General features: G+C 35.1%; 7 protein-coding genes across 7 annotated transcripts; 6 read left to right on the top strand and 1 right to left on the bottom strand.

Moving 5' to 3' along the window:
* Window positions 1-7667: 7667 nt before the first annotated feature.
* LOC132038306 (uncharacterized) lies at window positions 7668-9677 on the top strand. The gene has a single exon (XM_059428989.1). It carries the CDS (start codon window positions 7668-7670, stop codon window positions 9675-9677), a length of 2010 nt encoding a protein of 669 aa, XP_059284972.1.
* Window positions 9678-19917: 10240 nt separating this feature from the next.
* On the top strand, window positions 19918-26466 carry LOC132037907 (phosphoenolpyruvate carboxylase-like). The gene is made up of 11 exons (XM_059428552.1): window positions 19918-20077; window positions 20264-20474; window positions 21315-21706; window positions 21799-21883; window positions 22553-22775; window positions 22933-23036; window positions 23150-23237; window positions 23553-23707; window positions 23872-24870; window positions 24953-25339; window positions 25935-26466. Exons 2-11 carry the CDS (start codon window positions 20307-20309, stop codon window positions 26226-26228), a joined length of 2895 nt encoding a protein of 964 aa, XP_059284535.1. The 5' UTR covers window positions 19918-20077; window positions 20264-20306; the 3' UTR covers window positions 26229-26466.
* A 3860-nt stretch (window positions 26467-30326) lies between these two features.
* On the top strand, window positions 30327-35938 carry LOC132036130 (dol-P-Man:Man(6)GlcNAc(2)-PP-Dol alpha-1,2-mannosyltransferase). Its single transcript, XM_059426370.1, has 10 exons — window positions 30327-30679; window positions 31568-31655; window positions 31778-31937; window positions 32209-32426; window positions 32751-33046; window positions 34006-34120; window positions 34200-34338; window positions 35039-35235; window positions 35346-35435; window positions 35525-35938. Exons 1-10 carry the CDS (start codon window positions 30405-30407, stop codon window positions 35654-35656), a joined length of 1710 nt encoding a protein of 569 aa, XP_059282353.1. The 5' UTR covers window positions 30327-30404; the 3' UTR covers window positions 35657-35938.
* A 1286-nt stretch (window positions 35939-37224) lies between these two features.
* Window positions 37225-37617, top strand: LOC132038305 (protein PELPK1-like). The gene has a single exon (XM_059428988.1). It carries the CDS (start codon window positions 37225-37227, stop codon window positions 37615-37617), a length of 393 nt encoding a protein of 130 aa, XP_059284971.1.
* A 994-nt stretch (window positions 37618-38611) lies between these two features.
* On the bottom strand, window positions 38612-51550 carry LOC132038304 (uncharacterized). The gene is given in 7 exon segments (XM_059428987.1): window positions 38612-39381; window positions 39466-39544; window positions 39643-39775; window positions 39897-40181; window positions 40290-40488; window positions 51264-51342; window positions 51442-51550. Coding segments are annotated over 7 exon segments (1068 nt in total). The 3' UTR covers window positions 38612-39197.
* An 8701-nt stretch (window positions 51551-60251) lies between these two features.
* Window positions 60252-61842, top strand: LOC132036587 (anther-specific protein LAT52-like). Its single transcript, XM_059426953.1, has 2 exons — window positions 60252-60481; window positions 61259-61842. The coding sequence occupies exons 1-2, from the start codon at window positions 60328-60330 to the stop codon at window positions 61612-61614; spliced, it is 510 nt and encodes a 169-aa protein (XP_059282936.1). The 5' UTR covers window positions 60252-60327; the 3' UTR covers window positions 61615-61842.
* A 2131-nt stretch (window positions 61843-63973) lies between these two features.
* On the top strand, window positions 63974-68770 carry LOC132036030 (ubiquitin-conjugating enzyme E2 36). Its single transcript, XM_059426251.1, has 8 exons — window positions 63974-64133; window positions 64288-64315; window positions 64811-64897; window positions 65727-65785; window positions 67960-68001; window positions 68081-68154; window positions 68296-68393; window positions 68524-68770. Exons 1-8 carry the CDS (start codon window positions 64098-64100, stop codon window positions 68559-68561), a joined length of 462 nt encoding a protein of 153 aa, XP_059282234.1. The 5' UTR covers window positions 63974-64097; the 3' UTR covers window positions 68562-68770.
* Window positions 68771-71919: the final 3149 nt, after the last annotated feature.

The raw sequence follows: 71919 nt of genomic DNA, 5'->3' as shown, positions 1-71919 counted from the left end.
AAAAATTATATGTTATTCTGTATGTCTGTATTATCTGTCTTTTTAAAAAAAATCCATATCATTTAAAAATGACTTTAGCATTACTTAAATGGCTTATTAAGGTGGAATAAGAACAAATAAAGATGCCATGACTCGAACCTACATTTCAATTCTTAGAGCAAACTAAATATAATTTTAAAAACATGAGTTTATTAAAAGGCATTGATGATGTAAAAACTATCAATATAATTAAGTGACTTATAAGATAATTGCATATAATTTCCTATGTAGGTAATCTAGTGAAAAATTAGTAACTGACTTTCTATTCAATATTAAAATTTCCTGAGAGTATATAAAAACTTTTAGAATAGTCGTCGGTGTATGTAACGTAAATTCTTTAAAAATAGAGACACTTCATCTAAACTCTGGAGCAGGTGTTTGGATCATGCCGGGTGTCTATAAATTAATCGTATTATTCTCAAATAAAAAATTGAGGTTGTTGGAGTTGTGTCACTTGTGCCCTGAACCATACTACTGTGCTTTAATTAGAACATAGGTAGTTGCATACTCTGTACTTCACATGACATTAGTAAACAATCAGTTTCTGTTTGGTCAATATATAAACAATCTTTAATTAAACTGCTTTTTGCTTGGCTTAAACTTTGTATGCTATTCAAAAACTAAGTTTTTTCTTGGTGGTATTATGTTATGTTGAGAAAGCAGCAGAAAACCCAAAAAAAAAAAGTGCCTTTTTTTGTTTTTAATGTATATTCCCTGCTGCTTACTCACTTAATTACTGGCTTAGTGTGATCAGCAATACCACGCTTGAATAAAGTAAATTAAAATAGATGTCGCAGTTAAGATAAATAATGGTTTTAATTTTTAATAGCCTACACAATTCATATATCATGCCGCCTATACTTTTTACTAATTTTTTGTTTGTTCACAGGTCCACTAGTGATACCTTAATGTCACAGATAAAAATATTAGGTAAATGTTATTTAACCATGATTAGGTGATCTAAATCGATATGTAAATATAAAATACACATATCTTGATTCCATTGAGTGTAAGTGAATTTTCTTATGTGTTGACCTGAAAGATACGACAAGGACGGTCGTAGAGGTAATTTATTTTTGAATGCACACCGTTTGTGGGTGGGTTAATTGCTCTCTTTTTAAAAAGATTTTGGACGATACTCATCTCTTAAGCTAACTTGATGAATTGAGTTAGGTTGATGACTACATTTTTTCTTATAATAGGCATTAGAGTCATCATCCCAATTTTTTATTTACACGATGTGGGCCTCGTGTTATCTTCGTGTCCATTCATTCGGCGTCTACTTATTGATCTCAATTCTCACATCATTTATAGGTCGATCAATTCTCACCCTTTGAGCGTGCTTTTTGGATCGAGATAAGTTCAAAATCTATTTTCTTATCAACTACTCCCTCTAGTTTTATTTTAATTCAAACTAAGTGTCCACTTACATAGTCAAGAAATTAACTTTATTTTTTAAATTATCCTATTTACTCAAGACAATAAATAAGCAAGAGTTTTATTAATTAAGGGTATTCAGTCAAAATACCTATTTATTCTAGGAGCTTTAGTGTTTTTTAAAGAGTGTGAAAAAGGCCAAGTCAACACTTGTTTTGAACTGAAGGGAACATATATTTATTAGACCCAGTAACTTTGACTCGAGCTAGTATATATGTTAAAATTGACTAAATACGCATATAAGTGATTGTACATTTTTCCAATGTACCGAAAATTTTGATTATGTGCCCAGAATTTCTTTCTTACCATCACAAATTAGCATATTCCGCCATCCTTGTGGAAAATAAATGAAGGATCATTACTCATTAGGCATTTTCAGAAGAAAAATTAGTTCATTGTTAGCATATAGGACACTGAATTCAAGTACTCGCGCTAGCACGGGCCCAGCATTATATCATCTTTTACTTATTAATGTGTTTTTTGTTACTATTCCCTCTCCATGTCGAAAAAATTATCTTAGCTTGATTTGACATGGAATTTAAAAAAATAATTAAAATATGTGGTTTAAAATAAGCCTTAGATATTTATGTGGTTGTAAATCATCTCATAAAATTAAATTATATATAAATATAGAAATATGTCAATCTTTTTGGGACAAACTAATAACGAAAGTATGACAATTTTTTGGGACATAGGGAGTATATGTTGTTTAGTTATATATGTTGTTTAGTTTTACTTAAAATCTATTTTAAAAATAATGATATGTTTTTATATTGATAACAATTAAGTTTAAACAGGAAAAAAATAATTTAAACAGGAACAAAATAAACTTTAAACTTCTTATTTTAGCTTTTTAAAAAGTTTTATAGCCACAAAAATAGTAGGCTATAGTTAAGAACACAAGCTTCCAAAAGCTCTATGGTTACACAAATATTATCACATGTTTAATGCCACAACTTTTAAAAGTTTTTTATTTTTTTCTTAAATTTCCTATTGAGCCATACTATGTTAAACAAACCATAGGTAAAAACTTAAGCTCACAAAATGTTTATATCAAATAATATTAATCTACGATGGTTAAGAGATTTAACAAGGTAAAAAGTGTAAAATTATATGTATATTTTCCTTGAGTTTGTCCTATTTAGAATATTTATTCATATTATAATTTTCCATGTTACCAATACTGATATAGTTAGATTAGCTCATTTGAAATTTTGAATAGCATATTTATTATAGTACTAAAAATATAAAAATAAAGTCATCTATAATGACTAGTTAATGATATGTGCATGAATAATCTGTGGGTCCCCTGATATGAGGATGTAGAGACATGTATGAGACACTCCAAGTAAATCATAAAGGTAACGTGGAATAAGCATAACCATAACCATAACCAGAGAACAAACTTATCAATTAGCTAAAATGACTAAAAGGACAAAAATGTCATTAACAAGTAAGTTAATCAAAGTAAGCACACATGTCGATCTCATCACCTTAACTCAGGGTCCGGAACCAAAATAACCCCGAAAAAAAGGGTATGAACCAAAATACCAAAAAAAAAAAAAGAGGTACAAAAATACCTTTAACGCATGAAGATCATGCGTCGTCAAGTCCTTTAACGCATGATTTTCATGCGTTATTGGAATGCTTTTTTTTTTTTTCCCTTTCTTTCTTCTCTTTCTTTCTTTCTTTTCTTTTCTTTCTTTCTTCCTTTCTTTCACACTTTTTTACATACTTTAGCCATAGGTTAATCATGCTTCGAGACTCCAAAACTTGAATATTTTATATAGAACCCTATTTATTTTTGTGCGACTAATAAGGTAGGCTCAACACATCAAGGATACACAAAACTTCAGATTGTCGTTTTAGTGGTTGAAACGTGCTCGAAGTCCATTTTTGTTTGAAGACTTGTTATCATTAGCTTTAAGTTATTTATGTTTTAGAGTTTCGCGTTATTTTTATATTAATGCGTAACTTCATTTTTAGTGATTATAACTTTATTTTTATAATCAATTAACAAAATATCAATTCATGATCAATTATTTATATGTATTTTTTTTTTCCCGTTATACCCTTCAACCCCCAACTAATTGGAGTCCGCAACTTAAATAACCCAAAAAGTGGATTTGAGTACCAAAATAATCCATTAAAAAACCTTTTGCGCACCAATTTATTTGTAAGTTGGTGAAATTTTAAATGTTCATAACTTTGCGCTCGGATGTCCATTTGATGCAATTTTTTTTTTTTTTGATTTTGTGTATTTTTTCGAGATCGATGCGTCTGAACTGCCGCAAGGCTATTCGCCCGCCACGAATTTTCCAAAAATGTCCGTTATCCCATTCAGTTTCAATTTTCCCCCAAATTCGTGCGCAATTTTCATTTATTTCTTTTTTAAATCTAATGACGAAAAATATATTTCAATTCCATAATCCCGTGATAATGATGTTTTCAATGTCAATTTCAAGGTTCCAAATTCAATTTAAGAAAACAAGTCAGATAGCATTAGTGAACATACAAAATATTAAAAAGTGTCTACATTGTTACTTTAACCAACTTGGCTTAGTGGTAAAGCCTTTGGCTTTTGACTTTTTTTTATCTCATCCACCAGGGATCAAACCTCGGCGGGAGCGTTGAGAAGATATTATTAGTAAAAAATGAACTAAATATTTAACGATTAACATGGGATAAACAAGTAATTAACAGGGGAAAAACAATTTCAGAAATAAATATATTAACAATGACATAATTAACAAATATTAACAATGCCATAATTAAAAAATAATTAACGGAGGTTCATGGAGGTGTCGTATTTGTAAATACTAAATTATTCATTATTCTTGAAATTAACTAAAATTTTATATCTAATTAGAACTTACTTAACTAGGATAAGTTATGGAGGATTTAGTTAGTTATTTTGAATAATCCATGATATTGTATTGTTGATTATAATTTACTTAACTCATATAGTTAAAGTAATAACGAACAAAATTTTATATTAACTAACTAATCCTTCGTCAAAAAATTATGTTAACTAACTAATCATTTTCGAAAATTATGTTAATGATGGTCAATCCAAAACTAAGGATTTGGCTTATCGCTTGTTATTCAGGATTTAGTTTATCATTTGTTATTCGGGATTTAGTTTATTATTCGTTGTTTGGGATTTAGCTTATTGTTCATTATTCGTTAATGGATTATTTTGGAACCCAAACCCAATTTTGGAGTTATTTAAGTTGCGGACTCTAATTAGTTGGGTGTTGAAGGGTATAACGCAAAAAAAAAAAAAATACACAGAAATAATTGATTATGAATTAATATTTTGTTAATTGATTATGGATTATTAATTTGTTAATTTATTTATTTGTGAAATTGTCAAAATAAAGTTACGCATTAATATAAAAATAACACGAAACCCTAAAACATAAATAACTTAAAGCTAATGACAACAAGTCTTCAAACAAAAATGGACTTTGAGCACTTTTCAATCACTAAAACGACAATCCGAAGTTTTGTGTATCCTTGATGTGTTGAGCCTACCTTATTAATCGCACAAAAATAAATAGGATTCTATATAAAATATTCAAGTTTTGGAGTCTCGAAGTATGTAAAAAAGTGTGAAAGAAAGGAAGAAAGAAAGAAAGAAAGAAAGAAAGAAAGGAAAAAAAAGTAGCATTCCAATAACGCATGAAAATCATGCGTTAAAGGACCGGGTTAAGTCCTTTAACGCATGATTTTCATGCGTTAAATGTACTTTTGTACCTCTTTTTTTTACTGGGGTATTTTGGTTCATACCCTTTTTTTTTTTTGGTTATCTTGGTTCCGGACTCCCTTAATTCACTCTTCTATATATACTATAAATACAGAAATATGTCAATCTTTTTGGGACAAACTAATAACGAAAGTAAGATAATTTTTTGGGACATAGGGAGTATATATGTTGTTTAGTTATATATGTTGTTTAGTTTTACTTAAAATCTATTTTAGAAATAATGATATATTTTTATATTGATAACGATTAAGTTTAAACAGGAAAAAAATAATTTAAACAGGAACAAAATAAACTTTAAACTTCTCATTTTAGCTTTTTAAGAAGTTTTATAGCCACAAAAATATTAGGCCATAGTTAAGACCACAAGCTTCCAAAAGCTCTATGGTTACACAAATACTATCACATGTTTAATGCCAAAACTTTTAAAAGTTTTTTTTATTTTTTTCTTAAATTTCCTATTGAGTCATACTATGTTAAACAAACTACATGTAAAAACTTAAGCTCACAAAATGTTTATATCAAATAATATTAATCTACGATGGTTAAGAGATTTAACGAGGTAAAAAGTATAAAATTATATGCATATTTTCCTTGAGTTTGTCCTATTTAGAATATTTATTCATATTATAATTTTCCATGTTACCAATACTGATATAGTTAGATTAGCTCATTTGAAATTTTGAATAGTATATTTATTATAGTACTAAAAATATAAAAATAAAGTCTAACTAATTAATGGTATCTACATGAATAATTTGTGGGTCCCCTGATATGATGATGTAGAGACATGTATGAGACACTCCAAGCAAATCATAAAGTTAACGTGGAATAAGCATAACCATAACCAGAGAACAAACTTATCAATTAACTAAAAGGACAAAAATTCCATTAACAAGTAAGTTAATCAAAGTAAGCACACATGTCGATCTCATCGCCTTAACTCACTCTTCTATATATATATATATATATATATATATATATATCTATATATAATAAGAGAGGCAAAACAGTCCTGTAATGCCAAGTGTAAGCACCACAAAAATGCAAATTAAAAGTTAAAAATATAAATAAAAATAATTAAAACTGGAAGAAAAAAAATGCCAATTCAGAAATATTTGGCTCTCCGATTCAGTATTTTTAGCCCTTTTAAAACCTCTGAATATGAAAAAATTAAATTAACCGTGCATGTATATACTGGCAGAAAAATCTGGTAACCGTACAAAAACCAACGACTTCTTCTCTAAATCTGGTAACCCTTTCCGCATAATAGTTCTCTAAAGTGGAAGAAGTGGTTTCGACGGATACTATAGAAGAAACGGTTGGGTTTCTTTCCGCATTAGAGAGATAGTGGTTTCTCTTCTTCAACAATGGGTTCTTCTTCTTTCTCCAAGGTCATCACCGAACACCATGTAAGTAAATCTTTGATACACGATTAGATGATTTGGGTGCCACATCAGATTGATACACATGGGAAACACATGAAGATGCCAACTAGATCAAAGTCACACGAATTGGATGAAAATGAATTTTGGCGGGAAAGTTAGTTAGTTGGCTTTCAATTTCAAAATTCAGTTAATTCATTTTATGCATGTTTTCAATTCTGTCATTTTCTTTAGCTAGATTGATTCTACAAATATAAATAGGGAAATTGTAATAGAATGGACAACTTTTGACATATTAATGCACTGATTTCCTCCTTCCTGATTCTATCTTCTCTCAACTCTCAACTCTCTCCTTCTCCTTTTTTTCTCAACCTTCTTCTCAATCTTCTTCTATTCTTCTCTGAATTTCTGTGTGATACCAGTTAATTGGTATCAATTGGTATCAGAGCCACCGTTCCTACATCGATTATGGGTCCCCGTAAGGTAGTCGAGACTGCTATAGAGAATCCCTTCGCAATTGCACAAGAGCAGTTTGAAGATCTAGCTGCTCAGCAACTGGAGATTAAAATAGCTATGGATCAGAAGCATCAGGAAATGCGTGAGGAGATGGATCGCAGACAAGCTGAGCTACTCCTAGTTGTCAATGCATTGAAGAGCTCCATTGATGGAATTCATCTCCATCAGAGATCAAAGGAACCAGTTTCTTCTTCAACTTCCAAGGAGGCCAATCCTTTGCATGGTGCGGGTATATTAGGATCTAATCCCTATTCTAATGGTAACAATCGCAGTCATAATTTGTTGTTCCCTCGATTTAATGGAGAGAATTTAAAAACATGGCTGTATAGACTAGAGTAGTACTTTTCTATGGATGACACACCTGTTAATCATAGAATTAGGTTGGTAGCTATGAATCTGGAAGATGAAGCACTAGCGTGGCATCAATCTTATCTGAAATGTAGGGAAACGACTGTGTTACCTAGTTGGGATGAGTATCTGCTAGCACTAACTGAAACATTTGGGGGTGATTATGCTAATCCAAGATGGAACTGAAGCAACTGAGACAAACAGGAACAGTAAGAGAATTTCAATTTGCATTTGACAGGTTACTATCACAATGTAATCTATTTAATGAACAAGCTATGTCGTGTTTCCTGGGAGGACTAAAAGAAGAGTTGATTGGCCCTATTTTGATGCATGAGCCTCAAACTCTTTCTAAGGTATACAGGTTAGCTAGATTAGCTGAAGGGACTATGAATGCTAATGCTAGAAATCAGAAACTGACTGGTATGTCTAGCAATGTTGTGAAGAGAGATAATTCAGGCCCTAGAAATGTTACTTCCAATTACCAGCAGAATACCAGGCTACCCTTACCTGTTGCTAATACTGATAGCAACCTTAAGCCTAGAAGGACCATATCACCAGCTGAGATGCAAGCTAAGAGGGCTCAAGGCTTGTGTTTCTGGTGTGATGATAAATACACACCTGGCCACAAGTGTAATTTGCCAAAGCAACTATTTGTGTTAGAAATGGAGGAAGGTGAACCAGACAAGGGTATAGAGGTGTTAGAGCAAATTGAAGAGGATGGGGAAAAGGATAAATGGTCAAATACAGAAGTGAACACCCCCCTGATCTCTTTCTGTGCACTAACTGGGTTGCAAGGAGCTCAAACCATCCATGTAGTTGGTTATCATGAGAAGAGGCCTATCCAGCTTTTGTTGGATGGAGGAAGTACTCACAATTTCATAGATGTTAATGCTGTGAAGAAGTTGGGTTGTACTGTCATTCCCACACCTCCAAGTAATGTCAGCTTGGGTAACAGTTCAGTAGAAACAACTTCTGGTTTAGTCAAGGACTTCAAGTGGATGATGAATGGCACCACATACTGCCTTGATCTAATAGTATTCCCTGTAGGGAAATATGATGTGGTTTTGGGTGCATTATGGATGAAAAGTTTAGGCCCTATCACTACAGATTACACTAAGCTGACTATGTTATTTGATTATCAGGGTAAACACCAGGTGCTGAAGGGAGTCAATGAGGAATGCAAGTTGACTAGTCCTAAATCTGTGAACAAGAAACAAGGACCTGATGTTCAGTTCTTTATGCTGCAGCTACTCCTTAGGGAAGTCAAAGCTGAAGTGCATCATCACCTTGACTCTTTACATCTACCACAGGTCACTGAGACACCTGTAGTTTTGAGTGCACTCCTTCACCAGTACCAACAGATCTTTGCAGAACCAACCACTCTTCCTCCTCAGAGGGGAGTATTTGACCACAGAATTTCCCTTCAACCAGGAGCTCAACCTGTCAACCTAAGACCCTATAGGTATCCTTCTATGAAGAAAGATATCATAGAGAAGTTGGTTCAAGATATGTTAAATCAAGGGGTTATTCAGCATAGCAGCAGTCCCTTCTCTTCTCCTGTGGTATTGGTGGGCAAAAAGGATGGAAGCTGGAGGTTATGTGTGGATTATAGGGGACTGAATAGATGCACCATTAAAGATAAGTTTCCTATACCAATTATTGATGATTTACTTGATGAATTATCTGGTGCATCAATCTTTTCTAAGGTAGACTTAAGATCAGGCTACCATCAAATCAGGATGGTGGGTGAGGACATTCAGAAAACTGCATTTAAGACTCATATGGGCCATTATGAGTTCTTAGTCATGCCCTTTGGCCTTACTAATGCACCATCCACTTTTCAGTGTTTGATGAATCATGTATTTCAGCAGTATCTAAGGAAATTTGTTCTTGTCTTCTTTGATGATATTCTCATTTATAGTGTGAACCTCCAAGATCATGTTATCCATCTACAGGTAGTGTTTGATCTCATAGTGAAACATCAACTACTAGCTAAGTATTCTAAGTGTGTTTTTGGGGTCCCTAAGGTTGAGTACTACTTGGGCCATTTCATATCTGCTAAAGGTGTTGCTACTGATCCTAAGAAGATAGTAGCAGTACAAGAGTGGCCAGTTCCAAAAACTCTCAAACAACCAAGAGGGTTCCTTGGACTAGCTGGATATTACAGAAAATTTATTCAAGTCTAGAAGTAATAGAATGGGAAATTGGTGAAGAAAACACCATTAATGAGGGTTGTGGAGCTTCATGCCCACCAAGTGTTTGATAAAATGCTTAGATGACCAAAGCATGAATATTATTGCTAATATAGAATCCCTTTGACTTGTATTGCTATAGATCAAAGTTGAAAGGAGTGACGAACATTGTATTACGCTCAAAGGCTGGAATTAAGGTATGTGAGGCTAACTATCTACGTTAGGGAATGTTCATGATTCTCCTACGCCTCATTCTTCATACTTGTCCGCAATTTGACTCGAATATAGTTTAGCCCTAGTTTCATGATATGATATAGAACCGTTATCTTCTAGGGGTTGCGTTATAGGGTCGTTCATGGTTATCACTTGAACATCATGAACTCGAGCACGTAATCTTTATAGACTTATGCATTATTATCACATGAGTCTCAGCTAAGTGTATAACAGCTATTTGCAAGAGTCCCTTAATCGTTAAACGATTATCATGCTATCGGCTATAAGGCCTCGGCTTTGTAAATTGTTAATGTTGAACACCCCGCAAAAACTTTTGGGCCACTGGCCTCGCTTTATGCATACGTATTGCTTGGGCCGGAAGGCCACGGCTTTTGTGCACATTATTTGGGCCCCGCCACGGCGATTATATTTACAATGTTACAAGTGATTCTTCATCCGCAACGAGTACTTCTTTCTTGCTTTCGTTTAGTTCGCTTTCGGTTTTCGGTTTCGGTTCTAGTATTTTATTGTTTCGGTTGCTTTACATACCCAAGACAATTCAAATGTACCGATGTCCCTTTTGACTCGCATCTCGCGATGCAGTAACGATACACGAGTTGACGACTCGGCTAATTAGGAGTGCACGTGTCGGGCATCGCGAGCCCCACATTCCTTCGGGGCGTTGTCAGCTATCCAGTTATTTCAGTTTATAGACAGCTCTATTATTCAGTACTCTTAGAGGCTTCATAGACACAGTTCAGACAATCAGATATTTATTATGTTAGCCATGTTGGCTACTTTCAGATATGTTCAGATTGTCTAAGTATTTCCGCATTATGATATTTCAGTGAGACCTTTAGTTAATCGACATGTGTTAGTTTTATTTTATAAATTAGTTATGTTTCGGTACCACATGTTGATTAGAGCGATGGTTCGCTCGGTCACATGCGATCGAGCACCGGGTGCCGTGTTACGTCCGAGCCCGAGGTTCGGGCGTGACAATGGGTGCGTGCCCTTACAGACCTACTTAAGAAAGATAACTTTACATGGTCTGAAGCTGCTGCACAAGCTTTCTCTGATCTCAAGGTTGCTCTCACAACTGTGCCAGTATTGGCTCTACCTAACTACTCACTACCTTTTGTAGTTGAGACTGATGCCAGTGGGAATGGCATTGGTGCAGTTTTGATGCAAGCTGGTCATCCAATTGCCTACATTAGTAAAGGGTTGGCTGTTTCACATGTAGCATTTTCTGTCTATGATAAGGAACTCTTAGCCTTGGTTTTTGCTGTCACTAAGTGGTCTCACTATTTGCTGGGGCAACACTTTATTGTTAAGACTGATCAAAAGGCCTTAAAATACTTGTTAGAGCAAAAAGTCCACACTGATTCTCAGATCAGGTGGTTGGCCAAGTTACTTCCATTTGATTTTGAAATTCGACATGTTAAAGGCAAGGAAAATGTAGCTGTCGATTCTCTTTCAAGAATGCAAGGTCTTTGAGTTGATGTCTATGTTGGTTTCATCTGTGCAGACTGATTTATGGGATGAGATCAGACTGGGATGGACTACTGATCCTGAATTAGTTGCACTCATTGCTTCTCTTCAGACTACTCCACAAAAGCATTTCACTTGGCTCAATGATCAGCTCAGAAGGAAGGGAAAGTTAGTTATTAGTAATGATAAAGACCTCCGGACCAAGATTATTACTCTCTATGGCATTCCACATCATCTGGTGGCCACTCTGGTATTGATGCAACTACTCACTTATTTTTATTGGAAGGGGATTAGAGGTGATATTGTTGACTTTATTCACAAATGCAACACCTGTCAGAGAAACAAGTATGATACCTCTGCCTATGCTGGTCTTTTACAACCCCTACCTGTACCTGCTTTACCTTGGTCTGATATTTGCATGGACTTTGTGGAAGGTCTTCCAAAATCCAAAGGCAAATCAGTAATTTGGGTGGTGGTTGATCGGCTCACAAAGGCTGGTCATTTTATTGCCTTGTCACATCCTTACACTGCATAATCATTGGTGCCTATTTTCCTTGACAACATTTTCAAACTTCATGGTTTCCCTACCATCGTTACAAGTGACAGGGATCTCATATTCATCAGTGCCTTTTGGAGGGAGTTTCTCACTGCTCAAGGGGTCACCCTACAGACCTCTACATCTTACCATCCTCAAACAGATGGTCAAACTGAGGTCCTCAACAGGTGCTTAGAGACTTATCTTAGGTGCTTTTGTGCTGACTCTCCTACCGATTGGGTTTAGTTCCTTTCTTTAGCTGAATGGTGGTACAATTCTAATCCACATTCAGCCACTCAAACATCCCCTTTTGAGTTACTCTATGGTTACCCTCCTCCTATTCATTTGCCCTACTTGTGTGGTGATGCTGCTGATGGCCTTATTGATGACATGCATCTTCTTAGAGAGTTCAAACTTGATCTAGCTAAATTCCATCTCAGCAGAGCCCAATAGAGAATGAGGGATCAGGCTAATGCTCATAGAACTGATAAACAATTTCAGGTGGGAGATTGGGTATTTGTTAAACTGCAACCATACAGGAAATCCTCCCTCTCTCAATGCCCTTACAACAAACTCTCTTCTAGATACTTTGGCCCTTACCCTATTCGAAAGGAGGGGGCTGTAGCTTATAAGTTGCTACTTCCCCCTGAGGTCCTTATCCACCCCACCTTTCATATTTCCTAACTTAAATTTTGCTATGAAATTCCCCATGACATTATCCATCCACCAGTGGTTGTCCTTGCTAGTGCCCTTTGTCCTACTCCTGAACTGATCTTGGATCACAGATTGGTCAAAAAGGGCAATAAATTAGTAAAGGCCCAATGCTTAATCAAGTGGTCGGTCCGGATGCTTCATTTGCAACTGGGAGTTTGTTCGCACGTGAGATTTCCCTCATTCACCCTTGAGGACAAGGGTGTTGTTCCACAGGGGGGGTATTGATACACAATTAGATGATTTGGATGCCACATCAGCTTGATACACATGGGAAACACATGAAGATGCCAACTAGATCAAAGTCACACGAATTGGATGAAAATGAATTTTGGCGGGAAAGTTAGTTAGTTAGCTTTCAATTTCAAAATTCGCTAATTCATTTTATGCATGTTTTCAATTGTCATTTTCTTTAGCTAGATTGATTCTACAAATATAAATAGGGAAATTGTAATAGAATGGACAACTTTTGACATATTAATGCACTGATTTCCTCCTTCCTGATTCTATCTTCTCTCAACTCTCTCCTTCTCCTTCTTTTCTCAACCTTCTTCTCAATCTTCGTCTATTTCTTCTCTGAATTTCTGTGTGATACCAGTTAATTGGTATCAATCTTTGAAACTCTACTACACACTTCTATGTATGTATATATTCACAATTAGGATTCTAGGGTTTGGATGTATATTAGTCCTTTTGGGAATTCCGTGCTCCATTTAATTCTTCACATCAAAGGAGTAGTTGCTATGGCAGGACAAGCATTCAAAAGGTAAGATTTGAGATCAATAGATATATTTTTTGTTTTGCTTATTTTGAAAGTTTTAATTTCATCAAAGTTTGGAGATTGTGGTTGCTAAACTTTGCTTCTATTTCAATATTTTTAGGAGATCTTTTGAGTATTTCTAAGAGATCTATTTTTGTTGGAGGTTTCAAATTTTGTACTAGGAGTTCTAATTAGAACCCAATCTGTGATTTTGTTTTGGAGAAATCTTTATTGGTTTTGATTTTTTGTTATACATCCGACTTTTGAAACTAGAAGAGTGTGTAGTTGATGGGAATTTTTCGCATTCTCCTCTGAGTTTTTGAATATTTTAAGTTAATATAGATTTCTACTACTTTTGCAGGTGGCTGTTTTGGCTATTTTTTTTGGTATCGCGCTGATGCTTCACTATATTGTAATTTAAAATTGTATATTTTTTCCTGAAGAAATTCACTGCCAACTTCTCGAGTAGTTAACGAGGGTTCCTGTTATTGTTCCAACAAACATTTTAAATGGGCATGTTTTCGTCTAAGGTCACTTCATCATCTTATTATTTATATTTACTCCTATTTATTTTGTGCTATAGTAGAGCTTGATTTGCAATCTTTATTTGAGACTAGATTTTCAGGTCATGATTTAAGCGAAAGGCTTAAGTTGAATGATCTATTTAATCTACTATGTATCACTACGACGCTTCCTATTAGCTACATACATGCTTCACTCTTTGACTCCTTCCTCTTTTCCCTATTTCTTTGACAGTAAAAGCACTATTGAATTTGACAAGAGATGAAATAAAGTAAGTGCAATGGATCTAAGCAAAATTTTCTTTAACGAATAAAGTCGATCAATATAGAATTTTTCTTTTCATGAACACAATAGCTTAACTAGCAGTTTGCTTCATTGTATAGAAAGTGACAGTTGCGTCTCAATTTTAAATTATCATCTCTAGATTTCGGGTCAAAACTTACTTCCTTCAGCTGTGCTTTTCTGTTTTAACTATTTTGACCAATTAAAAAGAGATTGCCAATTTGCTTTGTAAGCATTAAGCTAAAGCAAACATGTATAGCAATATGGGCTTCAAAATAGGATAAAGAGTAATGTAAAGTTATCATCTTGGCCTTTCTGCTCAGTTTGGAATCACCTACTACAAAGTAAATGTAACTCTATTAGAGTGCAAGATTTTACTGAGATAATATCCTCAAAATTATTCCAGCTGTGTCAGGAGCACATGTGAAATGGGATGAGGCAGATGTGGAAGGAAATGAGGCAAATAAATCTGTGAGAAAAGAGGAACTGAACCAAAGAACCCTATGTTTGTAATGTTGGTATGTCCATGAAATTCCTATTCTTTTTGCATACCTGTTTGACTTTTAAACAAAGTTGTCTATGTTGTGCAAGTCTACTTTCATATAATTTTAGGAAATATTTCTTATTGGAAAATGTTAATCTATTGTTTCAAATCTATACGAGACTCAAACTATCAAGGAAGTCTTTCATATGATGGTAACAACTTCATATGTGAATTGTCTTCTTAAAATTTACCTTTTCAAATAAAAAAAAAAATCATATTAGTGATCTTCTTTCCGGATAAGCAGAAAGCAAAGATAAAGTTGCTTCCACACACTGTTGTTAGAAATAGTTTGTTTCTCCTTGACCAAAAGCATAAACCAAGATGATAACTTCATCTATAGTTCTTTCAAAGAAATCTTCTCCCCGGCGCGTAGGAGTTCCATGAGCTCTTAAAAGGGCCTCAAAAAGTCTAAAAGCTATTAGCTTCCATTTAGCTATGTAATCTGACTTGATACTGTGAATTGGACTTATGCTTTTCAACATAGATGCTTTTTATACAAGATTCTTAGTTGGTGGAATAAGAGGATTAGCTGAATTTACTCATGTCATTTTTTGATCGACGATAATTGATGGAATGACTAATGAGGTTGGAATAATTCGTTTCATTTTAGGAGAAGGTATCAAATATATAGGGGGCTTTCAGGTCTCAGATAATTGTTGTTCCATAGCCCTGGGGCTATTAACAACTAGATGCATAAATCGATAGTGCTTCTTTCATACTCTCTCACTTAAATATTGTTGAAAGACTTAATTATATAACAAGGCAATGTATAAGTCGAATTGATCATGACAACTCAACCGATTCTATGTAGTGAGAATGCAGATTTTATTTTCTTCATTACACTAATATTAAAACTTATGTTTATTGTCATCCAATTGATGCCATTAAGGCACAATGAATTCAGTCAGTGACAGATAAATACTTTTATTGTTAGGGTTAATGACACCGGAAGCTTGCCTATGTATATATTTGTGTTTTTGATAAACTTGCCTCTGTATGTGTTTCTTTAGTTTCACATTTTGTTGGACTGTTGCCTGTTTAAATAATTCCACAGATTTTCCTGATTTTGGTTTTTCTTGCCTTCTCCTATTGATGGTGATGTTACATGTTGATGCTCAGAAATGACTGAAGAGGAGATTTGGCTAAATCCCTGAACTTCCCACCTTTCTTGGCCATGATTTCAATGCTATTAGACAAATATGGTTTTAACATTTTAATTGATTTTAACATGTGCAGTGACGAAGCAGAGGAGTGAGGAGTAATGAAGCAGTGGAATAAACACGAAACTTATTTAGTATCTCGCTCAAAAAATGTTGGTCAATTTGTTAGGCTTTGTTGATCATCTGAATTTTTCATTCTTTGTTTCAATTAGAAAATTAGCGCACCAGGTTTTCAATGTGGGCTCTCCTTCAGCTTGAATCCTTTTTGCTCTTCTACTTTGTCTTCCACTATATCTTTTCAAACATGTAAATTCAACAACTTTTAGTGTTTTGAAGTTGATATTGTAATTTATATTTGCAGGTAGAGAAAGGTTCAACACTCCTTGCACTCCTTTTTCAAGGGTCTCTGATCACATTTATTTTAAACTTCAGAAAGAAAAGGAAGATGGTTTTGGATGGATGAAACGTACTTGCGTTAATTTTAATAGACACATTGAGTCAACTCTTAGCTTTGTATAATGATAAACCATTGTGTACCATGTATATGATAAGATAGGATAATATGTATCCCATCTTGGTACTGTATGAAATAAAGCTTTATTTCACTTCAGAAATTACTAACTCTTTTTTTAAAAAAAATTGTTAGATCCTTAACGGTAGTGTTAAAATATTTTCCTTTCTTCTTTTATTAAGGATTCAGTATTAAGTGAGAAGAGAAATGGAAGATCTTGAAAATTGTTCTATTCTAGAATTGTCAATCTTAGATGGTGTTTTCGTTTTAATTTTCTAATGACTTTCTTTTCTATCATTAGAACTAGAATACACACATTATTTGCTTGGATTTAAACTTAAAAGAGGATAAGTGCTCTTTTGAAAGACATGTATTATTTTTAATACTGACCGCGCATCGCGCGGGTACGAATACTAGTATATAAAATAGGAGAGGAATAAGCAATGTGGTAAAGCCAAGTGGCAAGCTAATAACAAGCCACTTGGCAATTTTAGGACAAAGTTAATGAAAATTAGGACCAAGTCTTTTACTAATAATTTTTATCAAATTCCAAAATTGAAAAATAATTTTATGAGAAACAAACTTTTGAAATTTTAAAGCAAGCTATAATTATCCGCATTTAGCAAGCCATATACTTTATCCTTAACAATATCACATTAACGGGATTTTTCAAATTCAAACATATATGTTAAGAAAAAGTTTATTTATTAAACCAATCCACATTAATTTAAAATAAAATTAAAAAATAAAAATGTGCTAAACTTATCCTTAGCAATATCGTGATTATGGGACTAATTAAACTCAAAGATATCTTTTTAAAAAATAGTTATTTATGAAAAAATAAAACATTAAATTTAAATCATTAAAAGAATGAATTAGAAGTTGAATTACATATTTGATGAATTGAGAGAAAAGAGTTTTAACTTGAATTAAGTTTGTAAGATAAAAAAATACTCGATTAAGATTAATTACATATTTGATGAAACGAAAGAAAAGAGTTTTAACTTGAATTAAGTTTGAAAGATAAAAATACTCGATTGAGATTAGAAATGAATTTGAATCAGAAGATAAATTTTTTTAATTGAATTGAAAGATAAAAACTAACGGCACTAAATTCCTTTTTTTTTTTAAATAAATAATAATAATAATTTAAACAGTGGTTTGGATGACTGAAGTGACAAAGTTATTTGACTGAACAAACAGATAAAAAGGTATCTGTAATTTGAATTAATTAAAATAAAATCTCCAACATGAAGTTTAAAACGTGGTGTATTAAATGAGGTGATACAAGTATTTTGAATTTGAATTGAGGATGAAATATCTTTCAGAGGATAAACCTCAAAATTTTCTCGGTAGTTATAAAATCCAAACGTAACCTTATGACTTTGGAGGACTAATAAGATAGAAATAAGTATTAATTTTTCCTAATTTTCTGTTTCTTTCTTTCTCTTTCTATGTAAAGAAATATTCTAATTATTATTCGTTAATTAAACAAATTAGTGAAATACGTATGTTGATGCTCTTTATCCGCATATTTTTTTTTTATTTGATAAAATTAGCCATAACCCTTGATATAAGATAAGGATTACTATGATCTTAAAACCATATCTTTTCAGATAAGCTTATCAATTGATATGATTTTCAACTTTGAATTTCTACATCTTATATATACACCCCTCCAATAACACATAAATCAATATATGTTACTGCTCTTGCCAGCATACTTATTTCAAGAGTTGTTTCTTCTCCCTCTTTTTGTTGATGAATATTAGCTCTATTTATCTATAATTATCAAGTTTTTCTGTATTGGACTTTATGTTGCAGGTTTTGGCCGGTGAGCAAATACATATCAAGTGAAGAAGATGATTTGCAAGTTCAAAATATCATGTGTTATCAGAAGAAAAAGCAAAAGCATGGAGATTGAAGAAATCAAAACCAAATATTGCATGAGACTCTGAAATATGAGCCATTCAGTTATGTGGTAGCACTTGGAGGAATTTTTCTAGAGGCCTACCTTTATTCGATAGATATGGTAAATATCACCGTATGCACATAATATTAGATATTCTTTTTGCTTCATTTATTTAGAATTTTTATTACATATACACACACACGTGTTATTGATGTGTACTATAAAAAGGACAACCCAATGCACACAACATCCGCATTAGAATGGTCAGGGGAAGGATCGCACGCAAAGGTACGATGTTGATGTGCACTGTATATTGTTGGAATTGTGGTGCATTAAATTGTGAGAAGAGGCATATATTTGTTCAAAATGTTGGATTGATTCGATGGAATCAAGTAGATTGGGCTCATTGGCTGGGGTTCTCAAATTTATTTTTTTTGGTTTTGATTTTATCAAGTTGATTCAATTTGAATATTTGTAGGATGATAAAAAATTAAGAGAGTAAAATGCAATGTGAAGTTAATGCGAATTGGTGTGTTAGATCTAAAACAGATAACAATTATAACATATTCTTTGGACTTGATTTTGAAATATAAACTTTTTAAATTAAGTGTAGCATGTTTTTATTTAATTGAAAATAATATTTGTGAAATATAGTGATTATAAAAATTAGATATCAGAACTTTTTTTTTCTAACTTAAAAAAGTGTGGAGTCATTTTAACAATTTTTAATTTATTTTTCACATGTAGAGAGATATTAGCAATTGACTTATAAAGAATAAAAAGATGATCTCCACAAGAATGAAATCTTAAAAATGGAAGCAATTAAATCTGATATGATATTATAAATTAGACATGAGTATTAATTTATTAGCTAGGATTAGTTTTTTTAAAAAAAAAAAATATCGGCGGCACATTTTGCGGGGTACTAACTAATTTATTTAAAAAAATAACAAAATAAGGATAGACGATCTGAATTTGAGATGAGAAATTTTTATAAAAAAATTATGATAAAAAATACTCTATATATTGATAAGATCACATAATTGAGGTAGTAAAAGATAAAGCTAAAAACAAAATAAATAAATTTGATACATTCTGATATTAGTCTATATATTGATAAGATCACATAATTGAGGTAGTAAAAGATAAAGCTAAAAACAAAATAAATAAATTTGATACATTCTGATATTACTCTATATATTGATAAGATCACATAATTGAGGTAGTAAAAGATAAAGCTAAAAACAAAATAAATAAATTTGATACATTCTGATAAATTTGAAGGATATTAAGTTAAAAAACAAAATTTTTGATTTTTTTTTAAAGTCAATATAATATGATGTGATTAAGCAAGCAAAATCACAATTATATGGGATTGGTCTTTTGATTTCTCTGCGCATCGCGCGGGTATGAATACTAGTATAAACAAATATATAAACTAGTGTGAAGGCGTGAAACCAGCCAATTACATTATTATTGATACATGTCACAAAATATACATACAATCCACATATCCATATATTATAAAAATGAATAATGAAGAGCAAAAGAGTTCTACTCTGTCTATATAGAGTGAACCAGTTCCGATACTTTAGATCACATCTCCTTCAAAAAACCCAAATCTCTTTTCTATATAAAAAACATAAAAATATTTCTTTGTAAACATAAAAATATTTCTTTCTTTTTGTCCTACCGTAAAGAACCTTTTTTTTCTTTCACCTTCATCTGAATTCTGACACATACCAAGATTTAGGTACCCCTTTATCTTTGTTACACTTTACACTTATTTTGCCAAATCTCTCATATTCTGTATAATTTTTTTGTGGACCCCACCCTCTCTTTTTCTGTTTTATGGGGTCATGTTCAAGATACTGTGGCCCTAGTGATTTGTATTAAAATTTATTATCTTCATGTTATGCCCCACTTTTTATTTTTGCAGGATCTTTATTTTGTAGTAGACTTAAGAGGAGGTTGATAGGGTGATGGCTAGTAGAAATTTAGAAAAATTGGCATCTATAGATGCCCAGTTAAGGCTTTTAGTACCTGCTAAAGTATCTGAAGATGACAAGCTTGTTGAGTATGATGCTTTGCTTTTGGATCGGTTCCTTGACATTCTTCAGGATTTGCATGGCGAGGGTATCACAAAAACTGTATGCATTTCTAAATTCAATTTTCTTTTTCTCGTTATTTTTGTGATTTTCAAGAACTATGTTTTAACTAAAGGCTAGATGTTTATGTGTGTATAGCCTCAGTTGAACATATCGAGTCTTCAATAATGGTTATCTTACAAGTTACCACCTCTGTTCCAAAATACTTGTCACATGTTTTTTTTTGGAAGTCAAATTCTATAAACTTTGACCAGCATTTTAACTTTACATTTTTCCACCATACTAGTATGAGAAGAATTATAACTTACAGTAATTTTTACCTAGCTTTCAAATATCTAAATTTTTAATTTTAAAAGATTGAGTTAATGTAATCCAATTTAGCTTCGAAGATTAGTCAAATTGACTCTTGAGAAGCCAAGTACTTATTCTGTTGGTGATTGTCAGTTCTCTCTTTTGAAAGAATAATAAAGTATGCTTGCTTTTGAGTAGTCTGATTATATTAGAGGTTGGAAGAAGTCCACAAACTGTAGCTTGAGTTATTGTTACTTCATTGAGATATACTAAGAAAAACTGGTCAAGTTTAATAGTTGATTTTCTGAGTGTTATCAATGATGTGAGGCGCAAAACATGTGGAGTGCTTCGCGTCGCTTCGCGGGCGTTTCAGTCATCATCAAGGCTCTTAAGGCATACTTTTCCTTGCAAATGAGCGTAATCCAATTTCTTTGCTCATATATTTGAAACTCGTTCTTATAATAATTAGTTTTGGACTACACATACATATTTGTATTTTGTCTCTATTTGCTCTTAAAGCCCCCAACAGACTTTAGAGCTTTTTTACGCTTTCGCCTTTGATAACTCTTGATTTTCTGGATATGATTTTAGGTCCAAGAATGTTATGAGCTTTCTGCTGAATACGAAAACACACGTAATAGGAAGAAGCTGGAGGAGCTTGGCAGTGTTTTGACAAGTTTGGATCCAGGGGATTCAATTGTTGTCGCTAAATCTATCTCTCACATGCTTAACTTAGCCAACTTGGCTGAGGGGGTCCAGACTGCCTATCGTCGGAAGCAAAAGTCAAAAAAGGGCGACTTTTTAGATAAGAACAACACGATGACTGAATCGGACATTGAAGAAACTCTCAAGAGACTTGTAGTGGACTTGAAAAAGTCTCCTCAAGAAGTTTTTGATGCCCTGAAGAATCAGACAGTGGATTTGGTCTTTACTGCTCATCCAACTCAATCTATCCGGAGATCTTTGCTTCAGAAGCATGCAAGGTCTGGTCTCGAGTTACTAATACCAGAGGGACTCTTAGTGTTATGCCTTTTTTACAAGTTTGATTTTTGTTCTGACTCTTTTACTTGTTTAGGATCCGGAATTGCTTGGCGCAGTTGTATGCTAAAGACATTACACCTGATGACAAAGAGGAGCTTGATGAAGCTTTACAAAGGGAGGTAATATCAATGTGCACTTACTGGCTGCATGTGATATGCCTTGACTGAATTATATCATTTTGCATTTTCAATTTTTGATTCTTTCAGATAGAAGTCACTTCAGCTAAAAACATAGCAACCGATCTGTCGTTTCAGGTGTTAGGAAGTCAAATTTCATCTCCAAACAAATTAATTTTATAGAACTTTTAAGTTTGAGAAGTTTATATGACATTGTTTTTTTTCACTCAAATTCGATGAAGATGAAGTTGTTCTTTATCCAGAATATGGATTATATCTATGTATCTATATAGTGCGGTAACTGCTTTCAGTCTCTCTCTTTTTTGGTATATATACATATAGTCATACTCTTCCTATATTCTACTCCAACAGTGCACCATTTGTCTTTCACTTATGCCATTTTTCATGATACTTGTGTAATATGTGACGACTGCCTGAATTTTACTCTGGAAACATTGAGTAATTCTTGGCATACTATGTTACCTGCATCCAATAAAGTCTGAAATTGATGCACTGCTGAATTCTTTTTTCGTTCTCACACTTTACAAATGATACCCGAGAAGAAAATTATACGGGATAAAGCATTGAACTTGAACATTCTGTGAATTATAATATTTCTATAAGACGGATATATATATCTTCTCACTTGCATCCTGCTTACCGCCTCTGCAGATTCAAGCTGCTTTCCGCACAGATGAAATCAGGAGGACTCCTCCAACACCACAAGATGAAATGAGAGCTGGAATGAGCTACTTCCATGAAACAATTTGGAATGGTGTTCCTAAGTTTCTGCGCCGTGTAGACACAGCTCTTAAAAACATTGGGATTAATGAACGAGTTCCTTATAATGCTCCTCTTATTCAGTTCTCATCTTGGATGGGTGGTGACCGTGATGGTACATTTCCTCTCCTTGTAACAATGTTGATTTCAGTTACCTTATTTGGCAGTAGAAACTAGAAACCTTTGATATTCCTACATAGATTTCTTTGATAGAAGATCATGTAAATACTTCTTTCATTAGTCAGTCAGGATATGTCCGCCAATAAATGCAGGTAATCCAAGAGTGACTCCTGAGGTCACTAGAGATGTCTGCTTACTGGCCCGAATGATGGCAGCTAATTTGTACTATTCTCAGATAGATGATCTAATGTTTGAGGTAATTAACAACACTTACATAATTTTCTGACTTCTCCTCTTAGTTGTCTATTTTGAAAAGTTGCCATCATTTTTCACACCCTGTAGATGATTCTAACTAGAATGTTGTTTCAGTTATCTATGTGGCGTTGCAATGAAGAACTTCGCGTTCGAGCAGATGAAATCCACAGTTCATTAAAGAGAGATGAAAAACACTTCATAGGCAAGTAACTAGCATCAATGCTAATTAAAGTAACTAGCTAGTTCCATATAAATTTGATAGCACTGCTCGGAGTACTGATTTGAGGTAACCCTTTTGCATGTTATCCATCTCAAGTGAGAAAAATGGTGGTGTTATCTATGATTTTAAATAGAAAAGAAGAATTTATTTTCCTTGTCAAAAAGACAAGGAAAGAAGTTATTTCAGTATCTGCCGCTTTAGTCAGTCTTCAGAAGCTGCATGAAATTTTCTCTCTATTTCTCTTGAACAAAGCAATTGGATAACTTTTGACCTTCAAAAAATTTACTTTTGATGTAGAATTCTGGAAACAAGTTCCACCAAGTGAACCGTATCGTGTGATTCTTGGTGACGTGAGAGATAAGCTTTATCATACTCGTGAGCGTACTCGCCAACTGTTATCCAATGGGTTCTCTGATATTCCTGAGGAGGCATCATATACTCATATTGAGCAGGTGCGCAACAATTTATTATTATTATTATGTAATTTTTTTTTTTTGATAGCCGAGAAATCCCCACGGGCCAGTGGCTCACAGTTTTCTGTGGATAATGGACCCAACGCTCTACCCTTGCGTGCACCACTTCATCGTTTTGTTATCTTTCTTCCTCTTTTGTGTAGTTCTTGGAACCTCTTGAGCTCTGCTATAGATCTCTTTGTGCTTGCGGGGACCGCCCAATTGCTGATGGAAGCCTTCTGGATTTTCTAAGACAAGTTTCCACCTTTGGACTCTCACTTGTAAGACTTGACATAAGGCAAGAGTCGGATCGCCACACTGATGTCCTTGATGCCATTACCCAGCACCTGGAAATCGGTTCATATCGAGAGTGGTCTGAGGAACGCCGGCAGGAGTGGCTTCTGTCTGAACTCAGTGGCAAGCGACCTCTATTTGGACCCGATCTTCCTAAAACTGAAGAAATTGCTGAGGTTTTGGACACATTCCATGTCATATCAGAACTTCCATCAGACTGCTTCGGTGCATACATTATCTCAATGGCCACTGCACCGTCTGATGTGCTTGCTGTTGAGCTTCTACAGCGTGAATGCCGCGTGAAGCAACCTTTACGAGTAGTTCCACTTTTTGAGAAATTGGATGATCTGGAGGCTGCTCCTGCTGCTGTTGCACGTCTCTTTTCTATTGAGTGGTACAAAAACCGTATTAATGGGAAGCAAGAGGTCATGATTGGCTACTCAGACTCTGGCAAGGATGCTGGTCGGTTGTCCGCAGCATGGCAGCTATATAAGGCTCAAGAGGAGCTTATAAAAGTTGCTAAACAATACGGCGTGAAGCTAACTATGTTCCATGGTAGAGGTGGTACAGTTGGAAGAGGGGGTGGGCCCAGCCATCTTGCTATATTATCTCAACCACCTGATACAATTCAAGGATCTCTCCGAGTAACAGTTCAAGGTGAGGTTATTGAGCAATCGTTTGGGGAGGAACACTTGTGTTTTAGGACACTCCAACGTTTCACTTCCGCCACCCTAGAACACGGGATGAATCCACCTCTCTCTCCAAGACCAGAATGGCGTGCACTTCTGGACGAAATTGCTGTTGTTGCTACAGAGAAGTATAGGTCAATAGTATTCAAGGAACCCCGATTCGTCGAGTATTTCCGCCTGGTCAGTGTGCTAGGAAAATGCATTTTTTTTTTTAAAGCTTCAGTTAGTTAATCTTGGCTTTTCTTTTGGATCACAATTGCAGGCAACGCCTGAGCTGGAGTATGGTCGAATGAACATTGGCAGCCGTCCATCAAAGCGTAAACCAAGTGGAGGCATAGAATCACTTAGAGCTATTCCATGGATCTTTGCATGGACCCAGACTAGGTTTCATCTACCAGTCTGGCTTGGCTTTGGGGCAGCATTTAAGTATGCACTTAAGAAGGATATAAAAAACCTCCCTATGCTGCAGGACATGTACAACAACTGGCCATTTTTTAGAGTCACTGCTGATTTGGTTGAGATGGTGTTTGCCAAGGGAGACCCAGGCATTGCTGCTTTGTACGACAAGCTTCTAGTTTCTGAAGATTTGTGGTCCTTCGGTGAGCTTTTGAGGTCCAATTATGAGGAGACAAAGAGCCTCCTGCTTCAGGTAAAAAATTTATGACTTAAGGGTGTATTTGATACGGAGGAAGACATTTTCTCCAATGTTCTCATTTTTTGTAAAAAATTTATGACTAAGGTATATTTGATATGGAGGAAGACATTTTCTCCAATTTTCTCATTTTTTGTAAAAAATTTATGACTAAGGTATATTTGATACAGAGGAAAACATTTTCTCCAATTTTCTCATGTTTTGTTGGTCAGACTATTTTGGAAAACATTTTCTCTAGGAAATAAAGTTCCTTAAAAATAAGAAAAATGACTTTTCTAACGGGAGTACGGATAACAAGTTCCACAGGTGGCATTCCAAGTTCATTGTCTCCTCCTCAACCCTCAACACCCTAACCCCTACCCTAGCCCCACCCCGTCCCATAGTGTTTTCCTAGATTACAGGTAAATGCTCTTGGGACAATATTTATTTGCTTACTTACCGAACACTAGAAAATAAGTAAGAAAATCACTTATTTTCCATAAAGAATACTTTACAGGAAAATACACGCCCAAAGTTCTTCCATTTGGCACCCAACGTTATTCATCATGTTTGATTGTATGACAACTGTTTTCTCTATGTTGCTTTTGTATAGATTGCTGGGCACAAGGATCTTCTGGAGGGAGACCCCTACTTAAAACAACGACTCAGGTTGCGTGATTCCTATATCACTACCTTAAATGTGTGCCAAGCTTACACACTAAAGCGAATTCGGGATCCAAACTACCATGTTACTCTGAGGCCCCGCATTACCAAGGAATACATGGAATTGAAGCCTGCTGCTGAACTTGTGAAACTGAACCCGGGAAGTGATTATGCCCCCGGTTTGGAAGACACGCTCATCTTGACCATGAAGGGTATTGCTGCTGGAATGCAGAATACTGGTTAAATTTATTCTGTTTTGATGGTTGTACTTGAAGAGCAGTGATCCTCTCTTGTTTTGAGGTGGTAATTGTATTTGCCCATCCTAATGTATACAGTAAAAATATTGTATGCTCGAGTTCATTTTGTTTCCAACTTCTAGTTTAGTAATCCCATCTAATGGCTGAATAATTATTGCCCTCTTGTTTACTAGCTTCTTGAATAAAACTATGCTGGAAGAAGAGTACTTTTCTTGTTTTACCAAATGCTTTACCTGTGAATAATTAGTCTCAGTTCCAGCCTTTCAGTTTAGCACCTTATGTTAGCTTTTCTCCTTTTGATTCTCTTATTTTTTATGCTTCGAGTTTTCAATATCTTTCCACTTGCCTTCTATGGTTCGTAATTTTAGTTAATTGGTTGTTGGTTACTTGAATTTTAACAAAAATTATGCCTCAGTCCCAAACAAGTTACGAGCGGGTATGTATCCTCACAGTCAAATACCATGTTTCTCCATATGAACTCATTTTATGTCATTATTTATTTTTTAACAAAATAAAATTTTCTTTTCATTTTAGCATATCTAATCAATATAATTTTAATATACTTGGATTTATTTCAATATCCTGCATAAAATAATATACAGATTACTGCATAATTTATGCAGGTATTTTATTGTTTATAAGAAAAACATAATTTATGAATCTTCTATGCAGAGATCTCCTATTTTATTGTTTATAAGAAAAACAAAAGGATGCAACCAAACGTTATATTGAATCTTCTATGCAGAGATTAGATCTCCTAAAAATTTCAACTAAATAGTGTATAAGCTTATGTTGATTTTTATATGAGTACAGTATTAACTCTTTCTAGAATTCAAACCAAACGACCCTTTACGGTATTATCTGTGTAGTTATATTTTAAATCACACTAGCATATTCTAGGAAATGAGATCCTTGCTCTTTTACAATTTGAATAAAAGAAAATGACCTTTTTAAATATCTTATGTATTTTTTTCATATATCTTATGTGTAAAAAATGAAAGATCTCTTGTAAAAAAAAGATCATAAAATTAAAAAACAAAATTATAAAAAGCTAAAAACAATTTCTCCCATATTTTTTTAAGGAAAAACTTTTTGTCACAGTTCTATTAAATTTACAATTAGAGTTTGTTGATATTTGACATTCACAAAAACACTCATCATTAGCAAACATAAAGGATTAAAAGCCTTGAAATATATTTAATTGTTATTTTGAATCTACATCTAAACGTAAGGGACTTTTGGAATAGAGCCAAATATACGGCTGTACTATCAAAAAGAGTCAAATATACTTTTATATCATCTGAAAAAGGCTAAATATACCTTTATCTTTATATTTTGGCACAAATATATCCCTCCACTATTAGAGTTAACTAAGGTGGAGCCCCAACTCACATGACATTAATATTTTAATGAAGTATATATCATGCAGCATGACATATCAGTAACCAAACTCAATTTTAACCCACCACCCACACACACATACACAAATACTACCGTCCTTATGCCACAACCATTTTTACAAACTCAAAATTAAAGCCGGTAATACTGCAGCCATGTCTAATGACTGTTCAAATGAGTGAGGAGGAAAAATGGAGTTGGAATTTCAAACTGGGGAAGCTTTGGAGAGTATATATTTTAGCATATTGAGTGGTGAATCGCCAAAAAGACATTTCATTTGTGGTTTTGTGAAGCTGAGTTTGTTGTAAATACTGAGAAATTGTGAAGGTAATAATGGTGCAAGAAAATGAAGAGACGTGGCCCATCATTAACAAGAGCCCTGTAGCAGTGATTGCAAAGAATTTTCAGTGTGGACTTGGGAAGTTGTCACGGCATGGGCCTTTTCTCGTTTCCGCCGTCGATGTGGCGGAGGAGAACACCATCAACCAGTGGCAGAGCTAGAAATTTTGGTAAGGTTATTCAAATATTGACGACTATATAATTTTTTTTTGATGAATGAGTGCAACAAATTTTTTTTTAACATCATCACTGCACACTGGCCTAAAAATTTATATATGATCCATTTGATTTCGTAAGTTATTTTTGATAAACTTCATTGCAAGAAAATTTTTATGACGATTACAGTTTCAAATGACAACAACAAAACAACAACAATATACCCAGTGTACGTAATCCCACAAGTGGAGAACAAGGGGCATTCCGAGAATGTTATAAAGCGAGAGATAACGACTAATTAATATTCTTTGAAAAAAAAGAAACAAAATTGGATAATTAAAATGTTCACAGAAGTAATTAAAAAAAAAAAAAAAGAACAAAATAAGTGGTTGCTAACTTGCTATTCGATCTCGTAGTCTTCTTTTCAACAATACGTCTTCTTCTTTTCTAGAAAATAGCAAGGAAAGAAGAAAGACTAAAGACGCTTCAACAAATGAGTCCAACGTAAGTCCAAACCAACATAGGAATAAACCAAATGCAAATCATAACTCAAATACAAATAAGTTTAGTCGGAACATAGAAGAAAATAAGTGCAAATATAAATCAACTAAGTAGCTTAAGACATTGTTTGTGTGTTTTCTTTTAAAGAAAGAAGATGGCCAGTGGTTGACGCAAGCTTTAAACCGTGACTTTTAGGTAAAATTGAACACTCTTTACCTCTAAGTTCTCTATCTCAATTATTTTAAGGGTGTTTAAAATTTAATTTATATCCAATTAACTATAATATCAAATTCATATACTAGTACCATTTTCCGTAAGGATGTGCAGGTGACCACCCTTGGCCATGAGTGGCTCCGCCACTGCCATCGACGGCACAGAATGAAACACAATGAATCCTCAAAGTTCCCAACTTGTTAGTAACGGCACAGTGGAAGAAGATAGTGATGGGAGGGTAAAATTGGGGTTTGGTTATTAAGGGTCAGGACTCCATTTTAGTTTACTTTAGTGGTGGAGGGGCTCAAAATATAACGATAGGTTATATTTAAACCCAAAATATAAAGAGGGATATATTTGGCCCTTTTTCGTTTCTCTTTTGCTCAAACATGAGGAAAGGATCTCTATGAACCGGACGCCCCACCAAATGCATAGAAGAAATACAAAAATTGAACAAAAGAAAAAGAAAATACAGAAATTTCTAAGGGGGGAAAAAAAAAAGAGAGGCTAAGCAGTGAAATGCCATTAAGCAATCACACTCGCTATCTTCTTAAGAACCTTTATGGTAGCCTTAAAAAGCCTCCGGATACGGCCCTCGAAACGGCGGCGCATAAGGGTTGTTGTTGTTGTTTTGAAATTTAAGAAAACGGATCTCAGCGGAAATCGTCTCCGGATACGTAGGAACTAGTGATTGTATTCATGAATACGGCGATTGTATTCACATTTTTGAGTTTTTTTTTGTTTTCACAATGACAGAGACAAAAATACTCATTTTTAACAAATTTAAAGGACCGAAACTGTCCAAAAGTATATTGATACGATTTAATGCAATTAGAAGAAGGTCTGGAGTTGTACAGAAGGCTGGGAGAGTAGTACTTGAGAGGAGAGAAGCTGCAGTAGTTAGAAATAGTTATTAAATCTTACTATTTACACTTAAGTTCAATAAGTTAGCTACTTTATTATTCCTAAGTTTCTTTGTTAGACTTTAGTCCCTAGGTCTTGCTATCCATATATGTAACGAATTGCCATTTACAAAGACAATCAGTGAAAATCCATTTTTTAGCTCTCTTAGTAGGCGTTTGACCATGAAAATAAAATATTTTTCACTTTATTTGGAATTTTAAAGTTGGAGTTGAAGATGAAATTGTGTTTGGTTATAATTTTTGCAAAAAATATTTAGTTGTTTGAATGTATTGAAAGTGAAAACAAGATTTGATGTGTTTTTCAAATTTCAAATACAACATCAAGCTGTATTTGAAATTTTCATAGATAAACGTTGATTTCCAAATAAACTGAAATCATTTTCCAAAAAGAAGTGAAAAATTCTCATGGCCAAACGGGTCCTTAGTATAGTTTTAGCTAGATTTCCTCCCAAATTCTAATTTGTATAAAATATATTTAAGTAGTATCATTTTGAACCTTCTCCTAAACATTAAGGGACCATTTTAGTCATTTTCTCCAACTTTAAGAAGAAGCAAAGAATCTCTTTAAACCGGACTCTAAACGGTTCAAAACGACCGGAAAAAGAAACTCGAAAAGAGAGAAGCTAAGCAGCTATGGCGACGAGGCAGAGACGACCTTTACCGTCGGATCCTTCATCATCAACGTCATCAACGGCGTATACAAAGGTGGATAAACCTGATAGATCGTACGGTGAAAATGAAGGCGTTGATAAAGGTCTAGGTTGGCTTTTGCCGTTGATTTGCTTAGGGATGTTGAGACACATGAGCGCTACGTCTAATATTATTCACGATTGTGATGAGGTTTTTAATTATTGGGAACCTCTTCATTACTTGCTTTATAAGTCTGGTTTCCAAACTTGGGAGTACAGGTTCGTTCATTATGTTCAACTATATTACTATACTAAATGTTGTTTCAATGTGTAGAATTTGGTTCAATGTGTCTCTAAAATGATACTCCCTCTGTCCCAATTTACCTCAAAAAAATTATGTGGCACAGTCCAGGTTTTTGAAATAAAATTTACATGTCTGGAAACTACGGAAAAAAGTACATTGATAATTTTTTTTAAAAGATATATGAAAAAATCTCGGTTAAAGAATCTTGAAATCCGAAAGGTGTCACATAAAGTGATACTAATCTTTATTGCCTGGTTAAAAAAAAAAATTGATACTACTTGTGGTATCTAAATATGCAAGTATCCTGTAGTTTACTTACAGTTTAATTCTTCAGTGCATATGTCTGGACATATATATTTTGAGACTAGCAGCAAATGATTCATATAGAAGATACCAGCTAGTTGAGATTAAGGTTTGGTTATTGTTGTTACACATACATTAGGTCTGTGTGTAATGAGAGTCCTTTAGTTTGGTTAGAGACTCGTGTGCAAATGTGTGAGTAAGTATGTGATTTTGATAGCCCATTATTTGCCTTATTAGATGAGTTATTTATAAGCAAACTGGTATTGGAATATAATTTACGGCCAAATATAGAGGAATGGTTAGTGGAGGAGCCACCCTTGTTGAAGGGGACATCACTTCGCTCTGTGTAGATAGTTAAATTAAAATTATGTATATACGTTGTATGTTGAATCCGCTTGGCTTCTTCGTGTGTTTACTTCTTTATATTTTGACCCTCTCTTAGTGAAAATCATGGCTCCGCCGCTAGGAATGATTGATGATATTAGTATGATTCTCTTTAGTAACTAAGTTGAGTTTGTTATGGTAGTACTTTACAAAGTTGGACTACTTGTCTTTTGCAGTTCGCAGTTTGCCTTGCGGTCGTATCTGTATATCCTGCTTCACAAACTAGTGGGTTGGCCTGCTTCTTGGTGGTTTGGGGAGGAAAAGGTGATATTGTTTTTATTCCCACGGATATTTCTCATCATTGCTCACAAATAAAAAAAACATTTCTCATCATTACTCATTTCATTTATTCATTTCTCTACTTTCTCCATTTTTCAACATATCAGGTGAGAGTCTTTTATGCTGTGAGAATTTTTCTTGCGGTGCTGTCTGTCATCAGCGATGCTGCTCTAGTTGTAGCCCTTTCTCGGAAGTATGGAAAGCGTCTTGCATCATATACACTCGCAATGCTATGCTTAGCAAGTGGCTGTTTCTTTGCTAGCACGAGTATGTTTTCTCACTAAACTATATTTGAGGTTTTTATTTACTGGTGATAAACAATTAATGATTATTAAATTTCAGCTGTTTCTTTTTATATTACCTTGTCAAAACAAAAAATCAGCTGTTTTTCTTTGTGCATTCATATTATGTGATCCAGATATGTGCTGGTGACAATGTTGGTTGCCAACACCCCTGGTCTTGTTCACAACTTGCAACTACATGTACGTTGTGTCTGCTTTCTCATACTACTAATGCCTATTACGTATCTTTTACACAGGTTTCCTTCCAAGTTCATTCTCAATGTATGCCATGTCTCTTTCTTCAGCACTATTTCTCTTTAATAAGCCCGGCATGGCAGTTTCTGTTGCTGCCACTGGAGTGATTCTGGGCTGGCCGTTTTCGATCCTTGCTTTTCTTCCACTGACAATTTACTCACTGGTTAAGAGCTTCAAATCTGTGTTTTTTACAGGTGTGGTCACTTCTATCGTCCTTATGGTAAGTTTGATCATATTAAGTCTCCTGCCATGTGGAGTTTTCGTGTTTCAAGCTTAAAATTTCGGAAGTTTCCTTTAAAGGGAATCAAAACTATTAGATTTCTAATATATGGAGTTATTCATACTTACCATAATACAGGAAAATCATCAACCAAATGTTCATGGTGCTAAAATTCAATTTGCAAGTCCGTCTTCCTAAATTGAAATTTCAAAATTCCACTATTAGGTTTTTACCCGTTTTAGTGCTGCTGCCATGCTTTTTTCCGTCCGTGGAATACCAATTCATGCTGTCTGATGACTCGACTTGTTGTACAAATTGTTCTAGGTACTCTCAGTTCTTGTTGACTACGACTACTATAAGAGGTGGACATCCTCTGTTATCAACTTGCTGGTGTACAATGTTTTAGGGGGTGGTGAAAGTCATCTCTATGGTACTGAAGGGGCATCTTTCTATTTGAGGAATGGCTTTAACAATTTCAACTTTTGTTTTGTGCTTGCTCTACTGTTCTTAGCAATACTACCCATTGCTAAGAAGAAGTATGCTCCTGAGTTGTTCGTTGTTGTTTCACCTGTCTATCTCTGGATTGCCTTTATGTCCTTGCAGCCACACAAAGAAGAAAGGTTAGTCCTCTTGAATTTTTCTGCTTGTGATGACAATATATAGATATCATATATTACATGTCTACTTGAAGAGCTTTATGTACCGCTGAAGATATAACACACAGGAAATAAGTATGTTTTCTGAATAAGTAACATAGAAATACGTAACTAAAAATCAGACTGAAATTATTATGCCAAAACTCTTGCCTTCCTGAACCCAACCCAAAAGGACCTTTATAGTGGCTTGTCTAGGACAAGTATTCTTGCTGGAAAGATATTTTTGGTCAACATGCTCTACTAAAATCCTTTTTTAGTACAAGTGAAGCTATATTTGCTTTCTTCAGATATCTTTTTCGCAGTGCTATACAAAATTCCACCCCCTCAGGGATATGCGCGTCTGTCCTGGTTGTCTAGAATCCCTATTATCATTTAAACTTTGGCATTGTTCTTGATATCTGATGCGTTAGCTTTTTTTGGCACTAAATGCTAATTGCCTGAAGATACTAGTGTCATTGCTACAACAGATTGGACCCCGTTTTTAATCATTTCTGTAGCCAAGAAACATGAAGCTATCTTTCGAGTCTCCTCGTTTTTAATCATTTCTGTAGCCAAGAAACATAAAGCTATCTATTACTGCATCTGAGATTGAAAGTTGTAACATGTCATAATCCTAAATATCAAGTTCTAATCCCAATTGAACCAAGCGGGGGACCTGTATGACTTGACTACTTTATCCTGATATTTATACTGGCTGATGCCCTGTAACCCCCGACTATTCATATTCAAGCGGGGGACCTGTATGACTTGACTACTTTATCCTGATATTTATACTGGCTGATGCCCTGTAACCCCCGACTATTCATATTCATACTGCCTGAAAGGGCTTTAAAACTGAACTATGGTCTTTACAAAGAGGAAAAAGAATGGGACTTAAGCAAATAGAACCTGATGTAGCAACTCATTATTTGCGGCCTTTGCAGATTTCTGTACCCAATATATCCACTTATCTGTGTTGCTGCTGCTGCTGTGATTGAGAGCTTTCCTGATTTGTTCAAGGATAAGTATAATCCCAATGATCCATCCGCTCTAGTTATGGTAATTTCCTATGTCCAAAGAGAAATTGGCAACGCTTCAATTACAGTGCCTATAGTTTTCACTTGCTTTGCTTATGCAGATAGCGAAATTTCTCAGACCTCTAGTTCTGGGTTTGATTCTTTGTGCCTCCCACGCTCGGACATTTTCACTTATTAATGGCTATTCAGCTCCTATTGAGATTTACAAGCATTTGGACTACCATGATGACGCTGGAACAGGTGAGGATTAGCCTATTTAATGAAGAGTTGAATAGCTGTTTTCATCTTCAAAACTTTTAAGACTCTGACGATTGGTGTATGAATGTTGATGCATGAGTTAATCTTTACCAGAGGATGACATGTATTATGTGATCTCAGCATTAAGTACTTGTCGGATTAAAATGACCATATAATTGTTTCTTGGAACTTATTGTTGTTGTAGAGAGTATTTTATCCAGTAACGTTAGCAGTGCTGGATAAATAAGCTGCAGGTGAAACGATTCTTCTGATCTTTTGGAGCCAAAGATGTGCCTTTCAGGCATAGGGTTGAAAGTGAATACCACCTGATTTAATTATTTGAACCTAGATGGACTTGTTGAAGGAACACAAAGGTGTTCAGGTCAAGATATGAGAGGTTGATTTGCTGTGATCATGTGGTTCTCCATTTATCTGGTCTTTAGATTAACGCCCTATATTATGAGTATTTGTCAATGTGAGCAAAAAGTTTCCTCAGGACATTCTATACGTGATTTTTTTCCATTTTACAGCTACAGCTATGTTCTTGTTTCTCCCTTACTTTGTTCTTGCTAGATGCAGTCCATTTCTGGTGCTTTGTTTAGCATATGAGGCTAGATGCATGCACCATCTTTTCATGTTCTGAAAGTCTCACATGCAGTATCCGTTTCTCCATGTATATGTTAAACTTCCCCATGTGGTTCAGGTTCTGTCCTTTGCGTTGGAAGTGAGTGGCACCGATTCCCTTCTTCGTTCTTCATTCCTGATTATGTGGGCCAAGTTCGATGGTTGGATGATGGATTCACAGGCCTTCTTCCTATTCCATTCAATTCTAGCTTGGGTGGGACCTCAGCAGCACCATCTTACTTCAATAATAAGAACAAGGCGTCAGAGGGGCAATATGTAAGCGGACTCTCCTATTATGTTTAACCAGAAAGAGTGCCCATTTATTTTTGGTGTGCAATATATTCAACTATAGGATGACACTGCTTTGTTACGTAATAATGTTACAGCTTAGAGATCCTGAACAATGCACTTTCCTGATAGAGCTGCAACTTCAACGCCCTTATCCTACGCGAGGAAGTGACTTGTCTAAATGGGAGGTACTGGCTCATCCTCTTAAGCTCATCTCTCTCTCTCTCTCTTACTCACCGTGTTGCATGTTATTGACTTGTGAGAGTTTTGCCTACAGATTGTTGCAGCACTTCCGTATCTGGATAGGGAACTGTCTCCTCCAATGTATCGATCATTCTTTATTCCATATCAATGGCAGCAGAAGAATGTCTTTGGCCAGTACAGATTACTTAGGAGAATACAGAAGTGATTGCGGATATCCACGCTGAATTTTCTGTTGAGCAACTTTTGACAGTGCCCGAGTATAGAAGTACGCTAATGTTGACTATTTAACTTTTTGTAGTCTGATACTCCCTACACGTGTGAGTGTAGTCAGTTGATTTTAGTTATTGGATCTAATCTTCCATTAACTTGGAAGTCAGATTTTGCACTTTATTTTTTTTGTAGATTACGCAGATGGATGTTCAAATTTTAATTCGGAAGCAAAAAATCGATTTCTCTTGTTGGCAAAATTTTGGTTGATTCGATCACCTATCATTTTTTGTCCCCTGTTGCATTGGTAAAGTTGAAAATTCGAAGGTACACAGTAGTGTTATATCTTCATCTTTTACTGGTAAGTTGAAAATGAAATTGTAGAGGGTGGACACTCACTACAAAACAAACAAGATAAATAGTTTGGAACTGCGTGTGTTGATCTAATAAATTTTGTTGTCAAAGTGCAGTTTACATCTGACCCGTTTAATTTCATCAATACCACTTCTACGATTGTCCCATTGATTTGATCAATTTTGTTGTCAAAGTGCAGTTTACATCTGACCCGTTTAATTTCATCAATACCAGTTCTACGATTTTGGAGCACAAGGGCAGTTCAGTGCATGAAGTATCTCGCGTTAACTCTATTTTAGAGTATATATTTCTGTTATTAGCAGTTAGCTCACCTTCTCAACCTGATTCCATTGCGAAAGTTAAATACAAAATAATCTTTTTACCTAAATTAACGAGGAGTACTTGTACATAGTAAGTTTTTCCGTAAATAAAACGATAGATGTTTAATTTAGACTACAAGGGCTCATTTGGAACAAGAGATGAGGATAAATAATCTTGGAATTATATTTAAGATGAATTTATCCCCTGTTCGATTGGGATAAAATGGTGGTATAACTAATCCTGGGAGTATTATTCCGAAATTGTAGTGTTATTTTATCCCTGTAGGAGGTGAAATAACTAATCCTGGGATAACTAATCGCAGGATAAGTTATCTTGGGATAACTTGTTTCCAACCAAACGACCCCGAAGTAGTAAAAGAATGTCTCGATATTTGTTTTTATGGGGAAATATAAAGACAAAGAAAATAATAAAATTTTAATTAGAACAACTCTGCCCCTGATTCACACGTGCTGTGATAACTGATAACCCATTCTGCTTAGGCAGTTAGAAATTGATATTCCATGAGATATGTAGGTGATAAGCCATTCTTCTTAGGATTAACATGTGTAGGAAAGTCAATTTTAGAGTATAAAAAATGATTTCAATCAAGTATTAGTGTTGTTATATTGTCCACCAATTATGGTTCTAAACTTCATCTATATACAACTACTTTCAGAGAACTTCTTGATTTCAAAGTCCGTGCATATTGTTCCTCAAAGCAACCATTAGGGAAGGTTAACTACCAACAAATTAATTGAAGAGCCTATGTCTGCCTCAAGAACTTTGCCTACACGTACACCCTTTAGCAATGATTTGCCTACAATCTCAAGTACTCAATTCAAAACACAACTTTCCTTGTAAAAACAGAGCAATCTAGAGCAAATTGACACAATGGCTGCTTCTAACAGTTGCTCAATTCTCTTGTTGATCACAGCATTATTGTCCTTTTCAAGCATCACCACAAGTCATGCTGCTCGCAGCTTACTGCAACTTCCCAACTTGCCTACAATCCCTTCATTGCCTCAACCAACAGTGCCACAATTGCCCGCTATTCCCAACTTGCCAGCAGCAGCCACATTACCACCATTGCCAAGTGCTGCGTCTTTGCCAACACTTCCAACACCTAATTCACCATTGCCTTCTCTGCCTACATTGCCCTCTGTCTTCCCGAAAATGACTCTGCCTCCAATGCCAGCCAATATTCCTCTGCCGAACATGCCATCACTTCCAAACATTCCCACAATTCCAACCATTCCTACCCTTTCACCACCTCCATCCAACTAATCTTGCGGCTTCCAACAGCATGATTGTTACCTATCTTACCCTACCACTCTACTGTTTTTTTTTTTTTTTTTTTTTTTGTAATTTTAATCTTTTATGTGATTCTTGATGATGTACTGTATCATTTATACTCTCTGAGTGCTATAAATTGATTGTCATTTGTTAATCCAACGCTGTATCATTCTTCCACCATGTGGACAGGATGACACTGTCAATTTCTTGATAAGACTGGAAGGCTCCTAAAGGAGCAGAGTGTTGGGACAAGGATGATAAAACCTCGAGTAATAATAATATTAGAAAATCAAAGTAAAAAACTTGCTTGGCTTAGAGGCACGTAAAGACATTTCTTGAAGATAGTTGATGTCTTTCCCACGAGCAAAATGAAGAATAATAACAACACTATTTTCAGGATCAACTAACACACAAGTAGTAGGAACTCAACAAAGAACTAGAAAATTAAAATTAAACCAAGAACTAAGCAAACAAAGGAGAGACAAAAGGTTTGGGGGTTTAGTAAAAAATTATTGATTTCTATTCAATTGAGCAACATGTTTTAGGAGCTCAACCAAGAACCAGAAAATTAATTTGCACTAGCTCTGAGAGACTGTTCCTCACCAAAACAAACAGTACAATTAGTAGGTCAGTGAACAACTTGTCAAATGAAGCTTGTAATCAATCAAAGGTAGACTTCCGGATTGCGAAGCTGATATAAAATTCTGGCAAGAACCGAAAGTGGAAGTGATGACAAATCGACCCGGGAAGATTCAAGGGACGGATTATGAATTAATCAACCCCAAGAACACTTTGAAGATCGGTATGGAAAGCAAGTAAAAGGATAGGTGGATTTGGGATTAGGGTAAGGAGTTAGCAAGCACACAACTATGAACTAGTTGGAGATAATTCAACAATAATCATTAATCAAGTATAGCTACAAATAAGGATAATTCAAATAATTAGAATGCAATTAATTGACATCAAGAACATTCAAAGAAAAACTTGACACTAATTAGATTAACATTCCATTTATGGAACAATCCAAAGATAGAGAACTCACGCAAGAATTACCTAACTATCGTGTAATTAAGAGGTTTCTAAAGAGAACTAAGTTAAACGCTAAATCCAACTAGATAATCGTAAAGGCTCACAAGAGTTTCATCAGTCATCAAAAACTAAACTAATTGACCGTAAGAGTTACTGTTTATAGTAGGAATTAAGCTAACTACAGAAATGGCCAAATGGACCTTGTTTAAAGCAGCAAAACTTGGCCATTGTTGCAGTACCTCGCTATTGCAGTGAGTAATCTCGTAATTGTGGCACCTCAGGTTTGACAGTGCTCCGCAATAGCGGTTGGCCACGTCGCATTCGCGATTCATAGCCTCTAGGCACTCGTCCACAATAGTGACCTTTGCGTTCGGGATAGTCTTCCAGTTGGCCCCCATTCGCAATAGCGGACGTCTCTATAGAGGTCCAATTTCAACATCCCTAGCTATTCTTCGAGCTTGTTCTTTGATCTTTTGAAGCTTTCCCATGACTTGATGCTGACTTGTAAATCGTCCTTACCACAAGAGCTAAACCGGAGGTTATCAGGAAGTCATCCTTATGACGCTGGCACCTAGACCCTGAAGTTTCATCTCTAAACTTTCATAACCCCTATCAACATGGGATATTACACTGATTTCAGTAATTCCTTCAGCAGCCAGACCCGCCAAAACCAATGACATCCCCCCACGCAAATCAGCTGCAATAACTTGAGAGCCACGGAATAGACTAGCAAAAGGTCCATAATAATATCAATACACAATCTCCTTTGAATAGATCATTCAGGAAATCAAGCAAGAACTAGAAACTTACCTTGCATTTCCCTTCCCATAAACCATTGCTGTGCTCCCACAGCGCTGAATTTTAGCTCCAAATTTCTGCAGCTCTGTTACTGCACAAAAGAAGATCATGAAACCCTTGAAAGAAAAATCAAATACACTTATAAGTGGAAAAGACAGCAAACAGTTCTTTGTCATGATTATCACATACCATGGCTCATACGATTTTCAAGGACAGATTCCTCAATGACGCTTACGCCCTTGCATGTTGATAGCAATGCCATTGTCAGAGGCTGGAGATCTGTCGGAAATCCAGGAAATGGATTCATTTTGATACTGAACCCCTGCAAATCATCTCCAATTGTTCGAGGTACTGCTGAAAGCTAGTCGCATGAACCAAAATAATCATAAGAACTCAGTGCACGAGACAGAAGAAAAGCAAGAGATTTATCACATTTAGTATACCTCCAAAGTGTCATCACTAAGCTGTAATATTTTGCAACCAGCACCTGAAAGCTTGTCTACCAAACAAGTTAAATTGCTGGGGGACACAGGTGACATTGAGATACACGATTGAGTTATTGCAGCAGCCAACATGTAGGTGCCAGCTTCAATCCTGTCAGACATTATGCTATACTCAGAACCATACAACCTTTTCTTTCCATTAATATAAAGTGTGTCTGTTCCTGCTCATTCCACAATTGCCCCGCAATTTGCTAGGAATCCAGCAAGGTCAATGATCTCTGGTTCCTATATCGTACACATCAAAGTACATACTATTAGGTATTAATTGTAAAAATTATATATTTATTAGATAGACACTTCAAGTAACTATCATAGAAGCTGAAAATTACATACTTGAGCTGCATTTGAGATCACAGTCTTTCCCTCAGCCATACACGCCGCCATCATAAGAGTTTCTGTAGCTCCTACACTGGGGTAGTCAAGTCGGAAGCTTGCACCAGTCAAACCTTTACCATTTGATACATGTGCTTGCACTTTTCCATCTCTACATAGACTCAGAAGTAAGTCATTACTTATTTTCAAGAGACTCACATGTTATCAGTATTGGTCAATCAAATTGGAAGAATTACACATAATACCATGTTAAAAAGGGTAAACGAAAACTCCTCATATGGAAATTCAACAGTCCTCAAGGGGGATAGTTCAGTTTCAGATTATAGTGACACGAGTTCCAATCTCAGTCCCTAGTTGGACCTTCCTACTATAGAGATACAGTATGATTATAAAACTACAATTGTGCCCTCACCAATAGCTTAATTTTACATGTCATTTCATAACATATCGTATGGTATTGTATTGACGAATACAATGCTTGGATAGATTGTATTGTTTCTCGTTGTTACATAATGCCACAGATCATCAATCTGAAGAATATACTTATTATAGTATTGTAAGGAAAACTACTGTACGGGGTAGAGTTATTTATAACTTTATAAGTGGGGTAAAGGATGAATGGCATTACTAAATAATAAGCAAAGGCAAAATGAGAAGAGCAAAAAAAAAAAAAAAGTAACGACGCGATCATACCAAATCGATCATTACATAAAATGAAACTTATCATCGTTACATAACAAATGGATTTAACGATACGATACAAAAAAATTTAAGTAACAATCAAAACAAATACGATCAATAAGTAACAACCACCCAAACAAGCTGTAATTAGACAAGATAGTCATCAAATTCAATACCTACACCTTAAATTATGTGGAAAAATAAATAAAAACTCAACAAGTTCACCAACCTCAACTCAAAGTGTACACCTACGGTAGGTGACCTACCCCTCTTTGGTTGGTACATCTGGTTTCATAATCTATCATCGTATCATATTGTATTGTATTGTACTGTATGTTTTAATGAATACTACGTTTGGATTGATTGTATAGTTTCTCATCGTTACATAATGCCACATGATATTTGGCACAAATATCTATGTTTCGTGTCATTTTACATCCTATTCTTATGACTTTTGTCGCTTAATCTATGATGAAATCCTTGTATTGGAACTTATGTCGTTATATTTCATGTGTATAGGTACGATGATGACAAACGATGGAAAACTGTGCTTAAAGTGATTGATTTTGGAGCATATGACGATTAGACGAGGTAACGAGTCGAAGACCCAAGTGATGAACTAAAAGGAAAAAAAAATTGGGCGAAGGTCTCGCTTTTCATCCGCGTCGCGTGAAGAAAGCGGACAAAACCAGCCGAGGCATACCATCGGGCTTTCCTTCCGCATCGCGAAAAGGGGAAGCGGAAGCCTCGGAACATTGTGCTTTTCATCCGCATCGCGAAGGAGAAGCGGGGGGTTCATGCGCTTTCCCGGTTCGACTAGGATTAGGTTTACTTATTTTTGTTTTACCCTAGACCATATATAGACGTTTTATTAGCGAGAACGGCGTCTTGGGATTATTCAAAGACTTGTAAGCCACCGTTCTATTTTCTCTCTAGGTTTATTTTATTTTTCATCTTTTTCAACCCTAGATTATTCATGAATTCTTTTGTCTATGATTGAATCATGAGTAGCTAAACTTCTTAATTCTAGGGTTGTGGCGAAAGACTTAAAAGTTGGTTTGATGACAATTATTATCTATTGATTTTTCATATTTTGGGTTGCTTATTTATTCTTGATCTTAATTGTTTGATTATCTGCCCAATAGTTAGACACTATCTGTGGTGCGCGAATTGGACTTGAGAAAGGGAATTCCCGTATGTAATAAGAATAAATAGAGTTTGTAATCGTTTCGCTACTGAGGATAGAGATATACCCTTTAGCCCTACTTAGTTGAATACGAAGAAATAAATGCGTTCTTGTTACCTCTGATGACCATAGAGATATAGGCGTTATAGTAACATCTACAAAGAACTTGTGAGTAGTTCGAGAGAATATCATAAAGTATAATTAACCCGTCAACTAGTAACCCAGGAAATAAAATAGTTGGAATTGTCCGAAGATCAACTGGATTGTCGAAAGCCATGACCCTAGATCTTTCTCTCATCTGATAATTCTTACAATCTTTGTCAAGATATTCCTAGTCATAAAAACACCCATCACAAATTGTTTACTTTTCAGTTTTAGTTTAGTACGATAAACATCTTGATTTTCACTTTCTTGAATAGTTTCATCCGAATTTGAACTAGCTTAACAGTAGAATCTAAGTCTCTATGGGATCGATATCTGGACTTAACAGTCTATATTACTTGTACGACCACGTATACTTGCGTGTGCGTTTGGGAGCAACAAGTTTTTGGCGCCGTTGCCTGGGACTTAGCAATATTACTGTTTTTCTAATTTGGATTTTTGAATTTCTATTCAAGTTTTTATTTATTTATTATTATTTTATTTTATTTTTAATTTAATATTTTGGTTAGTTTGCTTGACATGGCATCTTGGAGTAAAAATTGGTCGAATATTGGTTGTTCCTATTTTGGTGATCCTTGTTTGATTTGTGGAGGACCCCACTTGTGGCAACACTGTCAAAATATTTCCGGGAATGGATTGTGTACACCTTCCCAATCTTTTAAGTGGAATATTTGTAGTATATGTGGTGGTCAAAACGGTCATTGGAATGGTTGTCCTAACTCTCACTCCCCATCCCCGAGCCCATATTATGATTCTCTTGTTATTTGTGATGTTGACGATTTAGTAACGAAGTGGAGGATGCGGAAATTCTTGCTCAGGTTAGCAATATGATGAAGCAAATAGGGGAGCAAATAATGGAGCATGATGCATTAATGAGAGAGCAAAACGCAAAAATGTGGAAAGCTATAGAGAGGATTCGTGCCAAACTCACGGAGATAATGCGAGGTCGAAACTTGTAATGATCTACAAGTTACGGTTTAGCCAATACTCAAGACGAATCTCAAATCGAAGAGAGAGAGCGAGTTCCCACAAGAGATAGCTTTGAAGAAGCGAGAGATAGTGAGTCAATCTTGGCTAACGAACAAGCTCAACAAATGAAATTTCATGGGTTTCTCCGTAATGGTCTTACAAACATGGCTACACAACGATAGAAGGTAGAACTGAGCTCGGACAAGAGATAGACCAATTTGGCTCAGATATCCATGGCTTGCAGGCACAAATGAATAAAAAGGTTGAGGCGTCTGATGCCCAACTACATATTACCTTGGATAGTGGCCCGCATGTGGAGCAGATAGAGGAACTCCAACCATTCGATCAGATCTTTGTTGATGATGTCATTGTTGAGGAGGTATACAAAAGTGAGGATGTCAGAAATAATGCAGTTTTAGAGTTAGGGCATGTTGGGCCTCGTTCTAAACATTTTTCTACATTATGCGTGGTTGGCGACATGGAAATCGAGCCTTCCACATTGATGAAGAAGTGTATAGATGAGGAACAAGAGCCTTACATCCTGAAATTTGTCACACCGAAAAGACAAAGCGACATTCCTCACTTAAGGGCCAAGAAGTTCAATAAACGATATCTATTGATTGGTTCCTTTATTTTTACACCACCGCCCTAGAAGCGTGATAGAAAATTGGATGCCAAATTAGGGGTGAAATTCATAAGTTCGAGGTGGAGGAAAAAGTTTATTCATGTCGTGCCACGACGATTAGGGGAAGTCTGAGTACCCAAAGTTGAAAGGCGAGAGCATGCCAGAGTTTTAAGTGTGGGGTCATTCGCCCCTTGATGATGAGAGCATGTTGCTAGCTAGGCCCTAGTGGGCCCCAGGGAGTATTTCTTACCTTGCTTGCGCTTTGTTTTTTTTTTTTAAATATATATGCATTGAGGGCATTGCATAATTTTAAGTGTGGGGTGGGAAAATACGTCCTTGGTTTGTAACAACATGTTTTGAGGTTGCGGATGATGATTAGTATGCCTTAGGATTTTTTTTTTTTTAGTAGTTTTGCGTCTTAGTGTCGAAAAAAAAAGTTGAAAAAAAAAATTCAAAAAGATTTTTTTTCCTTATTTTTCTTTGATAACTTCTTAAGTCCCTCATTAGTAGGCATTCATCATCCACCCCCTTGGGTTTTCTTATGGCCTCGGTTCTTTCCGGGGGGGGGGGCTTTGAACCGGGCGTAGGTAGATTTTTTTTTTTTTTAGTCATAGAAAGGGCTTTTCCTGATGACGGGTGGATGACAACCTGCTTGGAAAATTAGTCCTTAGGATAAGTGTATTCAAATGCTAGGTGCACGGGTTAGGTGAAGTATTGGCATATGAGTGATCTTGAATTTTTTCCCTTTGTGAAAGCATGCCTTGAAAATTGTATCACTTTTCTTGAAAGCACTTGCAAAATAGTCGTTATTTGACTCGTATGACCCACTTGACATTGTTGATTTTTATTGTTGTTTGATTCGAGGGACAACCGGATCCCTCTTGCGTTGATTGTGTGCCACGTGTGAGTAAGGTTTTGTATTTGAATCCATGTTTGGTATTGACGTCTAGAACTTGCCCGAGTGTTCCAAGCGAAATGAAGTTCGGTTGAGCCGAGAAAATGATAGAGGCGTTTCTTTGATTAGTCACTAAAAGCCTAAAAAGTTATCCCAATTTGCAAATAGCACCCTAGTTAACCCTTTTGAGCCTTTAGCCTTTTCTTTGATAGCAGTTAATTAGCCTTTACCCCTTCGTTCTATAAAATTTGATTTTTGATCCAAATACTCTATGAGCATTTTAATCATTTACATGTATAATGGGAGTATGTTATATCCCGTATTTTGTGCGTTGGAATATTTCGAGATCGAGGAAATTGAAGAAAATAAGTTCGACGAAAATTTGGGAAATCTTTGGCGAATTTTCAAGTCAACTTTGGAGGCGCATATCTCATAGTATATGTGGAGTTTTAAGGTGTTTTAAAAGCCTAATATGAAGTTCGTCGAGTCTAGTTTGTAATGCAATGAACCGTTCATTGATAGGACATCGGAGTAGAGAATTACAGACGTTACAAACTGAAGCGTCGACGCGAGAAACAACATGGCATTTTACCGCTACGATACCGCTACAATCTTTAGCTACGGTGAAACCGATGTTGGCGTTTTTAAAAGGGACAAAAACCTCATTTTTTTCAGCACAAAATGCCCCAAAATTTCCAGAAACTTCAGCCTCCAAAAGGGCTCTTTATTGTCACATGAAATTGAGGATTTTGCACAAAATTTCAAGCAACCAAATGCTAACCGAGGTCCGGGCAACGCGTAGGCGCGATTATAATTTTGTTTTGTGTTGAAGTGAGTTTGAAGATAAGTGGATGATGAGGATTTGGCTACCTTCACAAAAATAAGGTATGAATCATCAAATCTCTCTTTATCAACCTTGATTGAGGAATATTTGCAAAAATAGAGTTATAGTTTGTTGTGTTGATGTTGTTGAATTATGGGGCTGTTTTAGGTGGATTAAATGGACGGAATTAGCTAAGTTATGATGCATAATAATTGTTGATATTGTTGTTGATGTTGTTGATAAGTTGTTGTTCTTGAATTTGGGAGAATAAAGTGTATAAAGATATTGTATACAAAGAGTATCTTAGGGCTGTTTTGTGCCGATATTCGGGGCGTTTTTACATGATTTTCGTGGCTGTTTTGTGACAATATTTTGCTGTTTTATATAATTTTCGTGGCTAGTTTGTGACGATATTTTGGAGCTGTTTGGTATGATATTTGTGGTTGTTTTGCGATGATATTTTGGGTACTTGTTTGGTGGTTGTTATGAAGGAACTATTTTTGTGGGTGAAATATCGTGGGATTGGTTGTAGTTGTTGTTGTTGTTATACTATGGATATACGGAAATAAAGAAATGTGTTAAAGTTGTTCATGTTGAGTTGGGAGGTTTCGGGTTTCATTATGTAGTGGATGGGCTGATTTGAATACGTTGTGAATTGTCCGAAGTGTTCTTGAATCTTGTTAAATGATCTTGGGTTAGTTTTTGACTATGCGAGCATTGACGTTGGCTAGAATGTATGAAGTTGATTTGAATGTAATTGGAATGTTGTCGAAATATGTGGAGAAGAATTACTAATGTTAGAATGTGTTTGGAATTGATTATTGATATTGTTTATATGGTTGTTGGTATTGTTGTTGAAGATTTGGCCGAGTTGAATTCTCGGGGTTGTTGAATTTATAGGGGAAATGCTGCCCAAATTTCGTAGATAAAGTGATAGCATGAAATTGAATTCCTAAGTGCTTATGGCTAATGTTTGGTATGTGATGACGTTATTGTAGCTCTTGGAGAGCCGAGACTTAAGTTGGATTAGCTTAGGAAGCGGACGAGGTATGTAAAGCTTACTCTTTCCTTCTTTTGGCATGTCTTAGACGGGATTAAGGTATGACATGATTTGTGCCTTGGGGTAACTCCATTCTGAAGTCCGAGCATGTTTACGATGCTTATTTGCTTCTTGATGTTGGCATCCTTATATGGTCAAGCTATGGTTTATATGACTTTGTATGATTGGTTTTTAAAAGTTGCATAAAAAATTTTGTTTTTAAAAAGAGTTCTGTAACTACGAACGTCCGTAACTTTCATAGGCAAAACCGGATGGCTTTGATATGCTCGTAAATGATTCCATAACGTACAATGACTATGACTTTCATAGGCGGGCCCGGATTGGGTTGACGCTCTTCCGTGGGTCCCGCGACGCTCCTTTGTATGGTCTAACGACTTATTTTTTTTTTAAAGAACTTAATGTGGCTATGATTTCGACCCCGAGTATGATTACTTATTTATCTCGTCGAGTTTGAAATGAGGATTTGTATACATATGATTTTGATACGTAACTATGATTTCGAGGTTCGGTTTGATATGTTCCCGAGTGATATTCGGAAGAAAACCGATTTGGCTATTGTTTCGGTTTTGAACTAATGGTTCGTTTTGATTAACCTATTGAGTCTTTGAAAATGTTTTAAATCGTATTTGGTTACTCACGATTCTCGCTCGTGCGTTCATTGTTACCTCTTTCGCCGAGAGTCCGGGCCGGTATGTTATCGTGCGCGCTATGCTATATTAGAAGTATGATGTGTTTTCGAAGTATGATGTGATATGATATATGATGTGATACGGAGTATGATGTGTTCGGAGGTATACAATATTAAGTATGATGTGTTGTGGCGCCCGGATGGAGTGGCGACCACGTTACGTCCCTCCGGGTCCCATTATGGACCGCATATGATATATGATATGATGTACGATGATGATATGCTATATGATGTGATATATGATGATATGATGATTCTTTACGAGTCCCTCCTTTGGAGGCCGGGACACGTTATATGTTATATATATGTATTCTGGAATATGATCAGTTGGAATCAGAGCCGGTGGTGGGGCAAACCCAATGGTGGGGCAAACCCAGTGGTGGGGCAAATCCAATGATGAGGCAAAATTCCACATTGGTTTAGGCCAATCCTTTGGTTTAGGCCAATCCCACATTGGTTTAGGCCAATCCCACATCGGTTAATGGCATCTCATATGATCGGTCATGATGTTATGATGTGTTACGGTATGTATATGATGATTATTCACTTATGTCACTCAGTCCCATTGTGGGCGGATACGATACATGGCATGGATATGCATGATTTGTGTTTCAGGAGTAAGCATTTTGGCATTCGGATTATTGTATTTGTCTTCTGTACCTCTGATGTACGATTTGTGTTCAGATGCAACGATTTGTGTTCAGATGCAAGCACTTCGGTATTCTGGTTGTTATGCCCACTTTCTGTACTCCTTACTTCGGTTATGATCTCGTTTTTTGTATGCTATGCTTTACATGCTCAGTACATATTCATCCGACCCGCTTTCTTCGGGGCTGCGTTTCATGCGCGCGGTATATACGGATGAGTAGAAGATGTTCGGCGGGATTGGCGAGCTCCATTTTCTCTCGAGTCTTTGCCGAGTCGGAATGTTAAAGTTGTGATATCTGGAGTTATGTTAGAGACTTTGCGAACGTGTCGAGTGTGTGATATGTCGGTTTGTAAGCGGCTAGGCGGCCGATATGTTATTATGCATTATTTTGCGATTTGTTTTGTAATCGGCTATGTAAGCGATATATCAAGTATGCATTATGTTACGTGATTCGTTATGACTACGGATTTTATTTGATTTGAAAAAGATGAAAGCGTATATGTTTTTCGAAAAATTTTTTCATTACGTACTTATGTCATGTTTTGCGGGCCCAGTATGATTATGTGTATTACGAAAGTCAGCGGGTTCGCTCGGCCCTAGGTAAGGGTCGGGTGCCCATCATGCCCTATCGGAAATTAGGGTGTGACAGGTTGGGATGTGAAATAAAGAGGGGAAATGGTTGTTAATTGTAATCTAGGAAGACTATGGGAGCACCGAATGAAAAGAACTAATTCACTTGTTAGTTGGGAATTGAAAGGACAAAAAAAAAGAGAAAAGAAAGAAATATGAAAAAGACAGAAAAAAATATATGTAGCGAAAAATTTTCCCTTCTAACTTGTGTGACTTTTAAAAAGAGTGGTGCTTAAACAAAGAAAATGGGTGAATTGGGAGAAATTTAAAGGTTGGTTGGTGTTGAATAAGGGCTAATGAAGAAAGTGTGCAAGAATGATAGAAGTATATGTATTAAAGTGCTTAGGGAGGTTAGTCACTATTATCCAAATAATTCCTACATGTCCCTTAGCCTACATTACAACCCTCGAAGTCCTACTTGATTCTAGGTTCGTCTTACTTGCATTAGTGGAGTGGTTACACTACGGGCAAGCCTATGATATGTCGTATTTTACATGTGATATTCTTTGTGAGAGTGAGCGTGCTTATTGATTTTAGGTCCATTGATTTAAACATATGTGATTCTTGAGAGATATGGACAACTTTATTTTGGTGAGAGCACATAATTAGCAATAGAGTGGTGAAGTGTTGATTTCTTGATCATAAGGTTGCTTACATGCTTTAAAGTGGTGTCGTTGGGTCAATTGGTTTTAAAATTGAAGTGCTTTTTAGGAAGGTGGTCCTTGGTGCTAAAAATGAAGTTTTTAAATCTTTGGCATGGCTTTTAATCCTTGGCTTATTGTTTTGGTTTTGAAAATTTTCTTTTGAGATAGTCATACTAGCCGAATCCCGTTGCAGACCTGTTTGAATGAGTTGAGCTAGAAGTGTAGTTTAGTGTCGGTTTGTGTTTGCTCGAGGGCGAGCAAAGTCTAAGTGGGGGGTGGTGATATTTGGCACAAATATCTATGTTTCGTGTCATTTTACATCCTATTCTTATGACTTTTGTCGCTTAATCTATGATAAAATCCTCGTGTTGGAACTTATGTCATTATATTTCATGTGTATAGGTACGATGATGACAAACGATGGAAAACTGTGCTTAAAGTGATTGATTTTGGAGCATATGACGATTAGACGAGGTGACGAGTCGAAGACCACAAGTGATGAACTAAAAGGAAAAAAAATTGAACTAAAGGTCTCGCTTTTCATCCGCATCGCGTGAAGAAAGCGGACAAAACCAGCCCAGGCATTACCATCAGGCTTTCCTTCCGCATCGCGGAAGGAAAGCGGGAGGCCTCAAAACATTGCGCTTTTCATCCGCATCGCGGAAGGAAAGCGGGGTTCTGCGCAGCTTTCCCGGTTCGACTAGGATTAGGTTTACTTATTTTTTATTTTTACCCTAGACTATATATAGACGTTTTATTAGCTGAGAACGGCGTGCTGGGGATTATTCAAAGACTTGTAAGCCACCGTTCTATTTTCTCTCTTGAGGTTTATTTTATTTTTCATCTTTTTCAACCCTAGATTATTCATGAATTCTTTTGTCTATGATCGAATCATGAGTAGCTAAAGTTCTTAATTCTACGGTTGTGGCGAAAGACTTGAAAGTTGGTTTGATGACAATTATTATATATTGATTTTTCATATTTTAGGTTGCTTATTTATTCTTGATCTTAATTGTTTGATTATCTGCCCAATAGTTAGACACTATCTGTGGTGCGCGAATTGGACTTGAGAAAGGGAATTCACGTACGTAATAAGAATAAATAGAGTTTGTTCGATTTAATCGTTTCGCTACTGAGGATAGAGATATACCCTTTAGCCCTACTTAGTTGAATACGAAGAAATAAATGCGTTCTTGTTACCTCTGATGACCATAGAGATATAGGCGTTATAGTAACATCTACAGGCTTGTGAGTAGTTCGAGAGAATATCATAAAATATAATTAACCCGTCAACTAGTAACCCAGAAAATAAAATAGGTGGAATTGTTCGAAGATCAACCGGATTGTCGAAAGCCATGACCCTAGATCTTTCTCTCATCCGATAATTCTTACAATCTTTGTCAAGATATTCCCAGTCCACAAAAACACCCATCACAAATTGTTTACTTTTCGGTTTTAGTTTAGTACAATAAACATCTTGATTTTCACTTTCTTGAATAGTTTCATCCGAATTTGAATTAGCTTAACAAGAGAATCTAAGTCTCTCGTGGGATCGATATCGGACTTAACGATCTATATTACTTGTACGACCACGTATACTTGCGTGTGCGTTTGGGAGCAATACCACACATCAGCACTATGAAGCAATATTATAAATAAAAGTAGGAGTTATTATAAACAAGGTAAGGTAAAGCACAAAATATGATTGTAAAACAAAAAATGAAGGCAAAATAAGAAGGAAAGAGAAAAAGTAGCGACGCGACCATACCAAATCTCTCATTTCATAAAATGGGACTTTTCAGCGTTACATAATGATGCATTTAACGATACGATACAATAAAACTCAAGTAAATCAAAATAAACATTGTACTATAACACAATGCAATACACAATAGGTAACAATCATCCAAACAAGTTAACAAGTGAAATAAAATAGTATATAAATTCAACAAGTTCACTAACCTCAACTCAACTGTAGCACCAAGAGCACGTAGACCATGAACATAAATATCAACAGGCCGGGTCCCAATGTTACAACCACCTGGTAACCCAACAATAGCCTTACCAAATCTAGCCAATAATGGCCCAATTACAAAAAAAAAAAAAAAAAAAAAAAAAAAAAAAACACCTCTAAGTTTACCAATTTCACTCAAATCAGGCTCTACAGACAATATTCCATCTGTATTTACCACAACTTCACCACCAAAAATCTTAACTTTAGCACCCAAGGATTCCAAGATTGAAACCATTGTTTTATGTCATGATCCCTTTAACTGAAATGAATAAAAGGGAAAGGGATATAACGAACTCAAATCAAGGGCCACGATTAGAAGTGTTAAATGAAGCTCGACAGTCCAGATTAGCCGAATTGGACTTAAAAGCCTAGCTAGGAGAGAAAGTGGGACATAACGATAATTGGGTATTTTGCTCACCTTCTTCATTCTCTCTCAATTTCTCTCCTTTTTCTTTTCTCCCTAAATTCTCTTCTTCTTCTTCTTCTTCTTCTACTACTACTACTACTACTACAAGTTACGAGCATCAATGGGCATTCAATAGCCCAGTCTATCTTCATTTTGTATCAGTAGTTAATTGTAATAGATTTCAGTTGTTTTTGCTTATTATAAAACTAAGAAAATTGTCCCAAAGTGTTTTAGTTCGTTTGATTATTTCAATTTCTGAATTTATATAGACAGATCATGACAAATGGTATCAGAGCCTCGATTTTGCGACCTGTTTATTGACAATGGTGGATGGAACACGAATGAAAAATATGGAGGAGAGATTGACTAAACGTGATACGGTTTTGGATGAGCTGAATGAGCAACAAAGGGCTATGGTTGCTACTCAAAATGGGATCCAACGTACTTTGGAGTAGATTCTAGATCGACTAACTCATCTAGAGAGGAGTCCTAACAGAGGACCTGAGATTGCACAATCAGGAAATTATGTACGCAGCATCGATTGGGAGTGCGTCATCTGTGTTGGAAGTGAAGATCTGAACTACAATAGAATTGGATGTTGTGTCCGCAGCATCGATTGCGAGTGCGACATTTGTATTAGAAGTGATGCTACATCTCCAGGAAGTGAAGGTCTGAAATGCGATGAAACTGAGGCAAATCGACCTTTTGACTTTCACGTACTTGACGATCCACAGGTAGAACTCGATTCTCCTGTCCTCGGGTGTACTCGAGAGCTTAATTTGTCTAGTGTCTTCTTTAATGCATGGCTAGAATGTGAGAAATTTAAGACAACTAAAGTTGCTCCCTACTTGTTTGATAAAATGGTCGAAAGAAATGGAGTGTATGACAATAGTTTGGTAACTCGAAATGTGACTATTCAGCATATGTTATTTACTTTTCCATTTGATCCTGGTTCAAATATGCTCATGATGACCAATAGTAATCCCTTGCTTGATTGCTGCAATAACTGTCCGAAAACATTTGATGCGGCAAAATTAATTGAAAGAATAGTTCACTTAAATGCCATTCCCTGGAATATTGCAAATTCCAGCTATTGAAGGCTTTAAGTGAAGAAAGAGCATGGTATTTGTGTAATTCTGAAATTTCCAGCTAATGTTAATAAGTTCCCTTGTGTGGATATTGAAATAAGACATGTTGCTTGCTGGGAAGAAGCTCTAAGGGCACTATGCTATAACTTACTTATGGATTTTGTGGAGCGGTTATTGGTGGAAGCTAGTGTGCTGCAACTTGAAAAAAAACAGGCTGTTTGATGATGTTTCGGGGACAGAAGTCACCAAATTCATGGTGTCTTGGAAAGATGAAGCCAAACATATCTTAATAAATTGGATAGGATTGATTAGGCTCGAGTTTGATGTTGTTCCAATGGCATCCTGCTGCATTTTCCCTATGGTTCCTACAGCTCAAGAAGCTCGTTGTGGACTTCTTCAGAGGCTTAGAACTCTATCCTTTGCTGCTACAACTCCACCACTTCATTTAATGAGTTGGATAGCTTTATTTGCTCTTATTGTTATGCGCCAAAACCAAAGGAATGAAAAGCTACAATTGACTAGTATTATAATAGCTTTTGTACTTGGAGAGCTGTGGACAATAGAAGGCTATATCAGTCTTATTAAAACCATTTCAGCAATTATTCAATTGGAGAAAAGCTTTATGTTGGCCTACACAACTATGGAGTACTCAACATTAACCAATGGTTATAAGGAGGTCATGTGCTTAGTTGGGTTGATGAAAGCTCTTGAAAATATTGAAGTGGAAAAATGTCAATTTGGCATGGTCCCTTCATTCCATCAGATCGATTGATGTTCCCATAGTTCATATATTCAATTCAGTTCCAAAAAAATGCAATCAGATATGAGGAAAAATAGAAGGCAGCCATGTTTGATTGTCATGCCAACTGCTCCATATATGTTGTTTCCATTTGATCCAGGAGGCTCCAGTTATTCATTTACCATCCTTGAGGACAAGGATGTTTTCAAGGGGAAGAGTATGTCATGATCCCTTTAACTAAAATGAATAAAAGGGAAAGGGATATAACGAACTCAAATCAAGGGCCACAATTAGAAGTGTTAAATGAAGCTTGACGGTCCAGATTAGTCGAATTGGACTTAAAAGCCCAGCTAGGAGAGAAAGTGGGGCATAACGATAATTGGGTATTTTTCTCACCTTCTTCATTCTCTCTCAATTTCTCTCCTTTTTCTTTTCTCCCTAAATTCTCCTCCTCTTCTTCTTCTTCTTCTTCTTCTTCTTCTTCTTCTTCTTCTTCTTCTTCTTCTTCTACTACTACTACTACTACTACTACTACTACGGGTTATGAGCATCAATGGGCATTCAATAGCCAATAGCCCAGTCTATCTTCATTTTGTATCAGTAGTTAATTGTAATAGATTTCAGTTGTTTATGCTTATTATAAAACTAAGAAAATTGTCCCAAAGTGTTTTAGTTCGTTTGATTAGTTCAATTTTTGAATTTACATAGACAGATCATGACATTTTAGTATCTGATAAACATGGTACCTTTTTAAGGTTTGAAGAACCAGAACAATAAAGGATTATTTACAAGGTGGTAAAACATGAATTAGCCTTACATTAGTACTTGAAAATTATTCTTGAGATCATGAAAATAAATGTTTATATCTCTTTGGGTCAATAAAGAAATATGTATGTTAGTTTGATAAGACTAAGAGATCAAACTACTAAAATATTTTGTTGAATTCTTGTCTTGACAAGTATATACGGAGTTAAAAGATGGATTCATTGGTTGCGTTCGTAACACCTTGCAATTTTAGTTGCAGTACTGATTATTCCAAGGATAATTTCAAGGCAATTTTAAAAAAAAAAAAAATTAGATCGTGCCCTTGGAGTTACATTAACCGTGAATTACCAGTCACTTGGAGACAAAATCTTTCAGTGGTTAATGTTTTGAACTCTTAAATATAAAGGGCATACAAAAAAAAAATTATTAGCATAACCATGACTTTGTTTCAGCATATATATTTATTACTTTACAGACGAGAAAAGTAAAGAAACAAGGATGGAGAAATTTCAAATTGAGTGAATAGTTGTTTGTCCACTCTGAGAAAGAGATGAACAAAGAACTTTGTTCATTTGATGCATTCACTCCAGGAAAATTTGGAATATGGCATCATTCATCAAACAATTGCTCCATACACGCCACAATCTAATGGGGTTGCGGAAAGAAAGAATCGAACTTTAAAGAAAATGATGAATGCTTTATTGATAAGTTTGCGGATTACCTTAGAACTTGTGGGGGAAGCTTTACTTTACAGACTAATAATACTCAACCGAGTACCCCATAACAGAACTCAGTCCATTCCATACGTAGAAGTGTGGGGGTGTTTGGAAAAGGTGCAGCTTCCTAAACCCAAGTGAGTAAAAATACGACCAAAAACCTTTAACTGTGTTGTCATTGGATATGCCAATAAATGTAAAGCATATCAATTTTGGTGTACAAATAAGAAAATTCCGACATTCATGTTAATACAGTAATTGAATCATATAATGTTGAAACTATTTATCCGTATAAAAAGGAGTGTGTGTCGTCGGATCTAAATGATCTCGGGAAGAAACAAAGGAAAGTACACATAACAAGGAAAATGCAAGGCATAGTAAACGACAAAGGATGTCTACATTCTTTGGACTAGATTTTCGGATATTTTTGTTGGAAAATGAGCCTCAAACTTCTTAAAGAAGCTATAACTTCTTCTGAAGCTTAATATTGGAAAGGGGCAGTCAATAGTGAAAATTGAATTCATATCGAACAACCATACATGCGAATTGGTTGATCTTCCTCCCAGAGACAAACTTTTGAGTTCCAAATGAATTTTAAAAGGAAAATAAAAGTTGATGGCACTATTGAAAAATACAAGGCAAAACTTGTTGTCAAATATTATAGATAAAAAGAAGGCCTTGACTATTTTGACACAGACTTGCCAGTAACAAGGATTACATCCATACGGGTGTTAGCAGCACTGACAGATGTGTATGGTCTTGAAATCCATCAGACGGATGTTTAGACAGCTTTCTTAAATGAAGATTTGTGGAAGCAATTTACATGGAACAACCTGAGGGTTTTGTGGTTCCTGGTAACGAAAAGAAGGTGTGCAAACTTGTTAAGTCGTTATACGGACTAAAACAAGCACCCCAAACAATGTCATGCTAAATTTGACCAAACAATGTTGGCAAATGTGTTTTAAGTTTAATGAGTGTGATAAATGTGTTTACATTAAGAACTCTCTAAATCATATAGTCATTGGTTGTTTATTTGTTGATAATGAGTAAAGACATTAATGACATAAATGCTACTAAGCGTATGCTTGTTAGCAATTTTGATATGAAAGACTTAGAGTTTGTCGATTTAATTCCAAGAATTAAAATCCACTGAACTTTTTAAAGTCTAGCGTTGTCTCAGTCTCATTATGTTAAAATGGTACTTGAAATATTCAAGTATTAAACGCTGATTATTGTAAATCTTGCTATTGCAAAGAATATTGGTGACAGTAAGTCGCAATTGGACTATATGCTTGGGTATTAAAGAAGCAGACTTGAGTGTTACAATGAAATCTAAATTATTGAATGTGCAGCTACTAAATAGAAATGGAATGGTTGAAAAAAAAATATTGTTAAAAGTTGTGGCCACAACTATTGCCAACTATCCACATGGATTGTTATAATGATGCTACCTCAAGAGTAGCTAATAATCAGATATGTAAACTCAAGATGCATGAGTCTTCGACATACTTAAAATTTTATATTGCATAACAATAAATATCTTGCGGTTGTTGAAGGATATAGTGATGCAAATTGGATCACCGGATGAACTGAATCTAAATCCACAAATGAATATGTTTTCATCAATAGCGGAGGAGCAGTGTCTTGAAAATCATTCAAATAGACATGTAGTCTGAGTTTATAGCTCTAGACAAGGTCGGTGAAGAAGTTGAATGACTTCGGAATTTCTTGGAGGATATTCTTTTTGTCCCAAACCGTTGGCACAAATATATATACATTGTAATAGCTAAGTAGTAATAAGAAGGGCAGGGAGCGTTATGTATAACGGTAAATCTCGTCACTTACGACGAAGACATAATATCGTTAGACAACTACTTTCTAGTGGAGTTATCACTATTGACTATGTAAGGTCTAGAGATAACATCGCGGATCCGCTTACAAAAGGCTTAACTAGAGAGGTAGTTGAAATATCATCGAAGGCAATGGGTTTAAGGCTTAGGACAAGTCATCATGGCGGTAACTCTACCTAGTAGACTGGAGATCCCAAGAGCTAGGTTCAAAGAGATCAAACAAATATTTGAATGACGGTTCGACATTATCAAATAACTCAATTCATTCTCGTGATGAAGACAATGTTCAGGAACAAGGATACAACATTAAGGCTATTTAACGAGTTAATAAAGCTTAAGTTGTTTAATGGTTTCTAAGTTTGGCAGGTATGACCAAATAGTGTATCTACGTGATGACACGTTTTAGGAATCACCTATATGAATGTGAAGTGTAAGCCGTTTCAAAGAGAATGATAGAAAAAGCCCATTCTCTATACACTCATGAAACCAGGCGGTGTTCATGACTGAAACGAATACAACCGTGAGAACCTTAAATGTAAAGGGTTGATTGTGTGACATGTGGTTGTCTAGGTACACACCAAAGCTCGGCCAGTTAAAAGATATCAAATCTACCAATTGACCGAGTATATCCGAATATGTTCACTACGGAAAGTTCAAAGGGAAACCTACTTATCCAGATGCAATTAATCCTTGCTTGTAAATCACACACTCGTCCGTGCATTCCTTTTTCTTATAGCCATTCCCCATTCATGTGGGGGATTGTTAGATATTTGGTGTGAATGGGAAATGAAAGTTTTATTTCCTTTTCCTTTTTTGGAAAGACAATTTTTTTGCCGAAAAGGCACATGCCTTTTCAGAAAAGACACATCTATTTCCTTAATAGACACGTGTTCTTGGATATAAATATCTAGTCATCCCTTCAGATTTTCCTTACGAATTTTCTGAACTTCAAAACTTCTTCTTCTTCTGTACAAATAAATTCTAGTGTTATTTACTGCCATTGAGTGGTTCGCTGACACCGTGGTTTAGGTACCGATACACCGGTGAGTAAGATCGTTCTATCCTGGAAGGATATATTCCGTTAACCTCGGGTACTTGAGGGGAATAATTTTCTTAAGGACACACTGTGCATTCAGTGGGCTTGATTTTCTTCCTTACAAATATCTTTCAGATACTAGTTTTGATTTTTTCAGTTTCTGGTTTTTCAGTTTTGTTTTTCCTGTTTTCTGTTTCAAAAATTTTTCTACGTTACTGTTTCAAAGTAATTTTGCAATACAGTTTGGTAACAGGTTCAATTGGCAATAGTACATGTGTCCAAAAAATATTCAAGATATTGAATGGGAGTATCATTATATTAAATGGGAAAATATGAGTCTTCTGAGTTCTTATAGCTTCTCGAAATTAAATAATTTATATATAAAGGTAAAATTTTATCTAGTAAAAACTAAAAATATCAATTTCCAATTTATGACGTTTATGGAGACCCACAAATTAGCCTATATATATAGACTATTTAAAGTTAGACAATCATCACTAATATATGAAAACTCCCGAAATTTTGGACTAACTATGACAAGGCAGAGTTTCTGCCGGCCTCAATTTCAGACCACAAGGCAGTATGGTTTGAGTTGAGTTACCAGCCGGTCTAATTCAGACCAATGTGGCTGGCTGAGAAAAAACCTCCCTCAATCACGGTGTCAAATGATCCCAAAAATCGTTTTGATGCCTCAAATGGATTCCTTGTGAAATTTCACTCAAGTTAGACTTTTGAATCACTCTATTTGACCTTATAATGAATGAGATATGGTGGTTTCAATATTTGAAAGAATGCAGATTTTTAAATACGAATTCAATGGCAATTTCTTAATTAATCTGAAAAATCTAACAATCCAATTCTTGGTAAAATGACCATAATTCCCTCATACGATGTCGAAACTTGATGACTTCAGTTGCTATGATTTCGAAATTACGATATAGATATAATGGTTTAGTCGAAACACAAATCAAAAGCAGGTAATTGCTTTTCCTTTTAATTTAAACTCACTTATTTTATACTTTTAAAAATGTTTCTTGCACTTAACACTCTACTCATTCATACAACTCTTCACAACATGGCTCTTACCCTTTCTTTGTTCTTATCCTTGTGTCGTCTAGCAGCAGGCTCTGCCACCCGCTTCTACTGGATGATAACTAGACCTTCACAGCACCCTCCAATTTGATTTCCCTTTGGTGTCTAACCCACGATGAGAAGATGATGAATTATATCGAAATATGTTAAGATATATATGCTGCCTGAGATTTTGTTTGTTTATATTCTCAAAACCATTTTATCTTGAAGTGTATGTTTGTTTATTGTTTGCATGAATGTCTCTGTGTGTATTAACTTTCCTTTAAAAAAATTCTAACATGAAATTGGGTCTGCATAGTCTTGATCTATATGCTGGCTGGAATTTTGTTTGTTTATAACTTACTATGTTAGCACACAGGTGTAAGGATCTAAAAATGAGAGAAAATAAAATTCAAAACACAAAGGAATTTGCATTAGTTGGGTAAAGATTTGTGGCATTTAGAGTAGTACTAGTCTCCGAGAACGTGTGCGACATGTTAGTCCTCTGTCATTACTATAAAATGTTATATATTTATAAAATTTTAAGTTATAAAATAGAAAATGTTGAAACAAGAATATAGATTTTACCATTTAAATTTTATTCATTAAACAAAATTCATAATGGTGAGACGATGTATGTCTCTAAAAAGAAATATCTGATATAACGGAAGAGGGTTAAAAATACACCTATCCTATTTGGTTCATGAATGCCCCTAGTATATTATATGATGAGTCTTTTGATTTCTTCGTGTGCTTATAACTTCTCTATATTATGATTTCCATTAGAGAAAATCTTAGTTCTATCACTATCTTGAATGGTGTGTCTTCGTTCATAATTATGTGCCGCTCTTTGTTTTTTACTCCCCTTCCTTTAAATTAATGTCGAAAAGTTGAAGAAAGAAATAATTTTTTTTTAAATTTATAATTTTAAAAATAAGATAAATTTGTCTGATTAAAAATTGTGTTATTAAACATAAGATAATAACCACCAAATAAATAAGTTAATGACCACCAAATAAGTATTTATGGTTGCCCTTCAAATGCAAACTCCACATTTAGTTCCAATTTGGCGACTACACTATTTTTCTCGGCCACTACACAATAAAAAGTGTGAACCGAATTAAGAACGGGTCATTAGCTTCCTAAGCACATAGAAGAAATAGGATCATCCAATATATACCAATAAGAAAACCAAAAACAACGCTCAACCATATTTTCCCACAAATTATTTTGTTATAAATAGGGTGTTTCATTGTATTCAAATTGCAAGTCACACATCAGAGAAGGAGAACAAATAAAGAAACAAAAGACACACAAAACACAAAAAGAAAAGAAAAAAAAATGGCAAAAGCTATTGTTCTCCTCTCTGCCCTTTGCCTTTTGGCAATTGCCAATTTCGCCGTCGCCGACTTTGAAATATTTGATGTCGAAGGCAAAGTCTTTTGTGACACTTGCCGTCTTGGTTTCGTCACCTCCCTTAGTGATACCATTGAAGGTATATACCTTAATAATACTTCTATCATTTTATCTCCTTATATTCTTGTTAAAGAAAAGGAAAGTCTTGGAGTAACAATAAAAATTGTCATCGTCGGATAATTAGGAGATCTTTCGCGAGGCTTTCTAATATCTATAGTCCTATTTGATTATTTCTTTCGCTTCGTTTATCTTACTATCTTGTTATTGTTACTGTTTCTTTTTCATCTCCTATTGATACGAGGGTCTATCGGGAACAATCTTCCTACCTTTAGAAGGTAGGGTAAGTTCTGCATGCACTCTACCCTCCTCAGAATCCACATGTGGGATTACACCTGGTTTGTTGTTGGATAATTAGGAGATCACATGTTCAAGCCGTGAAACATAATTTATTGTAGGAATACCAGAAAAGGTGGCGTTTGATAGACCTAAAATGGTCGGCCGACCTTTTCTGAACCCTATGCATAACAGGAGCTTAGTGCATTGAACTGCCACTTTTTCGAATTTCAATTGTCGTCTCCCCCATTCAATCAGATAATAACACTTCTGGTCCTTTAGCTATTTAAAACTTCTAATTTTGGTCCTCATGAAACATGACTAAACAAATTTATATTATAATACATATTTTCGATCCCGTTATGTAAGAAATTTGTTATATTTAAACTATTTTAGAAAAAAATATTTTACCCTCGAGTGATAATACTAATTATCTAACTTATCAAATCGGAAATTAAACAAGGTATTTACATTTTAATTAATTGAAAGTTACTGACAAACTTTAATATTTTGGTATGTATAGGTGCCACGGTGAGCTTGACATGCAGAGACATTGAGACCAACAACGTAACCTTCACAACCGAAGGTAAAACCGACTACATTGGCAAATACACATTAACAGTTGAAGGTGATCATGAGAATGACATTTGTGAGGTCAAATTGGTAAATAGCCCAAAAGAAGATTGCAAGCAAATTGTTCCAGAATTGGTTAACAACAGAATTGTATGCAGTAAAAATGTTGGAATGCACAATGCTGTTCGTTTTGTTAACCCACTCTTTTTCCAAAAAGACAAACCTATCCAGGGATGCAGAGAACTTGTTGACCAGATGGAGCTTGTTGAACTCTCAATTCTTGAAAATGACAAGGAAAAGAATTAAGAGAATATATAGCTTTTGCCCCTCGTTTCACAATAAGAACGAAAAAAAAAAAAAAAAAAAAAGAAGAAAGAATAAAGTGTAGTGATTTCTCTTGAATGTGTTACTCCCTTGGAAAACAAAAAAAAAATCCATGAATGTCCTATGAGAAGATCAATGATAGCTTCTTAGAAAGTTTTGTTTTCCATTTGGTGTCGTATTTGGAGTTACGTTGATCATAATTTTGTCTCATCTTTTTTTCTGTTGGCTATACTTACCATATCATGTCAACAAATTTTCTCTCTCATTGAAGTTGTTTATACAAATTAAAGAATTATGTATTGAGAAACAGATAGATATTTAGTTCTGGACTAATAATTACACCCATGATTTAGAATCAAGGTTTCGACCGAGAGCTATTTATGATGTATACACACACATACATAATGATATAATTAAAAAGGCACAGTCTAAACTATATTGGTACTATAACACAATTTAAATAAATTACTATATGTCTTTTCGAGAAGTTTTCATTTCTAAAAATTGGACTAATATAATGATAATTTCATTAGACATACTTTTAAATAAGTCTTTTCATTCATTTCAAGATATCAGAAGGAGCTTTAGGATAGTGGTTTAGTCGATTATTAATAGGATTCGACTCTTTGCTCCGCAAAATTTTTAATAAATGAGGCTAAAAAATGTAAGACACATACACCTGAGTGGGGGAACAAAATTCTAGATCCAACTTTCATGAAAAAATAAAGGTAAATAAATTTGTTTTTTCTGCAGTATACCAACGTGCAAAAAATGGTGATAATTATAGATGATATTTATATGCATGCTTGTTTGTAGGGAATGCGTAATATACAGATAAATTTGTTTTGCTAATAACATTTCGAAACAGTTTTTAGAACAACGATTTTCGAATTCCTAGGCTAAAATTTGAATGAAGGAAATGCAATATATTTCCGTAATAAAACTGGAAGGAATTGATTGTACATTTTTTTTTTTTTAATATTGTCAATATATATAACTTAATTTTTAATGAAAAAATGGTTTTACCCTCATATGTTGATTCCCTCCAAATAAACAAGTTGACGAAGCAAAACAGGAAAACAAAAACTTGCAAATTAATAAAACCAGAAACTCGAACCAAAAAATTAGAAGCGTATAGGAGGTAAACTCTATTTACAAAATAACTTATCAAACACTTCACTACTGAGAATTCGTTGTTATATATGAAGTTTCCCATTAAAGCGACAACGTTATAGCTCAAATCATTAGCATTCTTATTCTTTCACGTAAGCATTTTCAAAATCCTTTAAACTTATGCTTCAAGGAAAAATGTTAATTCCGAGGGTTTGAGTCCCCTTTTCCGAGGATGATTTGACATTTTTGTAAGCATTGACATGATTATTTTATTTTTATTTTTTAGGTTGTTTGGATTAGTCAAGGACACCAAAAACGGGTAATGGGATTTGGATATAAGAGTCTTACCAAATAAAATACTCAAATAGTCATAATACATAAACACACCCCTAAATGTGGTCTCAGCTGGCAAGTATATCCTTCAATTTTGGATGTGCATAACTAGTCACCTCAACTAGTCTCCACTTTGTCAGTTGAACACACCAACTTACAAAATGATCATTTAGACACCTCCAAAATTTATGTGTCACGTTAAAATCACGCCAGCATTTGTGTATACGTGTTCAACTTAATACAAGTTGAGTTGCTTACTTTTACACACCCAAAGTTGGTACGCATACTTGCTAGCTGAGACCAATTTTGAGACTCGTTTATCTATTATGCCAATAAAATAAAGGTAAAAGGGTAAAAAATGCCCCTTTATTTTGAAAAAAGGGCTAAAAATATCCTCCGAACTAATTTTGGATCAAAAAAACCCCTCTTATCATTAAAGTTTTCAAATATACCCCTGTCTTAACAAAAATTCGCAACATAACCCGATTTCATTTTTAAACCCGCTCCATTTATAACCGACCCAACTACATAAAAAACTCATATGCGACCAACTTGTTTTCGAGTCCTACATCCGGAGCCACTAGCGTTAGTGAGCGGGGCAACCCATATGCGTTTTTTATTTAGTTGAGTCGGTTTTAAATGGAGCGGGTTTAAAAATGAAATCGGATGATGTTGCGTATTTCCATTAAGATAGGGGTATATATGATAACTTTAATAATGGGAGAGGTATTTTTTATCCAAATGAGGCATTTTTGACCCTTTTCCCTGAAATAAAATGCATAGTTTTCCTTTTCATATTGGCACCACTACCCCACTATTACATAGAAACTATAAACTAGCCCTCTAAGATTCTCAACCGAGTCCTTTTCACCACATATATTTCAGTGAGAGAGAGAGAGACTTAATTTCTCCAAACTATTCTCCACTTTCACCCTTTCTCTCTCTAGAAAGGGAAACAAAAAGAACCCTTAGCGTAAACTCTGCAAACCGAACAACCCCAAAACTTTCAATTCAATTCAATGGCTAACAGTAATTTACCTCGAAGAATTATCAAGGTAACTTCTTGATCCATATCTATTTCATAGATAAACTTCGATTTATAGCTTTGATCAGTTTTTATTTGATATGTTTTTTGATCTATTGATAATTGTTTTTACTTGTTCTAACTTCGATTTAGTTGATAATTATTTTTCATCTTCTTTTTTATAGGAAACACAACGGCTTCTCAGCGAACCTGGTAACTTTTTTTCTTCGATTTTTTTTTTTTTTTTCGTTAGTTTTGTGGGATTTTGAGCTTCATTTCTAAGTTTGGAATATACTGTGATATGATTTGAGTTGTTGATTTTCAGTATGTATGGGCTTTTGTTTATTGAAGTTTCCAGTAAGTTTGTGTGTTGAAACATAATTCTAATGTTTTTATCATGCTCTGTAATTTTATTATTCCAACATTATATATATATATATATATGTTAAAGTACTTTTTTACTTTATAAATAAGATTTGTCTGTTCTATAGGTAAGTCCATACTATAGATTAAAAAGGGGGAAAAAAAAAAAAAGGTTCATAATAGAGAGGGTAAACTAGGTATTTTGCGGGTTGAGTGACCTTATGAGTGATGTAGGCATAGTTAATTTACTTTTGTGTTACAAATAAAAGAAACATGTTTACTAGATAATTTTGGACAGTTGAGTGACTTTCTGAGTAATGGACTCCTGATTAACTTTGAATGCAGCGCCTGGGATAAGTGCGTCGCCGTCAGAAGAAAATATGCGATACTTTAATGTCATGATTCTTGGCCCAACACAGTCTCCTTATGAAGGTAATGAATCCAATTATAAGATTTTAGTAACCTGGTAAATATACAGCTTTTTGCTTGTTTATGTTGATTGCCGTATTGTATTGTGTAAATTAACCCCTTTATGCTGTCTTGCCCACTTCTTTGGTGTATTCTATGTGCTAAAGTTTGTCTTTGTTGCTATTTTTTTTTTTTTTTTTTTTTTTTTTCCCTCCAGAATTCTATTTGTGTGTTAATTGGCCCAAACTGGTCCCCTTTTCCCTCTAATTTTCTATCCTCATACTCTATTCTTGGGCATGTAGCTACCTTATTGGTAGCTGTGTATTATATGGATCAACCTTGAAAGCTAGTTAATGGAGTAGTTAATCCTGCAAAGTATAAAGTTAACATGCTAGTAGATAGCTGGCACTACTGAAAGTGAGATCTGAACTGCATTTGGAAAATTTGAAGTAGTTACATAGACTAACATTTGTAACTTTCAGTAATATGAGTATCACTCTTGGCATGTTTGTTCTGAATGCCTTAATGTTGTTTGGATCATGAGTTACTCAAGAGCTTAACAGACAGCTAGCTGCTCTTAGTTTAAAATGTTGATATTGGCATCTAGTAGAAACTGTTGCTAATGGATAGCATTCAGCTGCAAGACACCCATCACCATCTTCTATTGTTTTCCGTGATATGCATGCATGCAATATTCTTCTCTTTTTGCTCTTCTAATTATCCTTTAGTGTTTTGTTGGATAGTAATAATGATGATGTCGCCATAGTTGTATTCTGAATAATATATATTCTGAATCGCAATTGTTTTTCTTTGGTTTCTCCTTTTACCTAATCTGCTTGCCTTTTTTGTGTAGGAGGTGTCTTCAAGCTCGAACTCTTCTTGCCTGAAGAGTATCCAATGGCTGCTCCGAAGGTATTTGAACGCATTAAGGCTTGACAATTTCTCCAGCAATGGATGTTTTGACCATATCCAGTTGATGTTCTGCATTTTTTGATCTCGATATGGTATCTCGAAGCTTTGGAATGGATAAAGAAATATTTGTTTTTGACTGATTTTTCTGAAATATTGACTGCCACCTTAAGCATGCTGAGTCAGTTGTTAACAGTGCATCGATTTCTGTTCTTTGTTGATGTTGCCATTCTCTGTCCCGGTGGAGGTTATATCTCAATTTGAATATGCCTTCCACTGGAAGTTATAGTCTGCTGTCTTTATGTCTGGCAATATATTGCAACATTTTAACTTCCTGATGTATCATCCTGGATTTGAAACTTCTCAGCTATTAAGCTTTGCTGCTTTCTTTTACCATGTTAATAGCTGTTATTTACTGCTGCCTGAGTGAACGTGTTAGTTGAAGTAGTGTTTGTGCAGTTTGTAAAAGGAAAAGATGGTTAAAAAAATTGCAGTATGTACCTTGTACTTTGATCATGATATTTGTTAATAGACGCTCAAATTTGACGTGAGATGCATAGACAAAAAAAGCGCATGACAGTTGAAAAATTAAGAGACGCGGTCTCACTGATCCAGGACCATGATTCACAGCTTTATACATGTTGAGGTTGCTTTCTAGGAATACTTGTTAGGTTCCATTTATATGCACTGTGGGGTTGTGAAAATAGTACACTTAGGCTACTACCCAGATATTGGTCTTACTGGAACGATGAGCATAAGATACATATTAGGGCTGGAACAAGTAAAGTACTATTGATCATATTTTTGTGATGTTTAAAGTATGTTTCTATGTGGTAGTGACAATGTGCTACCTTTGTGAAACTTCCCTCTCTGTTTGTAAAAGCTTAAGCTTAAAAATATTACTGAGACGGGACTTCTATTTGTTCTCTCTAACCTCCCACCCTCGTGTGAGAACGGTTCCTCGGTGGAGGAGTAGAACGGTGGGCCCCTTCGGTCAACCTGCTTGGCATGTTAGTCAAAAGTGACCTAGATCAACAAAGGTTTACGTAGTTGTTTTACTGTGTTTCTAATGTAATGATTTGATTGTCCGTCATTGATCAGGATATCAGCTGTTCAAGGAAATTAGCTTGTTAGTACAGCGACTAGGAAAGTTGTAGCTTGTGTTCCGTGAAACTATTCTTTTTGTTGCTGTACTGCCTTTTGTGATTGACATCTTTTAATTCTCTGCCTAGTCTGATCTCAAAGTTAAATATCACTTTCATGATTAAGGTTTAGTCAGACTGCTTTTGGCCACAGTTTGTACCTGTGGTTTTATTTAAACTTATAAAGAGACATGTTTTCTATGAACTTTGCAAACACTATTTTATTTGGGTTTCCTTATTGGCATCTCCTCAGTTACTTCTCTTGGGAACTCGGTTGTATTAACAGTGTAGCTTTGCTTCAGTCATTATATAGAATTGTAATGGGATCTATCATTTGGGAATAGACTTTTTCAAGAAAACCGGGTTTTAAAAGAACTGTGTGTCAAGTTTGGATATGCTGATGTAAGTTTATCTTGGTTATTTTAGATATTTGAATAAATATGAGTTGACTTGGGACAGTGATTCATACGGGCATGTTGCTGTATGAGGGTTTCTTGGTTTTATTTGCTTAGTTTGGTATCTGGACTTACTGTCCGTTGGATAATTGAAGATAAAAGGATCTCATGACCTTAGTTCTGGCCAGGACACGGTTACTCAGGCCTTAAAACGAAGAGTCCCTACTTCTGCTAATGCTTGGAGTTAAAAGGCAATACCTTTATCTGTAGTGCATAAAGATACTAAATCTGGGAAGACAACAACAACAACAACATACCCAGTGTTATCCCACAAGTGGGGTCTGGGGAAGACTGTTGGAGTAAAATATTGCAACTTTCCCTGGGTGCTTTTCATGATAGGTTTTTTGGATAAAGTACCTGATGCTGCTTAGTCTTTGGTGGTACCTGATGCTGCTTAGTCTTTGGTGGAAGCTTACTTTTCAAATGATTGTAGACTTAGACTTAAATATGACATATACCTTTGTTCTTAATAGTTGATAATGTTATGTGCTAGTGTACGTTTTCTTTTTGTGCATTTAACATGTTGTAAAGTTTGCTATTGTATTGTGCCTCTTAGTCTGATCAACTTGCATCCTAACAGGTTCGGTTCCTCACCAAAATCTACCATCCGAACATTGATAAGGTTTGTTGTCTTTGTCAACTCTTCTGCACGTGGATATAAGTCACAAAATACGTTATTTATGTGTGCCATTGTTGTGAAGCTTGGAAGAATATGTCTTGATATTCTCAAAGACAAGTGGAGTCCTGCTCTCCAGATCCGTACTGTACTTTTGAGGTATTAAATATTTTATCATGCTCTGAAATTATTTTTTCATTTTTCTGGGTACACTACAGAAGATGTAATGTGTACTGCATAAATGAGCGGCTGTTGAGCTTTTAAGATGTTAGAAGTTAAAAAATTTTACTCTTGTTTCAGCATTCAAGCACTTTTGAGTGCTCCGAATCCAGATGATCCACTCTCCGAAAACATTGCAAAGCACTGGAAGTCAAATGAGGCTGAAGCTGTTGAAACGGGTAATTTTTGTTCTGGTCTTTCTATTAACTGCTGCAGAAGTAGAAAATTATCATCTCCTAGTTATGCAAGTCTGTATACACATTTTTCTGCAATCCTTGATTTGAGTTTCCTTTTTCTTCAATGATCCAGCTAAGGAGTGGACACGCCTATATGCTAGTGGTGCGTGAAGACATAGCAAGTGAAATATTCAAAAATAACAAAAATCATGGAATGTATTCTATTGACTGGTTTATCAATATGACACTTTCGGATGGCTGTTACTGGCTGAAACTCTTCCAATGACCTCTCATAATTGCTTCCCCCTTGAAATTGTATAATTGAATGTGACACCCTTTGGTTTTCTAATGTTCAGGAATGTGAACTTGTTACAACAAAACTGGATATGGTTTTGAGAAAAGGATTATGTCACTGCAAGAGTAATTAATGATTCAGATCTGTGGTTGGAATGAACTAATGCTGCAGCAGCTGCTATGAACTATGAACCTCCACAGATTTGTTTCAAGATGATGATTGTGCTAAGGGTGTCTTTAGTTTGACCCCATTTTTCTTTCTTTGTGTGTTTTAAACCCTAGTCTACATTTTTCTCTTCGGGTTCGCCGCCTTCTTTTTTCGTTGTTTTGAGGATTTTTTTTTTTTTTTCTCACTCGCCTTTTCTGTTCTAGCATTCTAATTTAGCGGGAACGGTTAAACCCCCAAAAAATTACTGATCTGATATACTAAACGGTGATAATCAAGCACTAAATGTGCCACCATGGGCTCTCTCCGAAATCAAATAGGAGAATCTATTAAGTTGATGGGCAGCCATTTTGGTTCTACTTATTCTAAGAACACATGTAGTTCATTAGTTAAATTTTTTTATACAGATCTTGTATCATCTGATGTAAGAAAATACGATAAATTGCAATTCTCCTTGTGGCAACATGGTAAAAAGGTAAAATATTGACATCCAAAGTTCACTTGATTTGAATGTTACAAAGTGAAAACGGGTGCATACACTCTCTATTGCAATTTATATGACTATTTCTTTCATTTTTAGGAGTTTCAAATTGTTTTGATACTATTAACTATCAGTTGTAACATCATTCCACATCACTTCGAGGTTATGTTTAGTCTATCGGATAAAAAAAAAAAAAAATCAAAAACATTTACATTAACTTGTTGAATTCCTTGATCAATCAACTATGAAACAGATGGAGTATAACATGATAGGAGAAGCTTTATTGTGTTTGGAGGGAATAGACTAATATCTAATTAGACTTGTTTGATTTTGGCGTTGATAAAATTTATTTCCAGTCATACTCAACGAAGGATTACAAGATTGTTTAAAGGGGAAATTTCATAAAAGTACAACTTAGAAGTTAGAACAGTATATTACATTTACATAGCCAAATTAAAAGTATTACTATCTTGTAGCCTTATAAAATATAGCCCAAACACCTAAAATTCAGATTTGTTTAGCAAATCTACTGATTTCACCATCTCTGTCCAAAGTTTCCTTCTCTCCCATTTCACCTACGCTCATCATATCAGTAGTTTGATGATTTTTTTTCTTATTTTTGTTTTTTCATTCCAAATCAGATCGCTTTTTTTGTTTCATTATTTTTATTTTTCATGCTTATTTGTTCTGAAATTCACCGGAAAAAAAAAAATCTTGAACCTTAAAAAAGCTAATATACGTTCCTATACACAATTATACACTAAATATAGTATAATACACTCTTATACACTGGTGCATATATACAATTATACAATATTATACAGAGTTATACACAATTATACATACGTATACATAATTATACAAATTTATACACCTTTATATATAATGTTTAATCACTCTATCTACATTGTATATGTGTGTATAAACATGGATTATCACATTTATGCTAAAAACACCTGTTATCCACCATTAAATCTCCATTTCAATACCAAATTCATCACACCCAAGAAGAAGAAGAAGAAGAAATCAGAAATCCACAAATGGTTTCCAATTTAAATCTCAAATCTGAAAGTTCATCGAAAAATTATTGATGAATCTGACAAAAAAAGATTCTCCGATGATGTCACTCCTTTTCTCCATCTGCCAGCGATGGATCTGGCCGGAAAACGTTTCTCCAGCGATGTCTCTCTTCTTTCAAATCTGCCGTTCAAATCTAGTTAAGAATGTGATATTAACTTATTTTGAGTATAAAGATGAACTTGGGCCAGATTTGGCCGTTTGAATCTGGTTAAGAATGAGACATTGGAGGGGGGAGAGAGAGAAATAAGTGTTGAAAATGACATAGATATGGGCCTCTTCGGGTAATAAATAAAATATGAGCTAAAACGGGTAATAATTTTATACAAATAGACATACAGTGTTATTTTTCTTTGTTTAAATTGAGCAGTCAAAATATCCAAGTCCCAGAGTCAAACTTTACTAATATGTGCAAGTGATGCCACGTCAAAAAAAGTACAGTGATATAGACCAAAGCTTCTCTTACCTTAGAAATTACAACTGTTAAATACCCTAATATAGAAATCAGAAGCAAGCAAAGAGTAGAGAAGGATTATGACATCACAGTTACTATAGTATGGAGGACCAGTTGGTAAAAAGTTTACTGTCATCCGATATAGTGTATATCTACTCAATGAATATATGACACATATCTTTATAAACTAGTATCAGAGTCAATTCCCTTAATGGTCATCCATGTTATGGGAATTGCCGTAAGTTGAAAAAGTAAATTTTTAACTTTAAACTTTTTATTTTACCCTTAATGAGATAATTTACGGTCATAAATTTTTATAACTTATTGTAAATCAAAGTTTCAAAATTCTTTTCTTTTTTCTTAAAATTAGTGTCCAATTAGAACTTTTTTTATAAATTGAAACCAAGGGAGTCTTACTTTAATTTTTTACTTAATTTCAGTAAATCAATATAATGTGAATAAATATTGAGTGCAAATAAATTTTTATCCCAGCAGAAAATCTATCAAGAACATGACCACATCCATCGGAGTAACGGTTACATTTTTGCACTGGACCATGATCTGAATTCTGATCTCATCACTGATGTGTCGATAAATGCTTTGGTCCATTTTTTATTTTTTTGGTAAAAATCTTTGGTCCAATTCTAGTTTACGTACTCCGTACTTACTCTTCTTCCGAGCTAGTACTCAATAGGGGGAGTTTTTAGGCTGTCTTGTAGCTTATATTGTCTTTACTCTTGTCCAAATCCCACTATTCTCTTTCTACTTTCCAACAATAACATACCCTGTAATCCCACAAGTGGGGTGTAGAAAGGTTAGAGCGTACGTAAATCATATTTTTATCTTTGAAGGAAGAGAGACTGTTTCTGATAGACACATTGGCTCGAGGAATAATAAAAGTGAAGAAGTCAAGGCAAAATACTATAGCAAGGTATGACAAAACATTTTGAAAAAAAGACAGTAAATATAAGAAACAATAGATAATAACGGCAAACGAAGGATAAGAAGCTACAACAGTAACGCTACGACTACTAGTATGGATCCAATTATATTACTC

This window comes from Lycium ferocissimum, chromosome 11, assembly GCF_029784015.1.
Source record: "Lycium ferocissimum isolate CSIRO_LF1 chromosome 11, AGI_CSIRO_Lferr_CH_V1, whole genome shotgun sequence".
NCBI classification, from domain to species: domain Eukaryota; kingdom Viridiplantae; phylum Streptophyta; class Magnoliopsida; order Solanales; family Solanaceae; genus Lycium; species Lycium ferocissimum.
Note: the sequence above shows the minus strand (reverse complement) of the source record. Positions and strands in the feature narration are given on the sequence as shown.

Coding starts and splice junctions, on each gene's coding strand:
- LOC132038306 (XM_059428989.1), top strand. CDS start 7,668: ATGGAACTGAAGCAACTGAGACAAACAGGAACAGTAAGAGAATTTCAA.
- LOC132037907 (XM_059428552.1), top strand. CDS start 20,307: ATGGCTAGTAGAAATTTAGAAAAATTGGCATCTATAGATGCCCAGTTA. Junction 21,707..21,798: donor TTGCTTCAGAAGCATGCAAG/GTCTGGTCTCGA, acceptor TTACTTGTTTAG/GATCCGGAATTGCTTGGCGC. Junction 23,238..23,552: donor AGATGAAAAACACTTCATAG/GCAAGTAACTAG, acceptor CTTTTGATGTAG/AATTCTGGAAACAAGTTCCA.
- LOC132036130 (XM_059426370.1), top strand. CDS start 30,405: ATGGCGACGAGGCAGAGACGACCTTTACCGTCGGATCCTTCATCATCA. Junction 34,121..34,199: donor ATCCATCCGCTCTAGTTATG/GTAATTTCCTAT, acceptor TTGCTTATGCAG/ATAGCGAAATTTCTCAGACC. Junction 34,339..35,038: donor CCATGATGACGCTGGAACAG/GTGAGGATTAGC, acceptor CATGTGGTTCAG/GTTCTGTCCTTTGCGTTGGA.
- LOC132038305 (XM_059428988.1), top strand. CDS start 37,225: ATGGCTGCTTCTAACAGTTGCTCAATTCTCTTGTTGATCACAGCATTA.
- LOC132036587 (XM_059426953.1), top strand. CDS start 60,328: ATGGCAAAAGCTATTGTTCTCCTCTCTGCCCTTTGCCTTTTGGCAATT. Junction 60,482..61,258: donor CCTTAGTGATACCATTGAAG/GTATATACCTTA, acceptor TGGTATGTATAG/GTGCCACGGTGAGCTTGACA.
- LOC132036030 (XM_059426251.1), top strand. CDS start 64,098: ATGGCTAACAGTAATTTACCTCGAAGAATTATCAAG. Junction 64,316..64,810: donor ACGGCTTCTCAGCGAACCTG/GTAACTTTTTTT, acceptor CTTTGAATGCAG/CGCCTGGGATAAGTGCGTCG. Junction 64,898..65,726: donor AACACAGTCTCCTTATGAAG/GTAATGAATCCA, acceptor TTTTTTGTGTAG/GAGGTGTCTTCAAGCTCGAA.